General features: G+C 38.9%; 2 protein-coding genes across 3 annotated transcripts; one reads left to right on the top strand and one right to left on the bottom strand.

The window, feature by feature from the left end:
- Nucleotides 1-32,246: 32,246 nt before the first annotated feature.
- On the bottom strand, nt 32,247-54,671 carry Dnaaf10 (dynein axonemal assembly factor 10). 2 transcript variants are annotated; one of them, XM_015479583.2, is made up of 8 exons: nt 54,256-54,671; nt 47,622-47,722; nt 45,200-45,330; nt 42,364-42,465; nt 39,126-39,241; nt 38,304-38,438; nt 36,040-36,137; nt 32,247-33,347 (listed from the first exon to the last, which is right to left on the bottom strand). In XM_015479583.2, exons 1-8 carry the CDS (start codon nt 54,436-54,438, stop codon nt 33,140-33,142), a joined length of 1,074 nt encoding a protein of 357 aa, XP_015335069.1. In that variant the 5' UTR covers nt 54,439-54,671; the 3' UTR covers nt 32,247-33,139. The 2 variants fall into 2 exon arrangements, with proteins under 2 accessions (XP_015335069.1, XP_015335070.1); XM_015479584.2 differs by lacking the exon at nt 54,256-54,671 and adding an exon at nt 49,110-50,150.
- Nucleotides 54,672-54,874: 203 nt separating this feature from the next.
- On the top strand, nt 54,875-64,790 carry Pno1 (partner of NOB1 homolog). The gene is made up of 7 exons (XM_015479585.2): nt 54,875-55,128; nt 55,344-55,493; nt 58,137-58,220; nt 58,400-58,460; nt 58,596-58,713; nt 63,438-63,508; nt 64,073-64,790. Exons 1-7 carry the CDS (start codon nt 54,934-54,936, stop codon nt 64,138-64,140), a joined length of 747 nt encoding a protein of 248 aa, XP_015335071.1. The 5' UTR covers nt 54,875-54,933; the 3' UTR covers nt 64,141-64,790.
- The last annotated feature ends 7,299 nt before the right edge of the window (nt 64,791-72,089 follow it).

Raw genomic sequence — 72,089 nt, 5'->3', positions numbered from 1 at the left:
CTATCACAAAGAGTCAGATGTAAAGAATAGAGCCTCCTTGACCTGTTTACATGAACAAAAAAAATTGAAGTAATGGGGTGGAAAATCTTTAAAACATTTTTATTGTGAAAAATTTCAAATATATACAAGAAAAAAACAGAATTTTACAATGGAGAGTATTGTTTTAAAATAGTTTATGTTATATTGCAATACAGGAAAAGAAAAATACATGGATGACTAAGTTTGTGCCTTCTGTGATGAAATAATAGCTTTTTAAAGTAGTTATATGAGTCCATTCAAGAGCAGAATGATAATTTTGGGGGTGGAGGGAAAGCATGTTTACTAGGGATGGAACTCAGACAGCTGAGCTACACACCTAACCCTTTTTGTTTTTTATTCCGAGACAGGGTCTCCCTAAGTTACTGAGGCTGGCCTTGAACTTGCACACCACACAATGTTTGCACAATGTTTCTTACTGTGGTTCATTCTCATCATTACCAATAAGAAAACATCATACAGATGGGGCATGGTGGCACATACCTACATTCCCAGCAACTCAGGGAACTGAGGTAGAAGAGTTCCAAGTCCAAAGTCAACCTCCATAACTTAGCAAAACCTTGTCTCAAAATTAAAAAGTGTGAAGCTGGGGTCATGGCTCAGTGGTAGAGTACTCACCTAGCGTGTGTGAGTCACTGGGTTTGATTCTCAGCACCACATATAAATAAATTAATTAAATAAAGGTCCATTGACAACTAAAAAAAAAATTAATTAATTAAAAAGTGCTGGGAATGCAGATTCCCATACCGGGTTCAATTCCCAGTACCCTACCCACCAAAAAAGGAAGGAAGAAAGAAATACATTGTGAACAATGCTTTACTATGAAAGCATACAAAGTTTTATGAAAGTCTTTAGCATTTGCAATGAACCCTAGATCTATTCACTGACTCCTTAATTTGTTCAGTATATATTCATAAGATAAAATCGGTGGTGTAGCATTTGTTTAGAGGACAGAAATACAGAAAAAAAAAAGAACAAACACCACATTTATTTCGAATCCTCCATTCCTTCTTTTTCAAGAGCCAACTAAAATTCTCCAGGGGACATAGTTTTTCTGCCACAGGACAAAAGGTAGCCCACAAGTCTAATATACATATAGATAGTGTACAACAAAGAAAATTTTAAGCATTTTAATCACCATTTTGTGAAAAAGGAAAACGTAGGCACGTATAACTTAGATTCGCAGCCCCTGACTCCACCCCAGGGCAACGCCCCCTTTTCTCGGTGCTGCACACTGCCCTCTCCTGGCAGACTTGTATTTTCTGCTGCAAGGTAATTTTTTTTTTTTCCCAACTCTTGACCTTAAATCTTTATGAATTGGCAGACCTGTTATCAATAAGTGGCAAAGAACATTTACATATGGGATTCATCTCACTTTTTAAATTTCCATGGAAAGCAAACATATTAATGACAAACCTAAATAAATTCTGAACCACTGAAGTTACCATTCCATTTAAAACATTCCCAAAGGTGTATGTAGCAAAGTCCAGAAGCAGATATGAAGTTAATTTCAATCATAGAACATGAAACCTGGAAGAACCTTGTAAAAATTATGTAGTCTTATCCTGAATTCTCTATTTAGGCTTCTTTCAGACATCATGAATTCCATTTGTACGTTATTTCTTGTAATTGCTTGTGTCACTGGATTTCTTTTTCTTTTGTAACCCAGGGCCTTTTGCATGTTAGGCAAGCACGCCACCACTGTGCTGCACCCCCAGTCCTTATGCTACCACAATAAGCTGATGTTTTTCATGAAATAAATGGCAAGGTTATTCTTATTTTTTAAAGAAAACTTTTCACTTGTTTACCTGGGATCAAAAACTCTAGGGAAGAAATTGCATTCTGACCAAATCATCAGGCATAAAACTCTGGTTATTTAAAAAAAAATAGTTTTGAATATAATAAAGTAACAAGAAAGAAACCACATATATATCAGTAATTTCATAACTTTATAAATGGAAGTCTCCTTGCAGGACCCTTTATAGCTGATCAGTATCAGTATCATCCAGAACGGTTGCCTAAAACACCTGAAACATGTGTATATTACTTTTTGTGATAGGATTTCACTATGCTGTCCAGGCCTTGTGCACGCCACTCAGAGAGTCCTAAATCCTAGATCATTAAATATGTCCTTTGTTTAAGCAGTGGATACATCATGAACTTCCATTCACCTTTGTACCAAAAAAAGAAAAAGAGAGAATGGGAACATTTGGATACATCTAGCTTTGATAATTTAAAATAAATTAGAATTATGCTTCATCAACCCATCTACCACTTAGTTCCTTTTTCTTTCTTTTCTGTTTAAGAAACAAACACAAAATATCTCATTGCAATATCAACGAGTAAGTGGTTTGGAAAATGATGCCCAAGTTTGATGTTGTTTTGTTTCTAATAGAGTAGAGGGGAAATGCTAAAGCCAAACCCTATAATTCAGCCCAACTTGTTGCTCCTCTCTGATTAAAGCATTTTTAAAAAATAACAGATAGAAGCTGAGATTTTCATTGAGATAAAGATGGTTAGCACAGATCAAAAGAAATTGTACATATGTCAGTTAGATTAAGTGACAGGATGTGGGATGTGGTGTGCCCCTTATCCAGTTACTTTATGCACAAGCACATTTGCTGAATGCAGGTACTCCAATAGGCTGGCCACTCACAAACAGAAACCATGGAAATTAATGGAAGGTGGTTAGAGTGTTTATTCTGATATGGATCCAAGACCACATTTCTCCTAATTAGTAATGTTACTGTAATTTTTTTTAACTGTCTGTCTTGCCCTGCCCAGAAGAGACAGTTATCTTTCAAACTTTCATCTGGCGTTTCTGAGAGGGTAAGCATGATATTGCAAATATACCAATTCCCATATAAATAAACTTAGTAATTACATATAGACAGATGATTTTCCCAAGTGCATTTGAAGGAGAAATATTTAAATCCTTCCCCTACAAAAATCTATCTAAAGTATTTTAGGGAATAAAAGGAACAAATAATGCAAAATAATGTCAGTATCAATGGAGTCCAGAAAAGAACATTCAGCTGGCTTTGATGTGACTTGAGGTCAGGGAGAAGAGAGAATGGGAAGGAATGGTCATTTACTTGCTAAGTAAAATGAAAAGTTCCTACAATGGTTATTTTTCTGGAAGGGTGAATTGCAGTGGACAGTTCTGCGAAAGACCACAGTCAATGCCTCATGTCACTTGGGAATACCATCACACAATAACTTTCAGGATGAACATGATTTTGAATAATGAAGGACCGGCTACAAGTTATAACACATGAAAGTCCCTGGCAGACCACCTCTCTGCAGCTTACCAAATGGGTTGCTGCCTTATTTAATGTAGTCCCTAAAAATCTAAAGTTCTAGAGCTGGCCCTTCTTATTTACCTTCGTGGGCTTGAATGCTCACTGTTTTCATAATAATCAAGCCAAATCACCTTTTTAGCTAAAATGGTCTGATCATCCATTGGGTTGGAACTAGAATGAGATGGCTAAAATACTTGTCTTGGCCGCAAAATTTGAGTGTGGCGCTCAAAACTTCAGTAGTCAAAATTAGTGAAATTTTAATTTCCCTTATTCTAATCTTATCTATGTTGAATTCTATTTTTATTGAAATTCTTGATATATTGTCCATCATGGGCATTTTTGCAGTGACTTTGAGTTTTTAAACTTATTTATCTTGATCTCTGAGGTTTTAAGCACTCTCACATTTTACACCCTGAAGCGGCTTATAAACCCATTCCAATTTATATATCTTCAGATCCAGAAATTTCTTTTTTGCATGTAAAACAAAGTTTCTCAGTCAGAGCACTGTTGATTTGCGGCACCAGATAATTCTTCTTGGTGGTCGTGGGGGGCTGCCCTGTGCATTAGGGGATGTTTGTCAGCATCTTGGCCTCTACCCACTAGAGGCCAGGAGCAATGGCAGATTCTCTCCCATTGCCCAGAAGTTGTGACAACCAGAGGCGCCTCCAGACATGGCGAAATCATTCCTGATTGAGAGCCACTGACCTAACCAACACCCCACATGCTGCAAACTACCCCACATCCTCCCATTGTGTCCTGAAGAGAGATGGAAGGCAGCTTTTCATCATCTTCTAAATAACAACTCCATGAGAGCTTGGCTTTGTAGAGACTGTGTTTACTTTATAATCTGATTAGAGTGATGGTAATCATGTTAGTGTGTCTAGACTTACTAAGGTCAAAGCCCTGGCTTCTGCAAGGGTTATTCCTGTTGCATATCCAACGTCTCTGGACTACTTGGCCATCTGAAGCAATAGCCTCTCCCCCAACTCATAGATGCCTGAAATTGCAACTCCCGTCTCAAATTGTAAACGCAGCTCCCTCATTGCATTAGGCCACAGGGATTAGTTAACCCTGTAACCACATATTATCTTCAAAGTGAATTTCATCTTGAAATTTATCCATAACCTTTATGTAAGCTACCATATTCTCTTCCATCTCCAAAGCTAAGGCTTTAATGAGTTATATTAAATAATTCAGCATTTCAACTTTCTCTGTGATCTTAGCTTTTTTAAATATTGCAAGTTCAGAAAGCTGTTTGCCTTTATGAACAAGAAAGATATTTGCTTTTATCCTTCTTATTATTCAGAGTCCAAATTCATTACAAAATTGCTAAAGCCCAGAGTTTGACTTGGTAATCAATTTATACTTGAAAGAGCAAGTCCATTTCTGGACATAGGTTTTTAATAACATACTGAAATGTTCCATGATCATCCACAGTCATATCAGTCATAAATAGATAGTTAGATGGATGAGCTAGAAATTGTTCCCAGTGATACTTGGTCTGCCACCTTCTCCCTCTGCTCTGTCCAATATTCATAAAATTTTGGGTACTTATGTGTTGTTTTTTTTTTTTCTGGATAAGAATCACACAGGTTGGAGTCATCTTATATTCAAGAAAATGAGTTTGGACATTATACCAGTTAGGGCTGCTGAAGTCAATTATCACTGATATAAGGAGAGAGAATCATTTTATGCTGAATCGTTGAATAGCTCATGAAGTTTCCAACATTATTAGAACCAGGCTTGGAGAAGGTGGCCAGACAAGGGAAGCTAGGCAGGAGATGGATCACAGCCAAAACAATACACCTAGTCATCCAGTGAGGAAACCGTCCCCACTGTCCAACAGATGTCACAGTTTGCCTGGCAGTCACAGACACAAGACTTTGGATGGCACTGCTCCTGCCACCAGTGCCTCTGAATTTAACCACTGTCTCAGCTTCTTTATGTCACTAGTTTACAGTTCAAAGTCTCCAGCAGGTACATCTGTTTAGTCAAGCTTGGGTCACACCCTTGCATCTTAGCTGCAAGGGGAGTTGGGAAAATGTGGAGGCTTCTAAAGTGAGAGGCAGAAAGCTAAAAAAAGTGAGAGCTTCCATGACGGGTTTTGCTAAAGGGAGGTAATTAGTAATAGCAAATGAATCTTGGACTCCCAATCAGACTATCTGAATTGCAATCCTTGTTCTATTACTCACTTTGTGATCTTGGGCAAATCAGTTAAAACCTTAATCATTTCTATTTTCTCACTTCTAAAATACAGATATCATTACCTGCCTTAAGGCCCTTGTGAGACTTAAATAAAAATGTCCACACAAAATTGCTTAGCACAGTACAAGACACAAATTTACTTGTGATTGCTTTTAAATGAGCCTAAGTTTACACCAATATGCAACACTGATCTCAGACACAGGGGCTTCTTTGTGTCTATTCTCTTCCCTCTTTATAAATGCCTACCAAAAACTGAAAGAATAATTGTATATCTCAGACTTCATATAGTATAATGTAAGAGTAGGCATCTCAATTTAACTTTGGCCTCTCCCTTAATTCACACATGATCTAGCAGAGGGACACAGATGAAGAAATAATTATAATTCTGAATATGCTCTAGTAGCATAAAAATGGAAGTCCAGAGAGGCTAAGGTTAATTTTGTCTGGAGAGCTAGAAAAATCATTTTGAAAGAACTTGACAGAGAATATGAAGAATGAATAATAAGAATTTTCCTGATAATAGGAAGAGAAAGACTTATAGCCCACAGTAAGAATACTGTCTGCAGAATGGCATGGATGCAGGTGTCTAGGAAGAGTTTGGATGGACAAGTGCAGGAATTAATGGGAAAATTGAAAAAGATGACCTGAAGAAGACAGACAAGGGCCAGAGTGTCAAAACCCCCTGAGGTCACACCAGAATGGGCATCTTTGCACCTGGTAACATGCATTCGGGCAAACTTGCTGGCAATCAGCCTAAGGCCCTAGCAGTATCATGTCACTGACATCAATATCTTAGGTCATTGTTTGTTCCTGGCCATATTTTGAATTCATTGTTCAGAAGTTAAATCCCAGGGATTAAGCATGGTTTACACGAAACAGAGGGACAGGCAAAGTCGGCCTAGTCTCTCCTTTTGCTGACTATCCCTCAAGCTCTGTCTCCAAGACAAAGCCTCCAGCTATAGTCACCAATGCAAAGTCACCAGAGACTTCCAGCCCTGTTTATGCTCCCAACTGCAGGCCCTGCCATTCTTCTTCCTCCTCCAACTCAGCAGCACCCCAATTTCTGTTTAACTGACAGAAGAATGGGCTAAAAGGATAAACCAGTCTTGACTGTGGGTCCATCAGCAGCCCAGGTCTTCTGTTGTTGTTGTTGTTGATGATGTTTTTGCAGTCCTGGGGACTGAACCCAGGGCACTCTACCACTGAGATACACCCCTAGCCCTTTTTATTTTTTTATTTTGAAACAGGATCTCGCTAAGTTGCTGGGGCTAGCCTCAAATTGGCAATTCTTCTGCCTCAGCTTCAGGAGTAGCTGGGATTACAGGCATTCTTATCAACACCTTCCACAACAGTCACTGTGGACCCCCACAAACAGCAGGAACAGTTTTCTGACCTCAGTTTCTGTTAGATCTGAAACCTACATTTTTTTTCCAACTTCTCCCCTTTCCCCTCCCACTCCTGCCACCCCTGAAATTCAGGCTTGAATCCTGACAAAAAATGTTTATAGGCCACGAAAGAATGGCAGGATTGTTCCAGAAAGAGTGAGTTAGCAGTTGCGTTCTCATTTATTCTTAGGAAGTACTAATAACTTTGAGATGGATCTCAAAGTTGAATCTGATGAATAATAACTTTGAGATGGATCTCAAAGTTTAATCTGATGAAGATGAATCTGCTTTTCCTCCAATCCCCATTTTCTAAGACCTTTAACCCAGAGATAGGAACCCTGAAACTCTAGCCTTCCTGCCCCCAGAAAAGTGATGATTCGATTTTTGTTGTGGAGGTATCTCAGCACTTGCTTACAGAGCTGAGTGGATTTCTTTCAGATTTTGTTTCAGTTGCCAAGAGCCTAGGGGCTCAAGCCTTGTGAGCAACTCCCGGAATCTTGGGGAACTGAGAAGAGACCCAGGAAGTTGTCATTAGCAGAGCAGTTGCTGGAGTGAACCACAGGGAGGCCTAGAGGCCTGGAGACACGGCCCCTTCCAAAGAGCTGTAGTCAAGAGGGCTTCGCACAGCGGAGCCAGCTTCTTCAGTGATCTACTCTGGTAAGGCACAAAGGACAGATAAAAATGAGCTATTATATTTGAGACAGGCCTGTTCTTTCAGCATTAATACATTTCCTTCACATGCTTTTCTCTTTCCAGGAAAGTGATGTTTGTGAAGCCAGCAATGATGACATCGGTCATATTGAATTTACTCCATTTTTCTCAGGTCTTCAAGCATGAAGCATTGCAAACCTTCATATGTGCTCTGGGGGAAAAAAGGAAGGGGAAAAAAAATAGAACCACACAAGCCCATGGAAAGAGATGGGTGAGATAAAGCAAGACGATTTCCAGCCATGCGCTCCTTAAATGCTGTCTCTAAAGCCCACACTTGCCACATTTCTGAGCAAAATCCTTCAAAACCAAGCCGCATGATGTTAAAACCTTGTCTCTTATCTGCTCCTGATAGTTTCCAAAGGCCAGTAATTCCCCGCATGTGGCAGGAAAGTTCATAGTAGAGATCTACACACTGGACTAAGCTCCTGTGTTGTTTTTTTGTGGAGCGCTGGTGAAGGGGAGAGATGTGTTTTTCTTTTCACAACTTAATTAGGCAAAGCCAGGGACACAGTCTGGAAGCAAGCCGGAATCACTCACTCGGTCAGATAATCTACTAACCAAGCTTACATTAGATTCTCCATGGTGGCACATGCCTGTAATCCCAGCAGCTTTGGAGGCTGAGGCAGGAGGATCATGAGTTCAGGGTCAGCTTTAGCGAGGCCCTCAGTAACTCAGTGAGGGCTGGGGATTTGGCTCAGAGGTTAAACGCTCCTGGGTTCAATCCCTTGTACCAAAAAATAAAATAAAGATATTTTATCTGTTTCCTTTTGAGTTTTCTGACATGATTATTTTCCTTTCCTTCCCTTTCATTGGGCATGCACACATGTGAACACACACAGGTGCTCGCACACAAACACATACATATGTTGGTACTCTGTAAAGATGTGGGGGCTGGGGAGGTGGCTCAAGAGGTAGCATGCTCGCCTGGCATGCACCCGGCTCTGGGTTCAATCCTCAGCACCACATACAAATAAAGATGTTGTGTCCGCCAAAAACTAAAAAAATAAATAAATATTAAATTCTCCTCTCTCTCTAAAAAGAAAAAAGTGGCATAGATAACATAATACTAGTTAAATATTCCAGAGTTCTTAATTCTAAGTATTAATATGTGCCAAGTCCCTGTTTTTGGTTTTCTTTTTGTATTTACTGTTTTGTGTATATAAAACTCTGTCCTAAATGTCAAACTCAGTAAAAGGAACCATTAGATTAATTTTATGTCTGGCTCTTCCAATGAAGTCACCTATTAAAAAACATCTTGCTATCCTCATTTTAAGAACTTAAAGTATTTCCCTTTGGAAGCTTTTGCTTTTATGTCTGTTTTTTTTTTTTTTTGTGTGTGTGTGTGTGTGTGCTGGTGGTGGTTGTTTTGGTTGGTTGGTTGGTTGGTTGGTTGGTTAGTTGGTTTTCTTTACTCACTACTTAGTCTGCAAGCCTAGATTATAAATAGAGATGATACACTTTAGGAAAGGGCAATAGATTCAAAATTAAACTCTAGCAAAGTTAATTCCTGAATTGACTTTGGAAGAGATTAAGCGAATGTGTTTTTCAAGGCTATAAATCAAATATAATAGCTGTATAATGAATAAATAAATAAATACATAATATAAATAATAAATAAAGCAAGAACTTGGGTTTCCGTATTTATAGCTTCAAACCTCTGACTGCTTCAGCATAAAAGGAACAGGGCTGTTTTGTTTAAATGAAGCTGTGGGACTAGCTGCCTTCAAGTTTCTAGTAGGTATTGTAGAATCAAACACATTTATTCTCCATACCTGAAAATGCTATATCATAAACCCACAGAAAAATTCCCTCTGCATGCTTAGGGAAAGCAGCATAACCCTCCTCCTCTTAGCGGGACCAGCAAACCAGTAGAAAAATTGCCAATGAAGATTTGAGAATGGGGTGGGCGAGGATCTAACAGCTCTAGGGATCAGGAATGTGTAGCCAGGTGTTGGCATCATGTTATTCTGTGACTATCATTAGTTCTCAGAGCCTCTGTGAGGTGTGATTAGAAGATGTCAGGATGACCCAATGAGTGAACCTGTAGGTGGGATTTGTAGTGCACCTATTCTCACCCCATCTGGGAAATTATATACCCCACGCACTAGCTGCCACCAAGGCCAGGGGACCCCACAGCCTGTAAGAATACAAGAGCCAGGTGTGGTGGCGCCTGTAATCCCAGCAGCTGGAGAGGCAGAGGCAGGAGGATCACAAATTCTAGGCCAGCCTCAGCTACTTAGCGAGTTCCTAAACAACTTAATGAGACCCTGTCTCAAAAAATGAAAAGGCTGGGGATGTGACTCAATGATAAAGCACCCCTGGGCTCAACCCCCAGTACTGATAGATAGATAGATAGATAGATAGATAGATAGATAGATAGATAGATAGATAGATAAAACAGAGTCAATCCCCTTTGCCTCAATTTGATCTTGAGGATCATAATCCAGAATTACATTGTCCAATTTAATAGTCATTAGTCGCAAGTAGACATTTAAATTTAAATTTAATTAAATTAAAATTTTAGTCCCTTAGCCAGGTGCAATGACACATGTCTATAGTCCCAGTTACTTAGGACGCTAAAGCAGGATGATGCACATAGAAGTCTAAGACCAGCCTGGGCAACTGAGGAAAGCCTTGTCTTAAAAGAAAAAAATCAGTCCCTGAGTTACATGAGTCATATTTCAAGTGTTCGATGGCTGTAGGTAGCTGGGGCAACTCTACTAGACAAGAAAGACTCTATAGAACATTTCTACCTTCGTAGGAAGTTCCACTGGACAAAACTGCTGCAGGGTAGAGCCTCTAGGGACAGGCCAACGGAGCTTCCCCCAAGGCAATGTCCTTGCTGAGCTCTTCCCTAACCTGCATCCTGGCCTCCCTTTGAAGTTTTTTTTTTTTCTTTTCTGAAGAACACTCCCTGAATAAATCATGTGCACCCCAATCCCTCTAGGATTGCTTCTAGGGAATTCAGTCTTCCACTTTAGATTTAGACTTGACCAAGACACCATCTGCATCGCTTTTGGCTTGCTGTAAACCAAGAACTGAGCATTTATATACAGAAGCCTTGAATTTTAATATATAATATATAGAGAATGTATATAACTCATATTTATCCTATTGGTTCCGTCTCTATAGAGAACCCAGGACTAATACAGGTTAAGTCATGCCAAAGCCCTTAGCACAGTCATATTTGCAAGTTCTCCATACATGTTATGTGGTTGTATCATTATTATCACCGTCATTGTCATTACTGAGTTACCATTGCTGAGTTATGACCTTGCCTTGCTGTGGTCTGTAGCATGGCAGAGGAATGCAGAGGGTCAAAACATCAGCAAACAGGAGCCTCTAAGGGTTTCTTAGGGCTGCCATTACAAAGTACCACAATGGTATGGCTTTGAACCACAGATACTTATTGTCTCACGGTGCTGGAAGCCAGAAATCCAAATCCACATGTTGGGTAAGGCTGAGCTTCCTCTGAAGATCCTAGAGAAGGGACTGCACCAGGCCTCTCTCCCAGGAGGCTCCACTCCCATCCTCCAAGTTCACTTGGCCTTTTCTCCCTGGATTAATGTCAGCTTTGCCCTCTGCATGTCTGTCTCTATGTCCACATTTCTCCTTTGCATAGGACACCTGTCATGTTGGGTCAGGATCCATTCTTATGACTTTATTTTAACATTATTATCTATGTAATGACCCCATTTCCAGATAATCACATCCTGAGGTGCTAAGGGCCAGGACTTCAACATATCTTTTTAGGGGGACACAAATAGTTCATTAATGTGATCCAACAACAGCATCCAGGGAAGACAAGCCTGAGAAAAAAATAAGCAACCATGGGCCAAAGAACTGTTAGGCATCAGACTGTGGCTTATGTTTACTGGGAGTCCAAGAGACTCTGGGGGAGACTGGAGGTGGCCCCGTTTCCAGTCAAGGAAACCAATACATATCCACAACCCATTCAGACCTCATCGGCATCCAAATCTTCCTAGAGGGAAGTCTCTTGATTTTATTTCATCCAAGTTGAATGTTGTGGGTGAAACCTAAGGATGCCGCTCTTAGATGTTAGCACTTGGAGTTTCATGGAGGACCAGAGAGAAGCATCCAAACACATTCTAAAGCAAAAGCCACCCCTAATAGACCCTAAAGCAAGAAAGATTCTGGCCCTTTGTGCCTCAGATGTGTACAAATATGTGCTTTTAAGTACTCTGTCAGACTGGGTACTGGTCGTGAGGCTATTTGTGAGGAGAGAGTGGAGGGGAGAAGGATAGGATGGAGGCAGAATGATGAACTGCACCAGAGAGGTAGAGGTGAGGTGACCTTGGGAGATGCCAATGACCTTGAGTGTGTACACATCTGAGGGTAGATCCAGAAGTAAATGTAATTAGAATAAGAATTGCTCTACTGAGTACTTCCAAACTGCTCTGAATATTAGCTTACATAAGCCACACAACAACTGTAGGAAATGCGAACTCTTATTGCTTTATTTTCAGGATGAGAAGATTACTGCGGAACAGGTTAAGTGATGTACCCAAACTCTCACAACCAGTTAAGCAGTAGTGCCAGGCAACCTGACTAGGAAGCCAGCCTCTCAATCCCTGCTATTTTTAATTTTATCATGTAATACTTGATATGTAAAATGTATATGCAAGACCTATATGTTATAAAGCAAGAGAATAATAACATGAACACCCATGAACCCACCATGCAGCTGAAAAGCTGTCACTACCAGTATCTTTGAAGCAACCTATATACCTCTGTTCACCAGCACCCAGCTGTCCCCAGTGGGAACCACCATTCTGAATTTTGTTTATCATCACTTTGGTTTTATAAAATAGAGTTTACCACGTCAGTATCTATCTTTAAAATTATGGTCTTAGTTCAATTTTGAGCTTTAAAAAAATAGGGCCAATCTTCTATATGAAATCTTTGGACTTTTTTTTAACTCAATATTTTATTTCTGTTGAGAGCCACAGCCGAGTCGGAATGGCCCCTGGCATTTTGCCAGAAGTAATAGTTGAGAGGCAAGCCGTTAAGATGATGCTGGATTGATTCAATTGTATATAGACTCCTGCTGTCCGCCTTGGGCGCCCGCTACTTTGGAGTTCTCCCGGGGATTTCCTGGGGAGTTCGAGTTGGTTGGGGGAGTTCTGGTGGAGGGAGTTCCGGTTGGTGTGGTGTGCCAGAGAGGGGCCGCGTGGGTGGTGTTCGGGAGAGTTCCCACGGAGTGTGCGTGGAGTGCTGTTGGAGTTCAGGCAATAAAGTTTCCTGTTCGAACATACAAGTGCTTTGTGGTGGCTCGGTGATATGTGCCCAGCCAGACTGCGGCATATTTCTAAAATTCAACCATATTGTATAAGTTTGCTTACTTCTTCCTAGAGGGAAATCTCTTGATTTTATTTCATCCAAGTTGAATTTTGTGGGTGAAACCTAAGGATGCTGCTCTTAGACGTTAGCACTTAGAGTTTCATGGAGGACCAGAGAGAAGCATCTAAACACATTCTGAAGCAAAAGCCACCACCTCTAATGGACCCTAAAGCAAGGAAGATTCTGGCCCTTTGTTCCTCAGATCTCCTTCCTTATGTACACATATGTGGGGCTCCATTTGTATACAAAGACCACAATTTATATTTTTTCTTATTGAAGAGCATTTTATTTCCAGTTTCTGCTGTTACAAACAATGCTGCTATCTAGGTCCTTGAATTTGTAATTGGATGCATATATGAAAGAATCACCCTAGAGTATGGGGGTGGAGGGAATAGAGCATGCTCAGTTCTATTAGATAATATCAAATTACTTTTAGAAGCATTTATAACAATTTACACTCTTCAGCCATGAGTAGGAGTGCTTCTTGTTCCACATCCTCACCAGCAACAGTTATTGTCAGTCTTCTTCCAAATTATTATTATTATTGGGTATAAAACATCTTATTTGGTTTCCATTCGTTATTATACATAGTTATCATTGTGTACTGGGAATTGAATCCAAGGATGTTTCTACCACTGAGGTACATTCCCAGCCCTTTCTTATTTTGAGACAGGGTCTCACTAAGTTGCTGAGGCTACCCTTGAACTTGTGACCCTCCTGCCTCAGACTCTGGAGTCACTGGGATTACAAGCGTACACCACTGAGCCTAGGCCTGCTTATATTTCTGACCTTCCTACTGGCATCATTTTTCTTCTTTCTAAATTTTATCCTTTAGAAGTTCATTTAGTTCAAAACCATTGGTTGTCAATTCTCTCATGTTCTGCTACTCTGAAGATGCATTTATTTAGCTCAAATTCTTGAAAAAACAAACACACAACAACAATAACAACAACAACAACAAAACTGTCCTGGAACACAATTCTATTTGGCCAGTGTGTCAATCAGTCTTAAATTTTATTATTCTTTCAGGTCTGGGGTTGTGGCTTAGTGGCAGAGTGCTTGCCTTGCATGTGTGAGGTGCTGGGTTTCAATCTCAGCACTGTATATTGTAAGGGTCCGGCGAACGTCGGAGGAAGAGACCACCAAGAGACCGCGGCTCATGCAACAGCAAAAGGGGTTTATTGAGGATCCAATCCAGCGCGCTGGGGCTCCGTGCTCACTCAAGAAGGGAGAGCAGCCCACAGCCCCGAGCAGGAGTTGAGCAGCGCTTAAGTACACTTTTTGGGGAGGGCGGGGACTTTACATACATCACAGTCTCCTTTAACAAATCATCATACACCGCGGGAAAATAAAACAACAATTCTTAAACACGATTAGTACATTCATTGGCGGGAACAGGTTGGGCGGGGGTGATAGGTCAGTTCTAAAGCGGGGTACACATTCAAACTGATTGGTTTAGGTCCTGCGATGCCTACATGCCAGGCCGCACAGGGTCCTAGGTTATTAAACAACCAGATGGTCAGGGGGAATATTTACTGGGCAGTTCCGAGTATTGTCCTAACAGCTACAGGAATTTCAGGTTTTGCGTGTAGCATAGGAACTTAACAATACCTGGTCCTTTACTTTTTAACTCAGGCCTTGCAGCTTAGAAACTTTACAATGCCCGGTCTTTTACACTTTAACTTCAATTTCTTTTACCCTTACAATATAAATAAAATTTTTTTTAAAAAAATAAGGGTCCATTGACAACTAAAAAAATTTTTTTTAAAAAAAGACATCTTTCATTGTCTAGTTTCCCTTGTTGAGAAGTTTACTTCCAGTCAACTTTTTTTTTTTTTAGATGATCCCCATTATGTGGCTAGGTTTAAGACCTTCTCGTGTTCTTGGTAGTTTGTTGTGTCATACAAAGACGCATCTGGATGTGCAATGTTTGATATGAGTTGGTCTTCCTATAGCTGTGGATTCTTAAAGTTCATCATATTTGGAAAATTAGAACCCATAGTTACTTCAAATACTGTCTCCTCTATTTGTTCCATTTTCCATATTGCTTAACTTCTCTTTTATATTTTTATCTGTCTACTTAGCACTATGAATAATTCCTCCAACTTTTATCTGTAGTTCACCGATTCTTTTTTCAGTTATTCTTAACTTGCTGTTTAACCCATCTTCTGCATTAATTATGGATCATAATTTTTCATTTCTTCATCTCATTTCAAATCAGAAAAATGGGCTCAATTTCTGACTCTTCAGGTCTTTTTTTTTTTTTTTTTGGTATCAGGGATTGAACTCAGGGACATGTGATCACAGAGCCACATCTCCAGCCCTATTTTGTATTTTATTTAGAGACAGGGTCTCACTGAGTTGTTTAGCACCTTGCTTTTTGCTGAGGCTGGCTTTGAACTCGTGATCCTCCTACCATAGCCTCCTCAGCCACTGGGATTATAGGTGTGCACCACCACACCTGGTCATTTTTATAATCTCTTCCATGAACATATTTTGAAGTGCACATATTTTAACTCTAAATTTTTTTAAAGTGTTCAGCATCTGATTATTACAATATCTGAAGTCTTTTGGGGCACCTGTAATGTTTGCTGACTCTTAGTATGTATGAGTTTCCTATGACTGCTATAACAAATCACCACAAAGTCAGCAATTTTAGACCACACAAGTGTATTCTCATACAGTTCTAGAAGCAAAGTTCAAAATCACAGAGCTAAGTGGAGGTGTTGGAAGGGCTGGTCCTTCTGGAGGCTGGAGGGACACTCTGCTTTTTGCCTTTCCTGGCTTCCTGTGGCTGCCCTCCTTCCTCTGCTCCTGACCCCTTTCTCCGATCACTACACAACAGCCTTTTGCCTCCACTATCACATCTCCTGCTCCTATCATCACATATTTTTCTCCCTCCCTCTTGTACAGACACTTGTGGTCACTCTGAGGGCCCATCAGGATAATCTAAGGTAATCTCCTTCCTTTAAGATCCTTAACATAATCACATCTGCAAAGTCCATTTCATTTCACCAGACAAGGTGACATTCCCAGGAGCCAGGGATAAGGACCTGGACATTTGAGGGGAGGGCTTTATTTAGACCACCACGTCCTCATTGTGTGGGGGACTGCTTGTTGCTATCAAGTATTCTTTGCCCCCTCCCTTCCTAGGAAGGAAAATACTAGTTTTTAGTAAGTCTTACTGCTGGGCAGTTAGATCTGTCTAGTTTTTTTGGTGGTGGTAGTGCTTACACCTAGTGTGCAACTCCCAAGGCTTTGTTGTTGCTGTTGTTGGTTGTTGTGTTGCATTGTGTTGTTTGATGCTGGGAATACAGGGCCTCACACATGCTAGGCAAATGCTCTACCTCTGAGCTACACGCCCAGCCCAGAATATTTTTAAAGAAAATAGGCATGGTCCCCAGTCCCCTTCCTTCCAGATGGCTTGGAAAATAGGTCTCTAGAGCTTTGACAATCCCAGTGGGCCACAAGAGGAAGGGTCATAACCTAGAATGGAGAGTTCATGACCTGGAAAGACACAGGTCTCTGATGAATTTGTGATAAACCTATTCTAGATTCTACTTCCTGACTTCTTTTATATGAAAACAAATAAAACTGTATCTGGCCAAGCCACCATTATTTGTTTTTCCTGACATGTGAGGCTAAACTCCATCCTGACTGGTATGATCTTTGTGTCCTGTTTCCTTGTCTATTTGGTCATTTTTTTTCTTATGATCTTTCATTTGGTTTTACATATTCTTGGAAATCCAGAAAACCTGAATCAGTGACAACTTCCTCCAAAAAAGAATCAGCATTTACTCACTCCTGGAGTCACAAGTGCTACCAACAAGGGACAGCTTCACTCTCCTTAATGAGGACATGGGTCCTCGAAGCAGGCTCAGAGCCCAGCTTCCAATCTCTGCATTTGTGGCTGACCTTGGCCTTTATCCTCCAAGCTTGGTGTCTGCTTGCCTCTCTGCATTCTAGCTTTAGCTCCTTGTGCATGTTTGCATGTTGCTGTTTTATTTTGTCTTGCTCTCATTCAAAAGTTCCCTTGAGGGGCCGGGGTTGTGGCTCAGTGGTATCGTGCTTGCCTAGCATGCGTGATGCACTGGGTTCGATTCTCAGCACCACATACAAATAAATAAAATAAAGGTCCATCAACAACTAAAAAACATTTTTTAAAAAAAGTTCCCTTGACTTATTTTGTTTTGTTTTGTTTATTTGATTGGTACTCAATGGCACTTAACCACTGAGCCACATCGCCAGCCCTACTGGTATTTTATTTAGAGACAGAGTCTCACTAAGTTGTTTAGGGCCTTGCTAAGTTGTTAAGACTGGTCTTGAACTTGCAGTCCTCCTGCCTCAGCCTCCTGAGTCTCTGGGATTACAGATGTCCATCACCATGCCAGGTTCCCTTTGTTTCTTGTCACAGTTCAATGTCTTAAATCGTGTCGCCATCCAGATTTCACACCATTGTGATGAACTTCTTATTTCCCATTTGACCAGAAAAAGAATTGACCCCTTCATGTTTCAGTTTCACCATTACATGTGCTACAGAGTTTTATATCTAATTGGCCCTTGCAATATTTTGGCACAACCTTGGTAAAAGCAAAACTCTTCTGAAAATCAGAATGGCACTCCAGTCTCTGACCATAGACGCCATTCATTCAGTTTTTGTTGTTGTTGTTGGTTGGTTGGTCAGTACCAGGGATTGAACCCAGCGGCACTCACCCACTAAATCACATCCCCAGCCCTTTTTTTGTACCGTAGGTATGTGTGTGGAGATTGATTTACTCAATGATTTACTGGGACTTTTTCTTTTTAGAGTTTCTGGGAGGTCTTTCAAATTTTACAGCATCTTTCCTCCGTCCCCCCCCAAATTCTGATACTTCCCCTGGAATGTGTCTAATCAAAATCTATTAATGGGATCCTATTATAATTCTGTAAGTTGTTTTCTTATGTAACAATGTGTCATCCTGCATCTCAACACTTAGAGTCATCTCATTCTTTCCTGGTTCAATAGTATTCTACGGTATATATCAGTTTATTGAACAATATGGTTATTGATAGATATGTTGTTTCTAGTTTTTTTTATCATAAACAATGATGTGCTATAATTGCACATGTGTTTGTATGTACCTATACGTGAGTAATTCTATAGAAAGGAGTTTTTAAATCAACTCATTATTCATAGGTTAACAACATTTAACATTGTGGCAGAAGTTGCCAATTTGTTTTTCCCCAAAGCCAATGCCAGTGTAGTATGTTTATGACAGAGATTACTAATGCCAACTTAATATTCTTTCCCCCAAGTTACTTAGTGAGAGAATCCCTGCTTTGTTTCCGAGGGGTGGTGTGCCTAGCCAATGACATTTAATAGGCTTGCCTGAGCTACGTGTGGACACAGGGCTACCTTCTGGCCTCTGAACCGCAGTGGCTGTGTTGAGTGGGATATGCTGGAATATTGCTGGCTGGAAGATAAGCCACTTTCTACCGTTCAGCCTTTATTCCTTCTTCAAATATGCATAGTGGTTTAATGACTAATGTTCCAGAAGCCATGTTGGGCCATGAGGGGATTTTTTTTTTTTTTTTTTTGCAGAGGGGGGAGTACAGGGGATGGACTCAGGGTCACTCAACCACTGAGTCACATCCTCAACACTACTTTATATTTTATTTAGAGACAGGGTCTCACTGAGCTTATTAGCATCTCGATTTTGCTGAGGCTGGCTTTGAACTCCCAATCCTCCTACCTCAGCCTCCCAAGCCGCTGAGATTACAGGATGTGCCACTGAGCCCATGAAGGGATCTCGAGGATGGAACAGGGTAATCATTCACTAGCAACCAGAGGAGAAAGACTACAGGGGGTTGAATTATGGAGAGCCACTCTGTGACTTAGGCATCCTGTGTCTCACATTCTGTTAGATGAGAGAAGAAGCCTATTGTTTCTGGATCTTGATTGCATGCAGCTGAATGCAATTCCTAAAGGACAGAGTTCCCCTCTCAACCATTAACCCAGTGAACAAGCCTTGCCCAAGGCTTGCTGTGAGCCCAGCGATGTGCTATGGACTCTTGCCACAGTGCCTTTTGCCTGTTCCCAAAGCAGACTGTCCTTAGTGCAACCAGGCAAACCACCTTGTATATTAAATCTCATCCCTTCTTTTCCCTCATTCTCTTCATCCACTAATAGAGAAAAATTTAAATTTCCATCATGGATTCAGATCACCTAAAGAAATCAATCTCCACACGCATACCTAACCACATGCACATGTGCATGCACACACACGCTCCAGTGCATGCTGAAAACCAAATGGCTTCTCTTAGCATTTCCAACCCTGAGAATGAAGAAGTCCTTACTTCACTCTCAGGAATGTTCCAGAATAACCCTTTAGCGCTCTTTAAGACAAGACCTGAAAAAAAAAATGTAATAGTTCCATGGAATTAAAAAAATAGGAGATTTAGCTAGGCTTAGTGGCGCACACCTGTAATCCCAGCAGCTCAGGGGGCTGAGGCAGGAGGATCACGAGTTCAAAGCCAGCCTCAGCAACAGTGAGTTGCTAAACAACTCAGTGAGACCCTGTCTCTAAATAAAATACAAAATAGGGCTGGGGAAGTGGCTCGGTGTGTGAGTGCCCCTGAGTTCAATGTCTGGTACCCACCCCCTCCACTAAAAAAAGCAGACTTAATAATTTGAAACTACTATAAATCAATGTTCTTCCTGTTGGTTTGTCAATATGGACTTTTTCAATTAGACAATTTTATTACAATGATGAATACCAACAGCATAATAGAGAGACTACTGTTCTAAGTTATGGTCTATTTAGCCGAAAAATCCATACTTATTATTGAATAAATGCAATGCCTGTAACCTTCAAAAGATGAATGGCCCCCTACTGGCAATTGCTCCTGTTCCTGTCCCTGGTGAGGACTGGGCAGAAGTGACTCTCTTCACGTTCCTCCACAGGATCCTTCCAGCTGACCATTATAATGGTCCATCATCTCCTTCCCCAGACCTTCTCCTGTTTGAAATAAGGACTACCCATCCTGCAGGTGACAAGAATTGCAGACAGTGCCTGAAAAGTAAGTCCTGAGGCCCCTACCCATGTCACTTTGCTTGGTAAATTAAGACAGCACATAAAATTCCTTTGTCATCTACCCCAGGTCCTGTAGAACTTGTCAAAGATAATTTGGGTGTGGTAGAAGTTCACAGGTCAGTCAACCCCAGGGGATTTCCATTATAAATAACACACCATGGATACCTGAGTTATTTAGCCTGCTGCAGAGGATATGGAGTCAGAACTGGAGAAAATTCCTGAGTCTTCTATATTGCTAGCACCAATTCACTTAACAGCTCTGAGCCTCAGTTTCCTCATCAGAATGGAGAGGACAAACTCTACTTTCTAGAGTTATAGTCATGACATAAGGGAGGTGTATGTTAATTCTTCTCGCACATAGCAGATACTCAGAAAAGGTCGGGTTGACCGAAAATCTTTTGAGTACATTGACATGACAAGCCTTGGGCCTCGGGAAAGGGGCAGGAGCTTCCACTTCTCCCTCCATGAAAGCATGTTAGGATTGCCTTATGTATGTCTATAATCCCAGCGACTTAGGAGGCTGAGGCAGGAGGATTAAAAGTGGGAGGCCCTAGGCAACTTAGCAAGAGCCTGTCTCAAAAAATAAAAGGGCTGCGGGTACAGCTCAGTGGCAAAGCACCCCTGGGTTCAATCCCTTCTTAAAAAATAGTATTGCAAAGATTTGTGCCACCTGCATTGAAGTGTAGGACAAGCCACCAGAGGGCAGACAACTTGCTTTTCTTCTTGTTTTAATGTGCTCAAAACATTTGCCCTACCTATCTACCCCTCATCCCCAATCCATACCTTTGTGAACCTCACCTGGTCCAGAAGTCAGAGGGCATCTCATTCCATAGGGCAACCAATGCATTCCTATTTCCCAGAGATTTTCTGGTTTTTTTGTTGTTGTTGTTGTTGTTTGTTTGTTTGTTTGTTTTTTAAGAGAGAGAGAGAGAATTTTTAAAATATTTATTTTTTAGTTTTCGGCGGACACAACATCTTTGTTTGTATGTGGTGCTGAGGATCGAACCCGGGCCGCATGCATGCCAGGCGAGTGTGCTACCACTTGATCCACATCCCCAGCTCGATTTTCTGGTTTTCAAAAAAGTCCAGCTGCATCCCAAGACAGAGGGGCACCACCAGATGTATCGAGTGGCTTCTCCTGGAGTGTTTTGCCTCTGAATGCTCTGCAGCTGGGGTCTGGCTACCTCTGGCCACCTGACTCCCTGGCTTCTCCTGCCTTCCATACTGATTTCAGAGATCTCCCCTCCCTGTGGACCAGCACTGGGGGCACTTGCCTCCAGCCTCACCAGGCCTTGTAAATAACAGCCCAGCCCAAGGGACCCGCCCTTTCCCCATGTGGGCAGGCAGTTAGGCCCAAGCAGCACTAATTAGCACAGTCGGTTTCTCTTCTTGCTTTCCCAAGTTGCTCATAACAGAACTGGAGGAGGGGGTGACCTGGGGGCCCAGAACTGAAAGCTGGTCTCCCCTGCTGGTTACTAATGAAGAGTCTCTGGGGGTTGAGACTGGCAGTTGTTGCTGCCTTCACTCTTTTGCAAGTTATTTGTCCTTTGGTAATGAACATCAAGTAATTACTCAGCACCTGGCCTACAAGCCAGGCATCACACCCAGGGAACATTCCTCCGAGCCCTTAAGGAGTCTACAGTCTTGGTTTCCACAGCCTCTTCATGGTTCTCCCACGCCCGTTCTGGAGACTATCCTTCCCATACACTGGCTCTGAATGTTGTCTACAGGCCAGTCCTCTCCTCACAATGGCCCTGTGGATTTGAGGAAAGCTCTGTCTCCAGGGAACTTGTTATTTGTACCTTGTTCCATTTGTTTGTCCATTTGACAGGTTGCAGGTATGGGCCTAGAGAGGTTGAACAACTCTTCCAAGGGCCCACAGCTCATGAAGAGTAGGCCTGAATTTGTGTTGAGCACCAGTACTGTGTGCCAGAGACGGTTCCCTCGCCATTACCTGTACTATCTCACTAAATCCTTACAACAAACCTGTGAGGTAATTATTATTGTCCATATTATACAGAATTGGCTAGGAAGGGGTGGAATTAGGATTTGAATTCAGGCCTCATCACTCTACCACACACTTTCCTGGTGAACCCTTCCTAAACACCAACTAACTAAACACATGGAATCGGGGTGGTTATACAAAACCTAGAGCGGTTGTTGGGAACTTCTGGGTAATCTGGCAGCTTCTGGGACCATTCTAGAAAACACACACCTCTGACTGTAAGGGTGGTGAGCATGAGCTGATTGTGGGCTTCCTTGACGTCTCCAACTTAGGATTAGGTATTGGAAAGCGCTGACAACACAGACTGTGAGAAAGACGTTGTCTACTCCAAGACCTTGACCTAGGAGTGTGGCTGCAGGTTTCCCTGAGCAGGCAAGAGACTTGTTTTCATACCTCCTGCCTTCACAGGAGCAGCAGGCAGCCCTTTCTGCCCACCCAGGCATGGCTTCCCTCAGGCTCTCCATGCCCTTTGACTTGGGAAGCAGACTCTTCCTTACTAAGTGCAATGTTATTGGGACAGTCAACTCTTCTAGCCAAGAGGTACACACATGACCCACACCACAGTGGACTCCGCAAAGTGAAGCTGTGTGGGAGAGAAGTTACCACAGGCTCTTCAGACTTCAATAGAGTAAGGGAGATGAGCGCCCATCAGTGACCTAGACCCCAGAGCTGACTTGCTCTCTTTCCAGTCCAAAGCTTGACCCTGAGCTTTGTCCTCATTGAATGAGTTACCCCAGGAGGCTTTCCTCCACCCACCAGGGTCTCACACATGCTAGCTCTGTGGTGAAGGAGCCTGACTTTTGTGGGAGAGCAAGCCCCCAAGGTCAGAGACTTTGTTTCTGCCCTTCCTCCAGGTCTCCAGCTGGTGGGGCCCTTGCTTATTCTTGCCCCACTCCATTTGACATCCATCTCCGCTTTCCAATTCTCTGCCCTGCAGTCTGCAAGCTCCAGCCTCAACCCCAGGACAAAAGGTTTGAAGAGACTCCTCCACCTCCTCTCACAATTGCATAAGATCAAATCCCCATAATAAATCCCTAGTGGGTTGCCCTTCTGGTGGGTTCCACATCTCTGATTTAATGTCAAATCCTTCAAATAGATTCCTCTTTCATATAAGTTATCCCGAGTCTATTTCTGTTGCTTGTAGCCCAAAAAAATCCCAAACCGTACACATTGTATAATGTATATGAAAATATTTCTAAATTATAAAGTGCTAAAGAGATGCATGTTCCCATTCCTTTTGCCAACTGTGGTCTGTGCTGGAAAGACAAAGAATTCTGGGGCCAGACAGATTCAAATCTGAATTCTTGCAAGTCATACAGTCAGCCCTCCATATCCATGAGTTCTGCATCCGCAGATTCCAACAACAACAGACAGAAAACACTTGGGGAAAAATCTGCATCTGTACTGAGTAAGCATGGACTTTTCTTCCTGTCGTTATTCCCTAAACAACACAGCATAAGGACAGTTCAGATAGCATTTATGTTGTATTAGGTATTATAAGTCATCTAGAAATGATTTAAAGTTCAGGGAGGATGTGCAAAGGTTATGTGCAATTACAAGGCCATTTTATATCAGGGACTCAAATATCTGTGGATTATGGTCTCTGCTGGGGGTCCTGGAACCAAATCCCAATAAATACTAATATGTCTTTGGACAAAGTTGTTGACTCTTTCTGAATCTGTTTACCCCTCCATAAATTGAAAATGAAAAACAAATAAAGGCCAGTAGTTAGGACTAGGTATCTGTGCACACACACAAGGAAAAAACCACCCAGCCGTCAGGGGCTTAGATGTGAACCAAATTGACTTATGCCTCACGTAGAAGCAGTCACGGTGAGCCGCTGGGGGCAGAAAGGGTGGCGCTCTCCAGATCAATGTCGGGCTCTCTTCCTGGATCTGCCCTCCCTGGAGGGGAGATGGACCTCATGATCCATGGTGGCCACACCTGGCTGAAAGAGAGGCTGGCGAGTGTAGTGTTCATTATGTGTTCCTGTTATTGAAGGAGGAAGGCATGGACATGGGGATGCAACCCGGGCCTCTGCCAGAGCCAGCCAGAAGCTAGGGCTGAGGTGAGGGCCTGTGGAAACCAGCACCCAGCATGGCTCCTTCCTCTCCCTGCTCTCACCAGGATCCTCCCTGACATCAACATCCACAGTGATACCAGTTGTGAAGTCTTACATCCTTCAGTAAAATGGGTAACACTGATGGGAAACAATGCACCCACCAGCCTCCACCTATATGTGACAATGATGAAGTCAGGCGTTTGGATTCCAGAGTTGGACAACCCATATTTTCACTCTGGAGCTCTGACTTACCAGTGGTGAGACTTTGGGCAAATTTCTTAATCTCTTGAAGTCTGTTTGCTTGCTTGGAAAAGCCATCAACCATTGTATTTTCTTCAAAGTTTTGTGATGAGGATTCAAGAATGTAATGCATGAGAAGCAGCAAATAGGCCTGGAACAAAGCATGTGTTCAATAAATGTTGACAGCTATTAATATCATTGTTGTCAATATTATTATCTGCATTAGCTTTTCATCACTACAAAGAAATACCTGTCACAAGCTACTTATGAAGGAGAGAGAAGTTTATTTTAGCTCACCATTCTAGCGAGTTGGGTAGACACATTGGTTTGGGCCTCTGGTCACGGCAGCTTATGATGGCGAAGATACTTGATGGAGCAAACCACTTGTATTTTGAGCCAGGAAGCAAAGGGTAAGAGAAGGGACTGGAGCTCCACAATCTCTTTTGAGGGTATTTCCCCAATGACCTAAGGACCTCCCACTAGGCCCCACCTCTTAAAGGTCCACAGCATCTCTCAATCCTGCCACCCCGTGTAGTGTATCAAGCCGGGAACTCATGCACCTTTGTAAGATGCTGATTCAAACCCTAGCATGACCTTTCTGAAAGTGATCCTGATCAGGACTGTCTAGAGGTATGCTAATGCTTTTCCCTCTGAGTTACTCTCCTATAGTATCCCGAGTGTAAACAGCAGTGATAAAGACAATGAGGCGTCTGTCATTTCTCCTAAGAAGTTCCATTTAGCCAGGCATGGTGGTACACACCTGTAATCCCAGCAGTTTGGGAGGCTGAGGCAGGAGGATCCAGAGTTCAAAGCCAGCCTCAGCAAGAGCAAGGCGCTAAGCAACTCAGTGAGACCCTGTCTCTAAATAAAATACAAATTAGAGCTGGGGGTGTAGCCCAATAGTCAAGTGCCCCTGAGTTCAATCCCCAGTATGTCCCCCACCAAAAAAGAAGTTCCATCTGGCAGATTTGGAAAATCCATAGCATTTGCCCTAAGTGGCACTTAGTGGATTGGTAGAGACTGTGGCCACCAGTATTGCCCTGCAGAGACTTCTGTGACTGTCTTCTAGCCTGTAATCTGTAGGAGTTCAGAACCTCCTCCGCAAACTGGCAGAATTTCTCCTAGTCCATTGTTCCTGAACTCTGGTTTAGGCAGGTGTGTGGACCAGGCCAGTGCTCAATAGGGTCCCAAACCTGTTTACTGTAACCACATTCTCCCTCTGAGTGTGAATGCTATCTCTCACCAGATAAGGAATGTGCTCAGCCCAAATCAAACACTTGTTTATCTACTGGGGCTTGAGAGCCAAAGCTCTGCTTCTGTTCCTCCCTGGTGGTTTATTTGCTTACCCTTATCACCTCTGAATGGTGGTATTGTTTGCACACCTGTTCTCAGTTTCCAGCTGGTTAAAATGAGAGGTGCCCTGGCTTCTTGGGGGGGAATGGAGGATTGAGCAGACTCCTCAGGGAGGCTCAGGGGAAGAGCTCTGGACTATAGGGTCAGGACATCGAGGGTACAAATGAAGAGAGAGGGTACAGCAGTCCCAAAGTCTTCCTCCAGCACTGACACTTGATTGGCTATGAAAGACTTAGGTGTGATAAAGAAGAAAAGGCAAAGACGACTCAGAATGAGGAATAGGACATGTGAGGGTCCTCAGCCTCCTGTATGAGGGAGAACTATGAATCTCTTTTGACCACACCATTTATTCTATGTTACTCCTTCATGCTATTGGGGGTGGCAGGTGAAGCCAGACTTAAAGTTAGGTAGTCAGTTAGGTAGTTAGGTAAATCGGGTCTAATATCATATCGAGTGAATCTAAAATGGAGGCCATGCTGAGAATGATTCTGGGAACACAGGACAACTCATGGAATGTTAATGAAGTCCCGGAAAGGCCTTAGGCCTAAGTCCACCCCAAAGAAATGTTAATGGAACCCAGGGAACAGCCCCAGCAGATTTGAAGATAGCCCATCGCAAAGAAGTGTTAATGAAGTCCTTCCTGTCCAGATTACCTGTGTCCCAACCCTTCCAACCTACATTCCGTCCCCAAAACTATAAAAAGGGGAGACAACCGCACTTCCACGGATTCTACCTCTTGGGTCCCCTTCTTCCTCCGTCACCGGTCAACAGCAGTAACACAGGGGGGAACAGGTCGAAGGCTCCTACTCACTAACTTGCTAGAGCAGGAATGGCTTTTAAAATATCACACACAAATTCTGGAGCAAGGAATGTGGGGAGAAATCCTAAAATTCTTGCAGAAAGATAAGTGATGGTGTAAAGGAGTCCTTGCTTTGAGACTACCTCATTAAAATCAGAACTTCGGAATAAATTGGTGGTGGGAGGGTGAAAAAATATATATATACACACACACATACAAACATACATACATATATATACTATTTACTTTATAAAATAATTCCTTGCTTTATAAAAAGCCAAATCTTTTCTCTTGGAGGAAAACTTTCATGATGCTAGAAATAGATTGTATCTATAATAAAACAATAATAAATGTTGTCTGATATACCCATTGTGTAAAATCAAATAGCATCCTATGTTATCATATACGAAGTGATTTTTTAGGTGTACATTTTGGGGGGAAATTTCTATAAAACAATGTATTCCTCAAGGTCCAATTTGACATATGTGCCTCCTGTGAATTAGTGCAGATTTTTGCAAAATCCATTTTGTGGTGAAATGCATGCAATGCCCACATTTCCCACACGGGGGCAGTGCGCCCTAGGGTCTTGGGTTACAACAAAGGCCTGGGACTGGGAAGGCGCCTTTCTGGGAGACAGCACCACCCTCCCAGAGGGAAGGACAAGTCACTAAATCTTGAGAGGCAGATCTGACAGCGCCTCTGCAAAATTGAATTTCATGTCTCCTGAACTCTCAGTATATGCCAGAAAATTTTGCCTTCCCAGTAGAAAAAGGATAAAATCACTTTTAGTGTTGGGTAGTCCTTTGGGGTTCCGAAGAAAAAACATTATTTTCCTGTATAAATGCGAAATGTACCCCTTGAAATCACCTTCAAAATGATTTAAGGCAGGTGCAAATATACACTGGATCATAAATATAATGTTATCCCTTCAAGTTTAGAAGATCAATTCCAGTTTGGGGCGGGGGGGGGGCGGTTCCTTTCATATTTTTGTACTGGGCTGGGCTTCTACTGCATGTGAATAAAGGATAATAAACCATAAACTGGACTTGGTGGTGCATACCTGTAATCCCAGCCACTCTATTCAGGAGGCTGAATAGAGGCCAGCCTGTTCAAGGTCAGCCTGAGCAACTTAAAATTAAAATTACAGTGGGTTGGGAATGTAGTTCAGTGGTAGAGTTCTTGCCTAGCCTGCTAGAGGCTCTGAGTTCCATCTCCAGCAAAACACACACACACACACACACACACACACAGAGAGAGAGAGAGAGAGAGAAAGTTAAATAATGATAATAAAAGTGATTCAAAGGAGAATGAGGAGTGGATCCTCTCTGTCTTATTTATACCATCTTTTAGAGAAGATTCAAAAGGGAGTATTTAATGCCAAGAACCAAATATGGCCTTAGAGAAGCATGAATAATTCACACCCTAATTTTTACCTCATGGGAGAATTTAGCTGGAGAGATAGTATGCTGGACTGACTGGCATATTGTGGCAGAATCCACGTATGCCTACTTACATCTACTTCCCTGTTTTCCTCAGGACTGGAACTCCTGAATGTCTGTTGATTATATTTCTTAATCTATGGTAGGTGCTACTACATGACTATCATTACCAATATGAAGAAGTGATATTCTTTAAAGTAACAAAGTGTCCTTTCTCTTACATATTCCTATTTTCTTGCTGATGTGGATGTGATGTTTAGAGCTGGAGCAGCCAATTAGATTGTGAGTTGTAAGATACATAATTAAAATGGTGGAGAAACAAGATAGAGGAGCTAAGGGCCTGGTCATTGTGGAGCCACTGTAGTAGAACAGACTACCTACTCAATTTTGATGAGAGAAAAGTAAAAATCTATGTTTTTAATAACTTACCATTAAAACTAATCCTACTCAATAGTGATGAGTATAAGAAAACAGCCAGAGGTAAGACTGGCCTTTTTTCCACTAATTACTTATTTTGTCATTATGTCAATTTTTATTACCCATCACTGAGTGATATAGATTGATTTTTGTTGTTGTTTTGTTTTTTACAATGCTAGGGATTGAACCCAGGGGTGCTCTACCATTGAGCTACATCCCCAGCATATTTTTATTTTATTTTTTAAATTTTGGAACAGGGTCTCACTAAGTTGCTGAGGCTGGCCTCAAACTTGGGATCCTCCTACCTCAACCTCTCAAGTGGCTGGGATTATGGGTGTGTGCCATGGGGTCCCCCACTGTAACATGATTTTAAATTGGCTGAAGGATGGGGTTGGATCATCAGGACACCATAAGCAAAGTTCAGTTGTTAGAGAATTCTTGTAAAAATTGCCCCAGCATTCCTGCATAACTGCAGCCATATTTGGTCACAACCATGGCTGTAGTTGTTTCTTGTTTTTCCATAGCAGAAGAACTTGTATTTATCCTGAATCTCTCTTTATCATTTGAGAACACAAAATCAAAATCCTCTTTCTTCATTCGAGCTAGATGTTTGATGCAAAATATATAAAACCTGTGGACAGCTGCATTCATGGCTGTGGCGTGGTGAGGACAGCCTGCATCTACCCTCTGGACTGTTCTGATTGATCACTGCTGATGGAGGATGTTGTGGAGTTGAGAATGGAGTGGAGTTTTCCCCCCTCTCGACCCTTACTCAGTGGCACAGATTCACGGGGTCTAAACAAATCATTTTCAGGCTACCACTTGTTCCCCCTACACCCTTAGGGAAGATAAGGGGTGCTTTCGGGACAAAGACTTTCCCACCACTCCAGCAGTATTCAGGGAATAGAGGCCATCATCCTAGCAGCACGAGTCCTAAGCTGGCTAGACAAGGGATGGAACTTCTGTTAACAGGTTCCAATAGTCAGAGCAGCACAGACCAGTGTCTCCAGGCTGTCTCAGGAGAACAGCATCAGTTCTCCTGTTTTCTTGGGACTGCTGGTTATGGCCCATCTCAGAAGGAAAGTTATGTGCAAATAGGAACCTGGTAACTTAATCCCATCAAGAGTAGTGAGGTGGGGCTACACATTCAATGAGAGTGGCTAGACATATAGGGATGGAGTTGGTAAAAATAACCAGTGTCTTTAAAAACAAAAGTAGGTGGGTCGGTGGTGCATGCCTGTAATCCCAGCAGCTCAGGAGGCTGAGGCAGGAGGATTGCAAGTTCAAAGCCAGCCTTAGCAACTTAGTGAGGCCCTAAGCAACTTAGTGAGATCCTTGTCTCTAAATAAAAAGGGCTGGGGATGTGGCTCAGTGATTAAGTGCCCCTGGGTTCAATCCTCAGTACCAAAAATTAATAATAATAAGTAAAAGCCAACTGCCCATTTATTTTTCAAACTAACCATAGCTCCTGATTGCAGATTATTGTATTATAAAAAGGTTGCACAGCCAGCTTTACATCCAAAGCCTACATACTTCACTCACTTTAGGGCACAATCTGGTAACCTAATGGAGAAAATTCTTACCTGGAAGGTCGTAAGCTCCACAATATAATTCCCCACCACAACTAGAGAAGTGCTATATGTGGATGCTGAAAAAACAGTGCAGACAGACTTGCACTAAAAATGTGCACAAAACCCTAGAGCTTCACTGTTCAAATATATGTCTTTAGGTTTCACTGAAGCGTGGATGAGTTATTTGAGACTGTCAAAAATCTATGTCTAATTCTACACTTACAGGAAGCCTTCAGAACCATTATATAGCATCTGAGACAAACTGATATGAACAAGAGGGTGCACGAGTTGGCAAACTTGGCATTGTGGTACCTGAAGGGCTCACCCCTTATTACTTACGAATGAAGTGCCATTTTGGAGTTGGCATCTGTTTGTTTTACATGGCACAGTGTTGGAAAGTCTTTTCATCTCTTGGCTTACTCAAATACAAAGTCAAGGATGGGGGAGGGATTCCGATGACGACTGGTCTAGAGGATGGCTGGCCTCTTTAGGCATCATTCACTAGATTTAGGATAGTAAATAAGTTTGAGCTCACCTGTCAACAGTTGGTAGTGTCTCCTAGAAGTGTGATAAGGCTTCAGAGACTCAGTGATTAAGTGCCCCTTAATCAGGCTCAGGAAAAGGGAGCACCATGATTAGTCATGTCTGACAGGTAAGGGTCAGGGAAGGGTACAGAGAGGTGGGTGGGATGCATTCTAAGTAACGTATTTCAACAAGCACATCCCCTCACATGTATGTGTCCATGAAATTGGATGTATCATATAATCACTGCCAGATTGTATTTTCCAAAAATAGCCACACTATTTCAAGTCTTACATGTTCTTCCAGAACCTAGCCAAGCCTCCATCAAGGAGTGAAATTTATGTCTCCTCACCTTGAACTCTGGGAAGGGGGTTGTGATGGCCTCAACTAATGGAGTGTTGTGAAAGTGATGCTAAGTGAATTATGAAGCCAGGCCATGAAAACACAATGTGGCTTCTGACTATTCTCTTGGAATGCTCACTCACATTTGGAATCTGGGCACCATGCTCTAAGGAAGTCCTTGTCACATGGTGAGTCACCAGAATCTCAGGTCTGGCTGAGGTACCAGCTATCACCTAGTACCTGTACCTGCATCATGGAAGTGACAGCTTGAAAGCAGATCCACCAGTACTAGGTCAAACTGCCTGCCTGATACTGCATGGAGCACAGATGAGCCTCCCCTACCAGGCCTAAATCACAGACACCTTAGCAAAATAAATGATTGTTACTGTTAAAAGATAAAATATTTTTCACTGGTTTGTTAGGCAGCAATAGACAACTAAAGTTAATAAGGTCAGCCAGGCAGAAGCCATGACAAGTGAAATTGCTTGCATCCATACAACAAACCTGGTAGAATATCAATTAATTGAAAGAAGACCCTGAAGACAATAGTGTATCAATAGAAATGGTACATTACCAACACTTAATGTACAGAGGACAACATTATAAGGAAAAACACGATTACTAATGACTCTGAATTCAAAGTGATTTAGAAGAAGAAAAGAACCAAGATAAAAAAAAATTTGAGTGATAAAGAAGGATGAGACTCTGAATTTGGAAAAATGTGAGGAATGCCCTACCAAATTAATTTTGCATATATTTTTTTTTCTTGCAAGGATGTGCAACAGTGATATAATAATGAAAAATTACAATAAAAAATTCTATTTAAAAGAATACTCAGAAGCTGGACAGCGTAGCTCAGTGGAACAGCATGCATTTAGCATGTGTGAGGCTGTGGATTTGATCCCAGCCCTCCACACCCCTCAAAAAATTCAATTAATATAAGATAATCACTAATAAGAAAAGCACTGTTATCATAGTTTCATTGGCAACACTGTTTTGCTCAGTGGTATAGGACAGTTCTATTGGGAGGGAAAAAAAAACATGGCAGAAAATGACTTTTTTTAAGTTCAATTGATTTTTACTTTTTATAATTATGCCCACAAAGCTGTCCTATAAAACATTTTGGGAACTAAAAGTTAGTTTTCTGAACTTAAGAGTCCAAACAAGCAACTTAATCCTTAAGCCCTGAAATCACATGAATTTTTACATACTGTACATGTTCAGTGGCTCTGTTCTCTTGAAGGGGTCGAGGAGAGGAGGATTAATGAGTGTGTCATCTATCAGTACCTCCCCAGGCTTAGCTAAGGATGTAGAAACAGAAAAGAAACAAGGTGAACCAAGAGGTACTTGTTAAGCACTTATAAAGCACAAATAAGTGATGGTGTTGGCTTTATTACCACTGCTAACAGAATCAAAGCTTCCATAGGCTTCAAAAAAAAGTTTATTTATGAAATATATTTAAAACCTTTAACAAAAAATAAAGCTATAAAATCCCCGGTCTTCTAGATCTCATCATCACTTACCACAGTAAATGACCAAATCTCACTAACTCAACTCCCATATTTTAAGTAAAAAGAGGTCTTTGTAAATCACAGTATTTTCATCTTATGAGTTATACTACTGAAAGCAGTGACATAAATCCAGTTTGACAGTGCCATTTTTGATACATCATAAAATAATATTCTGTACAGAAACAGACACTAAAATCTCTCAAAATGTATCTACAAAGGTTAATTCAGAGTAGTTTTTCTAAGGCAAGCTGTTTTAAACCAGGTGAAATGATTCCTACAACATAAAACACCAAAATGCAACACAAGTCTAAAGATAAAATATGGAACTTAGGGGATACAGAACAAATTTAAAACATATTTAAGTATAAAGAACTATGAATTTTTATTTTTTAAAATATATTTTATGTTATTTATTTAGAGTGTGTGTGTAGGGGGGTCTCACTATGTAGTCCAGGCCGGTCTTAAGCCTGAGGGCTCAAGTGATTCTCCTGCCTCCACCTCCTGAGTAGCTGGGACCACAATTGGGTGCCAGGGTGCTGGGCTCTTGACTTTGATGGCAAAATACAGGGGAGAAGAAAAGAGCTAGTCCTGGAGATGTGGTGCCCCCAGATGCAGCAGCAAGCCAGTGTCCTGTCAGGCCACCAAACATGCCCACAGAGAGGCCAGAAACTGGCTGGAGGTTTATGTCTGGGGCCTTTACTCGTTAGCCAAATCCAGCATTGTTCAATGAGGGTCAGAAGATCTCAGAACATATCCTGAATTCTCTTGAGGCCTTCTGGAAATTTTCAAGTCACAAGTCTTCACATCAAATTGTCTGGAGTTTTGTAACGATCAGGACTCTCACCGTCTGGTCAAATGAACTACAGATGCACAACCCTCTTTTGTCTGGACTCCAGTCCAGACTTGAAATGGGCTGAGTAGACAAGGTGACGTTCTGCAGAAGGCTGACAGAACCTGCGACTCCCATCTCTACTCCCTCGGAATCTTTCTTTGACCGCTGAACGGGGTATTCACTGAAAACAAGATCCAAGAGGGAAGAAAAGACAAATTTCCGCATTCACCATTTTAGTTTTTTACATCAACTCCAATGACTCTACTTTATTTCTTAGTTACTTACTAACACTTCAAGAATCTTTCCAATATTGAGTTGTGAGCAAATAAAGAGAAGTTACTTCAACCTCAACCCTGTTCACAAAAGGTTTCACAAAAAGGGTTATTTCAATTAAAAACTTTTAAATGTCATCTCTGTTCTGCATTTGCTATATTTCTTTTAATATGAAAGTTGTAGGTTATCTAGCATCTTCAGTAAACTGTCTTGGTATATAATCTTTCATTGTAACTGGAATTATCTCTAAATGTGAACTACACATATGGGCAAGCAGAACATGGAAAGGCAAGAGCTGTAAGAACATTTGCAGAACTCCATCTAAACACCTCCAGAATGGAGAACTGACCCCACTTTCTGAGCTCCATCATACAGATCCAAGCCTAAGGATCTTTTGTGTACCATTTCCATGGGAAGGAACTACTGGGGAGAGATTTTAAACCTAAACATCATTGCTTCAAAAAAAAAAAAAAACAATTCCATAAATATACTTCTTTTTTTTTNGCATGCTCTTTTTAGGTCTTTAGGGAATAGACCAAGAAGGGGAATGGCTGGGATCTAGATTTGGGAGTGGTGGGGGAGAAATCCCTTCCACTAAAAAGATGTGTTCTATTGAATACAGGGGGACTCCTCCTCAGAAGGCTTTTTAAAGCCTTTTTGGTACAACGGGACTTTTTATTTGATAAATGCTCAAAAAAAAAGGCCCAGAGCTTAAGAGCACAAAGCACATCAGAAGCAGAGCAGAAATCAAGGAAGAGGCTACAGGTAAAAAAACCTACTATTTTTTTTCTCTCAAACTTTACATGTTATTTTAACTAGAAGATATGAATAAGCAGTTTAAATATACTTTTTTCATATGTCTCTTGGCAAAGGCTGTAGTTATTTACTTGGAAAAAGGTACACAACCACCGCACCCTGCTTGACTCCCAGCAGTTTTTATCAGATCTTTTAAAGATTTGTTCTAACGTGTCCATATTATCTATTAAAATTTTAAACATATATGTGCATATGTGTTTCAAATATTCAAAAAATCAGTATGTTGATGACTATTCATTCAAGAAATAAATTTCAAATAACTAGATGAGTTTCTCTAGGAAACCTTGGTTAAGTGCTCAATAAATATTTACAATTTAATTGCACTGCTATCAAGGCAGATTGGCAAATGGAAATCAAGATAAACATTTTACTTAGGCCAATTTTCTTTGCTGGTACAATACTTGATAGCAAAGCTCCAAACCACTTGAAAATTAGACTAGACACTTGATATGGTAAGAATTAAAGTTCATATTAAGATGAATTTGAAATTCTAACTCCATACAGACCCAACTTTACTGATATAATTAAATCCTTTATAGTAAAAAATTCTAGTTGCAAACATGTCCATGTGTGGATACAAAGAAAACTGGTACTTACTTATTCTTCAGGCGAGCAGCCCAAAGAATTTGGTCTTCATGGCGCTACTGTATAGCTTAACTAAGTGCCTGGCAAAGCCTAATATGGGGTAGCCTGCTTTGGAAGAATCTAGGAAGAACAGTGGGCCAAGGTCCTGGGCAAATTACCAAATGATCTGTCCATCTGACATTCCCCAGAACGCCTAAAACTTTTCTTCTGTCTTTTGCCCACAGAAACCTATTGTTTTAGTCAAAAGCATTGCTCTGGGATTTTTTTTTTTTTTTTTGCCAGTTATATCCCTTAAATACTTTAACAAGCACTTTCCAATTGGAGCCCTGTTCTTCCTTCCAGTTTCTAGAAGGAGCTAATATATATAAAAGGATTTTGTGTGTGAAAGTCTCAGACATTGAAGATGGTGATTTTCTTCTTACATTATTAATCAAACTTCACTTATGGGCTTCTGTTTTTGTTGTTGTTTTTGCTTTTTACTTATTTATTTTTAGAAATGGAGGTCTTGCTGTATAGCCTGGGCTGGTCTTTAACTCCTTGGCTCAAGTGATCCTCCTGCCTTTGCTTCATGAGTAGGTGAGACTACAGGTGCAGGCCACTATATCCCACTTGACTCCTAATTTTTATCAGATCTTTAAATAAGTATCTAATATGGTATCTACTACCTTATGACCCTTGGGATTCTCAAGGGACAGTTCATGGTCACAGCTCTAACTGTAACTCTGCATTTGTCTATGTATGCAGAAAGCAAATTTAGTGACAAAGTTTCTCCTGGAAACCAACCAGGAGCTCTAGGCTCCTGTTTTGGTTTCATCTCAATGATGTCATATGAATTTAGGCAAATGAATTATCAGGATCTAAAAACTACAAAATTTAATTCTATTCCTACCTTATAGAGGTAGTGTTGTATTTGACAAATTCTTGAGTCAGATTTATATATATACATATATAAATACTGTTCCTAATCTGTTTCGTGTATAGAAGGCATAATATGTCAAAAGAAGGCTAACAATTATTAAATGTAAAATAAATACATCATTTAAAAATACTTAGAAAACAACAGTTATGTAACACCTTGAATGTTTAAATCATATCAAAATGAAGTCAAAGGAGGAAAAAGACAAAAAAAGTTCAATCTAATCCTACTTTACACCCACAAGTAACTTAAAAAGGAGCAGTGTGCACTGGTAGAGACTTACTACTTCCAGAGGTGAAGGCTGCCGGCGCCTCCAGCTGTCAGAAAGAGCTCTCTGTTCTGCGGCAGGTGTCGGACCTGCCATACGGTCGATTTATGGGCCTAGACAGGATGAGAGGCACACAACTGGTTTATATACTGCATGGCATCCTAGATGAGACCCTTGTAAACAAAGAATTTTTACGACCATAACTTCAGCTGTTAGAACAGGAACTAAGGTTATTTTCTGGCACATCTCTTTATAAATGGCTATAGAACTTTATAGGAGTCCATCAGAAATTAGGAAAAGCATCAGTTTTCTTTATTGCTCTATGGAAAAAAGTTCTAGTGGATTAAAAAATATATTAAATCAAAAGTTCATTTAGTTTATAGTAACATGCATTATCAGGATACATTTTATATATCTAAAAATCTCTTGTTACATTATTAATCAAACTTCATTTATGGGCTTCTGTTGTTGTTGTTGTTTCCTAGAGGAAAATAGTAGCAACTGATTTTTTAAATAGACTTTCATTTTTGAGAGCAGTTTTAGGTTCCCAGCAAGACTGAGCAGAAAGAGTAAAGTTCCCATTTATAGACTAAATTTTAATTCATAGTTCCAAGAGCCATATCTTCAATTTACTCCCATTTGACTTGTCCAGTCTTCAAAATGAGGACCATGAGGATTTAGACAGTGTTTACTATCTTAAGAAGCCAAGGCCTTTATCAGTCTCATTAAACAAAAAGAAACATGACAACCCAAAGGTTAAGGGTTTGTTGGCACTTCAACAGCAGCCAGTAAATCAGTCCTGGCAATGCTATCTATGTTCCCTGCAGGGGAGCTTGAGCACAGCAAGAAGGGAGGAGGGAAAGAGCAAGGGATGAAAGAATGACTTCAGCTTTACAAGCAGTGGGACTGGCGGGCCCCATCTAAGCTAAACTCATACACCTCACATTGGTGAGGGATCGGACTTGACATTTGTATTTTAGTAGTCTGTGGAGGGCATTACCATTAGCAGATAAAAACACATATCTCAAAATATACACTTTAAGTATATGAAAGTCCCCAAGTGATTAGGTTCAAGCTGTCAAAACTTAATAAAATTTTACTTTATAGCTTAAAGTTCTCTTTTTTCTTTTAGAAGTTGAGGAAAAATACAAAAGAGGGGAAATGCCCTCTTAAAATACACCAGAGTCATTTATTTGACAGATTTAGCAACTATTAGATTAAATAAACATAACAAAAAATTTTTGGAGAGGACACTACTATTTGTAGATAAGGAGAAATGGGTTGCCAGCTGTATATGGACAATTTAGTGAAATGCTGTATGTTGTGGATAGACACTTAGTATGTTCTGAAATGACAAAGGAAAAGCAATATTACAATTTATGGCTCCCTTGTTAAGAACTTAGCTCATTAAGCAGTTACAGTAGTTTATACACAATAATAACTGTAATCACAGATAGACAAAATAGAAACGTTTGAGAAATCCTACAGAATCCACAGTGAAGGAAGAGGAAGCAAGGAGGTGAACTGCTCAGCAACTTGTACATTTTAATCTTATGGAAACCACCAGTCTGTTGATTTCCCTTTCTTTTTATATCAAGGAAACTCAGAGTCATATTTTCAACCCATCTCCTGCAAGTAACAGGACATTTCAGCATGAATTTTATGTATTTTCTTTACTTCAGAGGTTATCTTCTTCTTTTTATCAGTATTTTCTATTTATCTTGCTTTCCTCTTCTATTTTTCCAATGCTATAATACCATGTTTCCCTTTAAGCTACCCCAAATATATGGCAAAGTAAAAAATCAATAAATTAAATAATTTTGAATATTTGCTGTGGTCTAATGACAATCATTGGTGCTTTAAATAATTTCATTTAATATAGTAAACTAGAATATAAAATAAAATGTGATAAAATGACATAATAGATATATACTGATATATTTTGAAAGGCAAGCCATTAGGTATTCATGCAAATATATTTATTAGAAAACACAAGGTTGGGTTTTGTTGATCACATTCCTAGGTTTTTTGTGATTGTTCCTAAACTACAAAAGTATATTCCTATCTGAAGACTTTATTATAATCTAGAAATCTAAAGTTGAGACACTCTAGGAAAGTACTCTTCACATAAAAAAATTTGTCAAGATCCCACAAGAATATAACAAAAATAGCTCTCCCTTCACATAAATACCTGGAGGAACCTTGGTGACTAATTGTATTTATTCGCCTAAAACAAGTTATTATTCCACTTCAGAGAAAGACATTTCCCCCATATTTACCTTTTCTGAGACAGAGGCAAAACCCTTCGTTGGATGCTGTGTTCTCATGTCAAAAACGTGGAACTTTCCTTCTAAAGATGTAGCTACTAATTTATTCATACTTATGTCTTTTCTGTCAAACTCCAAGCTGCATACCTGAAAACAGAGAATACTTTATTGGTAGGTTTGCTATTATTCAAGAGGCTCTTTTAAACTAGGTTAAACAGCTTTACTAATATAACATGATCAAGTAAAAGCATTTAATCATTTCATCTACTGCATGAATACATGAAGTATTTCTATTATTTTAAAAAAATGCTTCTCTGTTAACACAATCAACAAAACCATCTTGGGTTCCCATGATCAGTGACTGCATTTAGAAAATCAAAATGTAACTTTTTACATTATTTAACACAGGTCAGCCCGAGTTACCTTTAGAAAACAGGAAGGAACCATGTTTTCCAGTCAAAGTGCACAACTCAGGAACCAAAATTCCAAGGTAGTTGGGGATGCTGTTATTATTTCAGAATTTCTGATATTAGCAGACAACAGGGCTCTTACTTGCTTATTATAATGTCATACTACATGGCCTACAGATGGGCCCTCTGGGGCTGGTGGACTCCCTGGCATTGTGCATACCATATTTGAGTATGCATGCATTTTCTGAAGAAAGGATACATGATTGGCATTAGATTCTCAAAGGAGTTTGGCCCCAAAAGGTTAAAAATCATTGGCAGAAGAGTTGACTGAGATAGGTTAAGAGAGGTGTTTTCAGAACTTCGCAGTAATTCAAGGTGGACAAAAACATGCAGAGAAACTAAATAGCATCAGAATGTACATTACCCCATTTTTTATGTTTGTCTCCCACCGCAGTGACATATTTCTGAGATCAAACAATTTGATATCCCCATTGTCATAGCCAGCACAAACAACACGTTCCTCTTGATTATAAGCATTACCTAGAAACCAAGATACAACATTTCAGAGAGTCTGGCATGATGGTAGATGTCTGTAATCCCAACTACTTGGGAGACTGAGGCAGAAGGATCATAAGTTCAAGACCAGCCTAGGCAACTTAGTGAGGCCCTGTCTCAAAATAAAAAAGTAAAAAGGACTAGGCACATTGCTCAGTGTTAAAATGCCCCTGGGTTAAATCCCTAGTACAATGGGGGGAAAAATATGTGTGTGTGTGCGCGTTTGTGTATATATATGTGTGTGTGTGTATATATACGTGTGTGTGTGTGTGTATATATATATATATATACACACGCATTTATATATATGTATATATATACATTTATATATATGTATATATACATTTATATATACGTATATATACAATTATATATGTATATATATATTTATATATATGTATATATACATTTATAAAGAAAGAACTAAATATATATATGTTTATATATTTAGTTCTTTATTTATGAATGCTAATTTGGAGGCTGCTAAAAAATATTAAGAAACTACACAAATAACTTATACCAAACCTAATTTTAAAAAATCACACTGGGTGGAATCCCAGTTTATCAATCCTGACAGGCTATCAAGATTATTTATTTGGTATTTAATATTTTTAAAAAGTTGACTCATTGAAATTCTATACTTCAGGGGTACATGAAAGGGTTTATGAAATTCTAAGTTGAAAAAAAATACCCTATACTATATCTGCAAAGTCTAGTAGACCAACTACAGTTCAAACATAGTAGAGTCTGGGAAGACAAATGCAGCTATGCTTCTAATGCTTTCTTCAGCAGTAACTATATGTGAGTGTAAACAGAAACTATTTGAAACTTATATGTTTTGCAAAATGTTGTTCTTGTGTTATTCTGTCTTTGCAAGGAATAAAGCCAAGTAGGCTGTAACATATGTTTAATATTATGGATGATCACACCTGAAATAAGTTCATAATCTAGTTAAATTCACTATGCAAAGATCCAGTTTTATTTTGTTTTCTTCTTTTGGTACCTCTTGGTATGAAAAGAATGACAAGGGAGAGGTAGGCTATCTGGACATTTTATCCCAATGCCTTCATTCTGTACTGCCTCCAACTTCCTCCTCAAGAATTGCAGCCCTGCATTTCCCTCTAGATGATACACCAGCATCTTAACTCATAATGTCCCAACCAGACCTCACCATTTCCCTTATAAACCATGCCACCCCTTCTGGAACTTTCCATAATCAGTCTCAAAATTTAGTCATTTTGGACATAATTCCTTTTCTTGTTGCTCTTATCCAAAAGATTGTCAGATTCTATTTGTTCTACCACAATATTATCTTCTGAATCATTCCCTCTGCTCCATTCTCACTGCTCCTAACCTCTCTTTCCTGGAATACTGCACTCATATCCCCAGCACCACTCATCTCTACCATCAGACATCACCAGTTAATATTTTTAAAGCTCAGACCACATCTCATCCATGTAAAAACCTTCAAATGCCTACCTCCAGACTATCAAACGCCTCTGGCCAAATCAGAGACACCTGGAAAGCTACGACCACCACTGTTCCCTCAAGGTACTTTCTTGGGCACTATCCAGTTATTCCCCATGCTTGAAATTTCCTCCCAATTTCAGTGGTTAAATCCTGTAAATCTTTAGTCTGAGCTCAAAATGCTCTTCCTCCCCAAGAGTCTCTCCCTCTGGATTCCTTCGACATTTACCTATCCCTCTCGGGATCTTTTATTACTGCTCTCTTGTACTGCATTTAGTGAGGATGTCATGTCCTCTTCACTGAACTGTAAGCTTTTTATTTTTTTTCTTCCTGGTACTAGGAATTAATCTAGGGATGCTCTAATTCTGAGCTCTTCCCCCAGCCCCCTTTTACCAAAAAAAAAAAAAAAAAAAATTATTTTGAGACATGGTCTCACCAAGTTGCAAGGCTGCCCTCAAACTTGGGTTCCTACTGCCTCAGTCTCTTCAGTTTCTTGAAGCTAAAATATGTGCCTGTTCCACCCCTGCATGCCCCCAGTGCTTTGCACATACTTGTCATTCACACACACACAAAAATTCTCAAGGCAGGCATGATGCTGTACGCCTGTGGTCCTAGTTACTGGGGAGGCTGAGGCAGGTTAAAATCTAATGTCCTTTTATGTCCACATTGTACTTATGTCCCTAAGATCAACAATGAAAAGGCTTTCATGGATCCAAAGACAATAACATAGCAATTCAAAAATAATCATTCTAAATGCTGATCCTGAAATTTCCCTAAGTATAAATATCTTAAGTTTCTATTATTCTCACAGTTATTCTCATACAAGAATCTTTTAGAAGTTGGAAATCTAAAATTTTTCTAACTAAATAAGTCTAATTAAAAAAATTAAAAATTGAAGTGTTCATATATACTGTCAAATCCTATTTTTTATCCCTGTTATCTCTATAGGATTAAACTAAGTAAAAGCAGGAATAAAATAGAGGATCAAAACAAAAATTGTCACATGTCCTTTTCGGTGTTCAGTAAGAAATAAAAAACCAAGCCCCAATTCATCCTACAAAGCCAATATTACTATATCAATAATAAATAAATGAACAGTTATTGAATTTTAAGAAATAATTTTGTAATGGCACGTATTTTCTAGAAAATAAATACTCCGCATAAGATGTAAGATTTGTTAGGTTATCATTTGCATTTGAGTTTCCGCTTAGGCCCATTAATGGTAGTGGTTTTTAAATTAGGTTAATATCATCTAACTACAGAAGCACATAATAATAATGGAAAATTCTTTGAACATTTAATAATCTGAACACAATTCTAAGCACTTTACATGTATTAACTCACTGAACTCCAATCTTACTAATTTGCATAAATTAGTAGCTTTTCCTATTAGTTTCACTTTGTAAAGGAAACAACCATGGAACAGAGTAATTTGGTAGCTTGCCCCCAAGCCACACAATAAGTAGCAGAATGAAGATTCAAATCCTGGCCCTGGAGTCTGACATTAATCACTATATTTTCCTCAATAAACCATCAGAATAACCCACAAAACAGACTACTAAGGGGCTACTGGGAATTTTCTGAAGCACTGGGCTTTTTTCCTTCTGGACTTCAAATGTGAGAGTTCTTCAACGATTTACCAAACGCCACAGTCCAACAGTCTCTCTTGTTTTCTCCCTGCACAGGCTCCATATTTGCAACAGGATCATCTTTCTGCCTTGGGTCCCATACCTTCACAGTTCCTGTCATGAATGAAAATCAGTTGGCAACATTAAATAGTGAACGATCACATTTTCTTTCTGTATTCTCTTGTAATGGCTTCCTGGGTACATGGCAATATTATAGTTATTAAAATATCTGAAAAATATTCACTTTTAAAAAATTCTAATTGGTTAAGTTCTATTTGATGAGAAAAAATAACACATGTTACCGTCTGACATGATTTCCAAATTAATGAATACACAGAAAACCCAACAACTGTTCCTAAGTGATCTACAAGTTATGACTGATAACACAAACACAAATGTTATGTAATTCAAACCAAGCCTTATTTTGTTTGGGCTTAAAACTGATGTATTATTTATTCAGAATAATACCAGTGTGGTTTTCATTTTTATTTTCCCTTACTATCCTTTGACATTTTTTTATACAGAAGAATAAGCGCTAATTTTTTACATCCAAGGTTTTTTATATGTGTTTAGGCTACTATTTCATATACAATTAAGTTTAATTTCCCTGGAGCAATAGTGAAGAGGGAACTATAAAGTAAAATTAACAAATATTTCTTCTCAATTTAATTTCAACTTCCTCCTGTTAATTCATATTAGAGGAAGTACTACCAGTGTCACTGCTTATAAGAAATGCAAATGCATGAAATAAAATGCCCCCAAAGGCAAGTATTGGGGGAGAAGAAGAAAAGGGCAAAAAATCCTTCAAAGGAATAATAAACTCAGAAAGGGGGAAGATAGCCTACTGGATTTATCTTCAGGGATAAAATTGGTCATTAAAAGCCTCCTATAAGGAGGAAAAAAATTCCCATAAATATCACAAGAGATTATCATCTTACTCTACAGGGTTTATACAAATTAGTAAGATTTATAGTAAATTTGCAATAGTTAAATTAGCAAAGAACATAACAAAAATTCTTAAACTAGTAAATAAATGTAGAAAAGCACTTATACAAGTTGGAATGAAGTGCCATTTTCATCTATAAAGTGAGGGGGAAAACAAAAAGAAAATCAATGCCTGTAGGATAAAATAAAAATCTACCTTACTCACTATAGCTGACAATGTAAACAGGTATTTTGGTAAGTTTGACATCAAATTTTAAGAATCATAAAATATGTTTAATCCAAAAGAGTCACATACATACAAATAAGCATTTCTTATTATTTTTATGTCACTCTCTTAAAACAATAAACAAAACACTTAAAGCACACTGAATGCTTTTTAACAGCAGCATGGTTAAGTACACTATGGTAAATCCAAACAGAGGAATATTACATAGTCATTAAAATAATAATATGGAAAGAGCAACATTTGCATATGACAAACATTAAATGAACAAAGTAAGACACATAATAGCATTCATGCTTATAACTATGCAAATTATATATTGTGGGAGACCAACCTTGCATGTGACTGGGTCACACTCCCTGGCTGGGTGCTGAGGTGCTCAGTCACAGAAATGTGGCAGAGCTTTCCCCACCCTTCTTGGGTTCAAGGGTTGGTGTCCCGTCCATGGGTGTTTATTGCTACAGCCCCATGGGTGGAGCTAGGCTCACCTGTTCCTTTGTAATATAACCTCTTGCCCTGTTTAGGATAGAATTTTCCATGGAAGTGCCTTGTGTGTGTCCCCTTCTCTTACTGTGCCCTTGGGTGTATCCTACCCAGGTGTCAGTCAACCTGCTGACAGTGGACATCATGAAGATAGACTCAGCCCCCTGAAACCTGACCCCTTGCCTCATTTGAATAGCTTCTCCTCAATAAAAGGGGTCAGCGCGTGCTCTTGCTCTCTCTCTTCCTGCGGACCCTTAAGGTCAGAGAAGCCGTCACAGCGACCCCAAAGAAAAAGGTATTTGTGTCTCTTGTGTGGTTATTTCGTGCAGCCCAGTCAGCCCAGTTCAACTGGAGTGACCCCTGAGCCTTTTAGTCGCAAGAACTGAAACCTGGCAATATATAAAACTGGAAAGGAAAAGAAAAATCTAATAGTGGTAGTAATGTGATAGACTGTTATTTTTCCTTCTGTTCCATGTTGGCTTTTATGATTAGAAAAAAAAATTGGTTTCTAATACACAGCTGCCCTCACATAACTAACAGAAAAATCACATTTTACTTTTCTTTTAAAACAATTTCGTCAGTTTTGAGCAGCCATTTAAAAACTTGCCAAACCAACTAGGCTACCAATCTCTCCTGGAGCCCTTGTGAAAGCAACAAAAACTGCAGATTCCATGAGACTGGTTCAGAACAAGTTTGAACACCAAGAGATCTGTCCCCTGTCAGCATTGTAGGATTCACAAGCTGCACAGGTGCCCTTGAAGCTCTCCCCAGTGATCAGTGGATGGACTGCAGAACTTCAGTTTTCCAGCAGCCGTCAATATGACAATTTTCACAAGTACTGATTCTGCTTTTAAAAAAAAGAAAATGAAAAGCTGCCACCCACATTATATCGTCAGCTGCCTCAAAAACCTGTAAAGACATTTTAAATCCTTCAAGGTTCAGAGGAAACTATCATTGTTAGTAGTTGAATTATTCAACACTAAAATAGTAAGTGCTATGCCTCTATCTTAAAATACCAGAAGTCTGAAACAACTAGGGATATGCAGTCAAACTTGCTTATTAAAAATGTGGAAGCAAAACTGTTAGATTTAGAGGATCAAGGTGACCAAAGGGGATTTCTAGGTAGAGATAATATACTATTGCACAGAGATCTCCATTTAAAAAATTTTTTTAAATTCATAGAATACATTGACTCACCATCTCGGCTTCCGGTCACAATTTCGGGTGCTCCTTCCCCAATTCCTAGACCACCTATACCGTCTATAGTATTTATAATTTCCTTATGACCTTTTACAGAATACACTGGTATCTCTGGAGCTTCCAAATTCCTAAACAGAAAACATAGCTTTTTACTTAGATCACATGTCCCAAACATTAAGTCCTCTACTAAATTATAAAATGAACACCATACTTAAATTTTTGTTTTAAAAACAAGGATTTTGCAGTATATTCAAATTCTAAATTTTCTCTCCACTTCAGGTTCTTTCAAGCCCCCAATGAGAAATGTCATTGTTCAACCTGGAATTTGAATTCTTGAATCTTCTCTACTTAGTGTTCTTCAAAGATGACCTATTTAGGTCTTCTACAAATGAATTATCAAGTGTGCTTGTTAATAAATGCAGATTCATGGGCTCATCCCTAATTATCATTAATCAGGATCTCTGGGACTGGATCCCAATCTTCTAGTTGGTATACTGCAGTCTGATAACCACTGCTTTAAATCTAGAGTAAATTCAAAGTGATTTAAATGCTTCCAAAATAAGTCTTGGCAGTTTGATCTTGAGACCCTTTCAAAGGATAAATTAAGAGTAGTGTTCACTTTGTGTATGTTCCTCACTTTATAATGTATTCTCACTGAATGCCATACTTATTTTCATCCAGTGACATAGTGTTTAATGGTTCCTTATGCCTGTCACAATAAATATATCCCACCTGGCTGCAGTTCATCTATTCATGGTTAGTGCATAAAAAGGCATCCAGATACCACCTACCACGTGTGCTTATATCTATACTAGCTGGCTGGGCCATGATTGGCTGGCCAAGATTATGCTCACACAGACCTTTATTGCCTCCCTCCATTTCCCTCTTTGTTTTGCTTTTCTATGGTAGCTTCTTTCCACAATTTTCTTAGTAAGTCGGTTTTCAAAAACTTATATTTTTTTAAAAAGGTAAGTGACTATTTATGAAAAGTAATTTCAATTTATTATTAGATTAAGACAAGTAAAATCTCACTAAAAAATTTTGAGCTAGTTAGATGTTGTTTAACTTTTATACCATCATTATGAAAAAATCAAGAAACTAAACAGGATTGTACTTCCACTTAAAAGAACAGTTTTACAATTTTTACAGACTTTAAAATGTGACTTATTTTAAACATGAAATTAAAAGACATCAATGAAAATAAGTTGGTAATATTTGTACTCTGTTAGGGAGATATTTAACCATTATGTTACATATTCTTGTATAGAAATATATTTATTTAAAAAACCAGTCTTCTTTTCCAATTTCTTTGAAAGTACATGATACAGTATGTAAAAAATGAAAAATAAATACTAATTACTAAGCAGTTAAAGCAAGGAGAAATTAGTTTCATTCTGTTTTATGTTATGATTTTAAGATAAAGTAGCACATTCTAAGTGAGAATAAACAAAGGACATATTAGAAAACAGAATGAAGGGCTGGGCACAGAAACACATGCCTGTAATCCCAGCCACTCAGAACGTAGAGGCAGGAGGATTGCAAGTTCCAGGCCAGCCTGTGCAACTTGGTAAGACCATGTCTCAAAAAATTAAAAGGGCTAGGGGTATACCTCAGTGGTACAGCGTCCCTGGGTTTAATCCCCAGTACCACAAAAAAGAAAAACAAACATGATGTGAGAAATATAGATTTTCCTAGAGCATTATTTTACAGTTTAAATAATCAAAATAACAGATTTTCCTGAAAAGTAATTAAAGAGGAATTTCAATTCATTTAACTATAAATATGAAAAAACAGCTCTAGGGAAGACATGAAAATTAAAGGCATTTGACAACAATTGTGATTATGCTTGTTCAAAACAGATTTATCTTGAGTTGTTCAACAGATGTGTTCCTAAAAAGTTGTGCTTGGTGTTAAAGCATTAAAAAAAAAAAAAAAAAAAGGGCAAACTTTATGCCTAGCATGTATGAGACCCAGGGTTCAATATCCAGCACCACACACACACACACAAAAAGCAAACTTTAAATGATTAAAAATTAAACAAAAACTCAGGGCATCATTCTGCAATGCCAAATCTTTTGCTGAAATATAAACAAGATCTAGTTTTTCAATGTTATATATGTGTAATTCTTGTTTACTGTATCCTAAGCAGGAATAGAGCATAAAATGCTAGCAACAAGCAGCATATGAAAAAATAAATATTGAAAATATTATTTAAAATATCTAAATGAAAATAGGTTAGAATTTTAAGTGGATTTTCCATGTGAAGCTTAGAAATATATATAAAATAGAATTTCCATACTTTCATAATTAAAATTGAACAAGGAAAGGGACATTTTACAATTAAAATTCTTTCTGAGAAAGAGTAGTAAGACAATCAAGAAAGTGCTTATCTGTCTGAATACTGATTAAATAATCTTACCATATATGAAGGTTTCCATCAAAATCTCCAGTAGCTAAATATCTCTGCTGTAAAGATGTTGCACCAAATGTTCCACATTTAATGGGTTTGGCCTTTTCAATCTTGATAGCAGCAGGGAAGAGAGGAAACATTATTTATGTAAGCAGTTATTTATAATCCACAACATTACAGCTCTATTATGGGGTTTAAATAAGACACATAATATAAAGGCAATTAAAACATTTTCTGATTAAAAATTATCATGTTCTTTCTTTAGTCATTTTCTCTAATTTAAAAGTATATAACTGTCAAAGAGTTTTAATTTGCTTTTCTTATCTCTCTAATGAGACATTCAAATGCTGACAACTCTGCCATCTCCACTGGTTTGCAAATATGAGTGTCAGCATTTAATGTGATAGAGCCTCAGCAGAAATGAGACCATAATGGAGATACTATTCTTTCCAGATGGCTGCAGGAACAAAGATATCTTATAGTTTTCTTATAAACTGAAGATGCTTTGTCCCACTTGCTCTGGAAACTTTTTTGGGGGGTGGGCAGGTACAAAGGATTGAACTCATAGGCACTCGGCCACTGAGCCATATTTCCAGCCCTATTTTGTACTTTATTTAGAGACGGTCTCACTGAGTGGCTTAGCACCTCGCTTTTGCTGAGGCTGCCTTTGAACTTGTGATCTTCCTGCCTCAGCCTCCCAAGCTGCTGGGATTACAGGTATGAGCCACCAAGCCTGGTTTGGAAACGGTTTAATGCAAAGAAATTTGTACACCAGTATGTACCAAGACACTACTGTGAGTATGGATTAGTTAATCTTTTGAGAGTTCTTTCAGTTAAAAGGCTACTGTGTTGCATATAATCACATTAGTAAAACTGCTTTTCCTGCTGCTTTGGCCCCTAGAAACTCTGGAATCTGGAATTCGATGAGGCTACTACTGATGCCTGCTCCACACCACACTCTTGTCCTATAATAACAACTCCTATTTATTGACAGCCTCAACAAGACACAACTATTCACTTATTCAGTCTCTTGTAATCTTTCCAATTGAAAATTCTTAAGGTTTACAAAGACAACACATTCTCTACAGAATTTAAACAAAACAAAAATGGAGGAGAAAGATGAGTCCTTTTCACATTTTTCAAAAATAATCCTCTTCATTAGAGACCATTTTCTGCATATTTAGGTTTATTTCCTATGCTGAGACAGAACAGACTACTCCGATATTTCACGATGTCCCCAAGAGTGCCACAAAGTGCAGATTCTACCAGTTAGGCACACATCTGACAATTGATACCTTCCAAAGAAAAAACTGAGGACCAGTCTATTACATAACAGGCATTATGTAGACTAGATATTTTCACCGTTGTCACTGAACAGATTCTAAAAGTAAGAAAAGAAGTAAAATGTGTCTAAGTTTAAGAGGCACAGGCTGACGGAGTGGCTTCCAAGTCCTAGGAGATACCTAATATACAAAGTGCTTTGAAATCTGCCCTCACCTGTCTGTGACTGTGTCCTGCTTCTCCCTTTCTCTCTACTACATTCCAGCCACACCAGTCAGTCTTCTCTTTGTTCTTCAGACACATCAAAGTTATTTCCATGGAAGGTCGTCTGCATTTACTGTTTCTACTGTTTGTGCTGCTCTGTTCCCAGATCATCATGCTTCCCTCCTTGTTCTATTCAGATTTCAGTTCAAATGCAACATCCTCAGAGACCTTCCCTGCCCCTCCAATCTTAAGTGGAAACCTCAGATCACCCTCTCTCTCTCTCTCTCGTCTTTTTTAATATATACCTTTATTTTATTTACTTTTATGTGGTGCTGAGGATCGAACCCAGGGCCTTGCGCGTGCTACATGAGTGCTCTACCACTGAGCCACAACCCCAGCCCTCTACTTAATCTTTATTGTACTTATTCACCGAATTATCTATATCCTTCCTTTCTAGAATGGGAGTCCCATGAGAACAGGACCTTCTCTCATGTGTTGAACACCTAGTGGGTGCTAACCCTTGTTGAATGAAGGTATACATGAACATCTACAAGTCCCTCAGCTCTAGTGCTGGGGAGTGAGAAACCAGTGATGGAACTTTTTTCCTTCTCTTTTGTCCCAGCAGGTTTTCATGTGCCACAGCTCTGAAGCTGTTTCTGGTAATCATTTATGTGCAATCATGAAAATAGCATGCATATATTGAACACCTATATATAAGGTACTGTTCTAAATGTTCTTCCAAAAGAGACCACCCTTTGTCTTAGTAACACCTACAACACTGCAAACTAAGTATTGGGAACACCACTTTCAAGAAAAGGAAACAGCTTCAGCAAACTGAGTGACTCGCTTTAAGTCCCAATAGCCAGGTAGTCTCCAAGTTCTTTATATTAAAGGAGGCTGCTTATGACAGGTCTATATGTGAGGTCATTAAATGACAATTTTATTATTATATAATCCCCATTCTGTAAACAAGAGTCATATCCCAAATACCAAATAAATGAGCCAGTCCTAAAATGAATTAGTGAGCTAAATGGCACAGGTATGAATTAAACCTACATTCATATTTCTCTGTATTTTATCCTTATTTGTGTCTTTGGGGGGTGGGGTGGGGAGGGAATGAGATTTAATCCATCTGTGCTTTACCACTGAGCCATATCCCCAGTCCTTTTTATATATTTTAAAAAATTTGAGACAGGGTCTTACTAAGTTTCTAAGGCTGGCCTTGAACTTGTGATCCTCCTGCCTCAGCCTTCTGAGTCACTGAGGTATATACCACCATACCTTGCTCTCATTCATACCTTTACAGGATCAATATATGGTATTATGCTCCCATGTGTTCTTTTCTGTCTTTTTGTATCAAAGAAGCACAGTTGTATAGGTACTAATGATCTGTTGGGCAAGAATCAAATTAAACTCAAAATATATTAAAAGCAAATAAAAATATATTAACACCTTGTCATCTGCATGCAGTGAGGTCTGCATTTTGCACAGAAGGGCTGAGCTTGTGAGAAAACAGACTCATAAAAACAGGCACCTGTTTCTCTTTCCTCAAATATTCATGGAGATCATAATAGCAACTAAACTGAGATGACACTATGGAAACTTATTTTTTATATTTCACAAAAGGTCTCCCTCTCTAATTGTCAAGTATTTTACTTATGAAAAAGAAAATATGCACAGAATTTGTTAATGACCTAAAATTTTTTCTTTCCAGAAAACTGACTGGTTAAAATTAAATGGAGATCTATTTGGCTGAAGATTCTTTCACACACACACACACACACACACACACACACCCAGTAATATAAATGATTTTTGCTATTTGATACTGAAAAGACAATCAGTGATGGTTTACCTGACTTAGCTTTTGGTATTCTTTGCTACAATGATATGTTAACATGATTACAGAAGCCCATGATCGATAATTCCCATGCAAGCTATTTTTGTTCTGTCTGTGGGTGGGTCTAGTACAGCTTGTCAGTATTTCCTCCTCCACATCCTGGAACTACTTAATTAACATTAAAAGGTTAGTCAAATGCTAACAAGCAATGAATTCAGTTGCATGGGGGCTAAAAAAGCAGAACTTTATTAGGTTACTACTAATTTTTATAGTATAAACATCCACAAGCATGATTCCATTTTTTGGGGCCATCCCTGTCCTTATGGTACTTCTGTGCCAGTTAGAAAAAAAGTGGCACTTTATAAACTGATGAAGTCTCACACAGGGAAGACTTGCTGAAGGGAAAAGAGATGAAAACACCGGCTACTCATACTTGATGTTGTACAATAAACTTTTCAACTGTACTTGGAGGTCCTGTACTCTGTTCCCTACCAGTCCTTTGAGTAATGAGACAAGGGTGACATCAACAAATACTGACTTGCTTCCTTTGCATCTTATCTTAGGTGCATAGACTTTGGAGCATGTCTTCAAAAGCTCCAACATGATAAATAAAGTATGTTTCCTAATATTTTAATAAATTATCCATCTGACCCAATGTTTCTCAACTCCAGTAATCATTAGAATCACCTGGCACAAAAAAAAAAACAACGTTGAGACTTTAGTTTAGACTAGATGCAACAAACTACCACTGCATCAAGAATTTTTATGGGTGGGACCAAGACATCAACATTTTAAAACATCATAAACAATAACAGCAACAAAACAAACTCAGATGATTCTGATGCACAGTAAGAGGTGTGAATCAAAGAAGCTGTTCTCTTTTCACTATAGCTAAATATAACTGAAGTTCTTAAATGCATTTTTTTATTTTTTGCTTTATCCTCTTTTTAGGCAGTAGGCTTTTTATGAGAAGAGACTCATCTCCCAAGTACCTTTGGCCCTTTTTTAGCACAGAATCTTGAAACAGAAAGTTCTCAGTAATTGATAGTAGAAAAAAAGAAGATCTAAGGATTAAGTTGAAAATTTTAAAAGTGGTTATACCCAACATTGAGATTATGGGTGATACTTTCTTCTTTTTCCTATCTGTATTTTCTAAGTGTTCTATTATGAACAGATACTACTTTAGTTAAAAAAATGTGATTTGCTAGAATTATCTAGAAACTTTAAGAGATAAGGAATGCTATTTCACTTGCTGAAATAATTGTATAACTGAAATATGTACAAATCATAATTCTTATTAATAAAAAGGTCACAAGTCTACAGATGCTTTCTGGTTGAACTCCAATTAGCACTTGTTCCTAATACTTCATTTTTAGGTTTCTGGTATTTCAATGTTTCCCATTTGTTCAAGTCCCTGACCCCAACTTGACTAATAAACACTAAATCAATACTGAAAATTCCCAACTTATATCCTATTTATAGACATACATTCACTCATCCTTTTAATAAATTGTTTATAGAGCAGCTGCTTCTTACAAACCATACTAAAACACACACACACACACACACACACTGTCTACTCTCCAGGAGCTTACAATCTAGTTAGACAGAAATGGCTCAGAACATATATTTCTGCACAGATGATAAGTACTATAGGAATGCAATGTAAAGAAAAGTTACTTTGGGTGCAGATCAGGAAGGTTTTCACACATCAGATCATCTAAAGTGGGCACTGGAACAGCAACAGGTGGCCAGGCATGGTGGTACACTAATACAGCAACTCAGGAGGCTGAGACAGGAGGATCACAAGTTCAAGGTCAGCCTCAGCAACTTAGGCAGACCCAACAACTTAATGAGACCCTGTCTCAAAACAAAAATGTAAAAAGGACCAGGGATGTGACTCAGTGGTAAAGTGTCCCTGGGTTCAATCTCCAGTACAACAAACAAACAAACAAACAAAAACAAAACTGGAAGCTAAGTGATGAAGAACATAAGGAAAGGTGGAAAAAAACAAGCCATGTTTGGAATCTCTGAGTAGAATTCCTGGCTAGAGAACAAACTAAACAAGAAAACAGGCACTCGGGAAAGTTTAGAGTAGGTAGCACCTCAAATACCTTCTTATCTAAGTTGGTCTATCCAAATGGTATTCATCTGTCTCCTTCAAGTTGGTTCTCTCCCTAGCTTTTGATTCCTAGAGTTTCTCAACTTTCCCTGCCCTGGAAGTCTATTAAAACTCTATGCATGCACCTGGTTAAGGCTGATAATTTTTTGTCAGGGAACCAAATCGAGACATTTTAAAAATTGTAAACAGCTATAAGATACTAATTATTAGTCTGGCATGGTATTGTGTGTTTGTAGTTAAAGCTACCCAAGATGTGGAAAGGATCCCAAATTCAAAACCAGTCTGGGCAATATAGCAAGACCCTGTTTCCAAAAAAATTTTTTTTCAAATGCTAGTGTCATAATTCTCTAATTCTTTCATTATTAATCTTTACAAAACTTGTAACCCTGCAATAATGTCCTATTTTTCTTTCTTTAAAAAGAGATACATTTTTAAATGTTCTACAGATCTTTCAACTGGTTGCTACTTACTGTTCTTATTTCTTAAGGATATAAACCATCTTCCATCACTGAGCTTCCACACATGCTGTTTCCTCTGGAAACGTCATTCTCTACTCTAGTTAGCATCTATTCAGTCCAAATCTGTTTTTATTCTCACAGAACCGTGTTTGTTTGCGTTAGAGAACTCGGTTTGATTTATGCATTTTGGTTCGCTTTAAACTGATTATCCCTCCCCCCTAGAAAATAAACACCCTGGGAGAGGCAACGTTGCCATTCACATTCCTGGGCATACCAGGCACTCGGTTGACACTAGTTGAAAGAATAAGTGTTAGGTTTCTCTTTCAACTACACTGCAGGTATGCTGGTGCCTGCTTTGGCTCTTCTTGCATGAACAGTCATTTCTTACATGTGCTTACTAAATACTCTTCTACAAACAATTGCAAAATGCCTAAAAAGTCCTGAATTACTTGCGAAATCTTAACGTCACTTGGGTTGGCGGGAAGGGGTTGGCAGGGCACGTGGGTAATAGCCCGCGGATGAGAATTCAGGACTTGAAAGACATGCTTTAAATCCGAAGCATTTCTCAATCTGCAATCAGCTTCTTTCGTCCCGCGCAACTCAAGATATGCTTTTGGGGGACGCTGGACGAAGACTGTGACAAAGAGGAATGTATTCGCCAGGAATGACCCCAGGAGATGCACTCGCCCTCAAAGGCAGTCCATAGCCTGGAATTAGGTCATCTCGACCGGCACCCACCTCCCGAAGCAGCTTCAAGTCGCCGTGTTGGATCTCGTACAGCTGAATGACGCCAGTGCCCCGAGCGAAATTGCCCATAGTCACAAATTTGGCGCTACAAGGCACCCACTTACAGTCAAACACCGTGTAGTTGAGGCCTTTCTGGATGTGGGCAATGATCTGAGGCTTCTCGAAAGCCGACATGGTTGAGCTGATTTCACTTCTAACAACAGCCACACCCAGACAGACAAAAAACTAACCTGGAAACCAGGCTCCAAACATTAAAGACAGTTTGTCCTTCCCGCTAGCCGTACTTGGTCTCCAGAAGCCCTAACAAGTTGGACATAGTTATCTCCAAAAAGGACAGATGTTTTACTGAGATCGCACGAGACGTTTCTGCACAAACACAACAAATGATTTATCGCTTTTACCAACCATCCTCACACATACACATGTTAGAGATTATTAAGTGGCTTGGCTGTGAGTTGAAAGGCTAAAAGGCAACCCTAAGAATCAGGCATATTTTAGGACAGCTCAGGCATACGCTCTCACAAAGTCTGCTTCAGGACCCCGGCGTGGGACCTCTTAGAAAGGGGGCGGAGCCCCGGTGTTGATTGGCGAAGGCTGGCTCCTGTGCGGCGCGCCTGCGTAGTGCAGCAGCGCACGTGTTGGAGTTGGAACTTCTGGTGGGCAGTCGAGATGGAGACACTGAGCGCTGGGGCTGAGGACGGCTTCACCCAGGTCACCCGCAAGGGAGGCCGGCGGGCTAAGAAACGACAGGCAGCGCAACTGTCCGCAGCAGGGGAGAGCGGGGACGCGGGCTGCATGGACACCGAGGAGGCCCGGCCGGCGAAGAGGCCCGTCTTCCCGCCCCTCTCTGGGGACGGACTTGTGGTACTTGTTGGGGGACCAGAGGCTGATCAGGCTGGTAGTCTTTGCATGATATTGAATGTGGGGGCTCTGTTGCCGTGAAGTGACTCTTCTGAAGTTTAACTTGGTTAAAGAGCAGCGTTTTGTAAGTCTGCTGTCGTTTTACAACCCCGCCCTCCACCCTCATTCCTCCTCGCGTGTCCTGAGTTTTTTTTTTTTTTTTTTTCCTTTAATTGCAGGGTGGAAAAGAAGAAATGCGGAAAATTCCAGTCCCAGCGAACAGATACACACCATTAAAAGAAAACTGGATGAAGATATTTACTCCTATTGTAGAACATTTGGGACTTCAGATACGCTTTAATTTGAAATCAAGAAATGTAGAAATCAGGGTAAGGAGAATGTCAACTATTTCCATATACACCAAGTTTTTCTCTACTCCAGGGATGAAAAAGTACAAGCAGATTTTCCTTCAAGGGACCTGTTTCATTAAATGGTTTTCTTCAGTTTTTAAATATATCATAATGAGTTTGAACTTACCAAGTGTATTCAGAATCTGCATTTAATACAAATTCAAATTGCATTCCAGAACTGATTCCGAGATCATATTAAAATACTGGCTACCTGTGTGTATTTTCTATAATGTTTTGTGTTGATGAAAAGCAAAATAAAGAGATTGCCATACACCCAAGTGTATAAGTAATAAATTTAAGTCCTTGCTGTAGTACAAAACACTTTATTCATTTGCCTTTTTATTTATTTTTGGTACTGTGGATTGAACCCAGGAGTGCTTTACCACTGAGCCACATCCCCAGCTCTTTTTCATTTTTAAAATTTTGAGATAGGCTGTCACTAAGTTGCTTGGGCCTCCCTAAATTGCTGAGGCTAGCCTAGGACTTGAAATCCTCCTGCCTTAGCTCCCTGCGTCACTGGAATTACAGGCATGAACCTCTGTGCCTGGCTCAAAATACTATATGTTTTAAAGGTACCCTTTTGATCTGTGTTACTTTGAGAATGAATGTTGCACACATATGTGTACATGTTGTCATTCCAGGGTGTCACTCTAGGAGTTAGACATTAAAATTTTATTTTGGACTTTTTTTCTGGATTCCAATTTTGTATGAGAATCAGTAACCAACATTAATGTATTTTCCTTTCTGAGGATTCTTATATTGGCATTAGGACAAAGAGGCACAACTGTAAATAACTGGTATGTTTTAAAATATCTTAGGTTGTGATGGTAGAACCCCTCTTTGTTCCCATCATCACTTGCATTCAGGTGTTTATGATTTCATGTGAAGACTTCTTGTTTCCTTGTAATTCCCCCACATCATTGTCTTAAGTCTTTCTCTATGTCATTTGTGCCAGATTTTCTTAGACCACAGTACTTATATTTTGATGTCCTGGCTTCCTAAGCATTTCTAAAGAATAAAAGTTAAGTTTTTCACCGCCTTTCATGTAGGAGACCCTATCATAAGTTCATCTCTCACCATTTCTTTATGTCCATACTTTTTGGTTGCTTTGTTTTCTGAAAAAGGTCTTCACTTCCCTGCTCATTTTCTCTTCCTCCTTCAGTTCCAGTCATCTTTCGAGATCTAGCTCAAGTTTTTTCTCCCTTATAAGTCCATTTTCAGTCTTTTCTTCAGTGCCTAAGCTTCTATTGTATTTTGCTCTTGTTTATTATAGGGTCATCACTTTGGTGATCTTCAATGATGCTGCCATATAGCAGGCACATAGTGGTACTTTAACATGCACTACATTATTTGGTCTTTAGGGCAGCAGCTCTATGATTATATTCCACTGTTATAGATATGAGGGCACAGCATTAAAGAAATGAATTATCTTGGCCAAAGTAATCAGGCTAGTGTGACTATTGATGCTAGTAAGAACCACTTAGGACCTTCCTTTCTGACTTTATTTTATAAACTTCAGTCCTGGAGTACCTGCGAGACTTGCCCAGAGTCGTGTATAGGAATCATATCTGTAGTCTAGTTTTAAATGTGAAAATGCAGGATACTTTCCATTATATAGTCCTGTATGGTTTTAAATTTGTCAAATATGTGATCTCTTCATACAGATTGTGAATCTGGGTGGGAAAGTAGAAATAATAGTTTTGGAGTCAGTGTTTGAATCTTATTTTTACTTTTTAGTATTTTAGTTTTCTAACATATAAAAGTATTTATAATTAGCTAGGCACAGTGGTGTGTATCTATAATCCCAACTACTCAGGAATCTAAGGCGGGAGGATTGCAAGTTCAAAGCCAACCCGAGCAACTTGGCAAGATCCTGTCTCAAATTTGAAATATTAAGGTCTGAGAATATAGCTCAGCAGCAGAGCACTTGTCTAGCATTACAAGGCCATGAGTTCAATCCCCATTAATACAAAAAAATTTTTTTTAATTTATATCACTTAACATTCAAGGTTGCAAGGTTGTTACATAGATCAGAGGTATAGTGTCAAGTATGCTATTTACAGTGGTAGGCCTTTTATCAATAGCGGCTGTTTTTGCTATTATTAAGTAAATAATTTGACGTCAAAATCCCTGCTTAAAACTTTCTTGGTTTCCCCTTCAGTTCCAGGCATGTATGTAGTTAGGACCAGAGTTATTGATTGGAAGACATCAGCATTTAGATAATTGAATAAAGAAGATTAGGTCAGGATTCTTAGGGAAGACGAAGGAGAAGAGAAGATGATGAGCTAGCGCATTGAAAGGGTGGAAAAGATGGAGGGCTTTCAGAGTGTGATCCTTTGGGCTGAGCCACAGGAATGTTGTGGTAACCTCAGAAGCCTGATCAGTAATAGAATGCATCCAGTCATTTGACAGTCTTTGGGTGGAACTGCCCTGCTAAGGAGCCAGGAAAGTTTTGTTTTGCAAACTAAAGACAGTGTTCCCAAAACTGGGTTGTAGACTGTGCTGGAGAAGGGTGATGGTGAATGGAGTTATAATAATGGGAAAAATTATTTCTAGTATTTTGTTAAAACTATTTTGTTTTTCATTGCTCTCTGTAAATCTGTATTCTTTTCCCCCACCCAGACTTGTAAAGAAACCAAGGATGTTAGCGCTCTGACAAAAGCAGCTGATTTTGTGAAAGCCTTTATTCTTGGGTTTCAGGTGGAGGTGAGTGATTTCGTGACATTTAAATGGGAACCTGAAAAATATCCAATGTGGACATTTCATTGGATTAATCAATTTTTAAAAATTTGTCTTCTAACTCTAGAGTCTGAATTTTAGTTCCTGTCACTCATTCTTGGTGTCTAAATGGGATTGCCCTCACAGTGTTTATTTTTATATTCTAGGATGCTCTTGCCCTCATCAGATTGGATGACCTCTTCTTAGAGTCTTTTGAAATTACAGATGGTAAGCATGTCATGGTCTTCTTGTGAAGAAGTAACACACTTTAAATTTTCTAATAGCATCAATAGAACTGTGTTATTAGCACTTTTTTAAAAAATGTAAGTTTATACCACCTGAGGTCTTGCTTTTCTTCTCTAGTTAAGCCCCTAAAGGGAGACCACCTGTCAAGGGCAATAGGAAGAATTGCTGGCAAAGGAGGAAAAACCAAATTCACCATAGAGAATGTGACGCGGACGCGGATAGTTTTGGCTGATGTGTAAGTTTCTGATCATGAGAAAATTATTTTGTCATAATTTATATTTGATCTTTTGTTAGTTTCAAAAAAGTCATGTTATATTTTATGTTTAATGTTGCCACTAAATATTTGTCAATATATGGTTCTGAATGAGTAATCATCTGTTTTGAGATTAAAGTTGTTGAAAAAAATTTTAGTAATTTTAACTTTTTTCTCATTTAGCAATAATAGAAATATTTAGAATCACTATTGAAAGAAACTGTATTGCAGATAAATTAATCAGGGAATCTATTGATTCGTTAGGAGAGAGTATGCAGTAGGTATTTCAAATACCATTGTGAGGTTTTCCTTTAAAATCCATAGCTTGTATTTTTTGTAGATTTATATTTGTGTGTGTATATGTGTGTGTGTGTGTGTGTGTTTATATTTCAAAGCCTTTCATAAAAGGAAGATGTGTATTGTGCTTTGGGTAAAAATAGCTGTCAAGTAGTTACATGTGAACATAAATAAGATGATATGGGCTTAATGAGGATAAGGGTGCTGAAAGCAAAGCTGGGATTACCCCTCTCTAAGGTTGAATCTTCTCTGCTGCCAGGTTGTGGATTGTACTGGTATATGACTTGAAGCTTATATAATGCTATGAAGTTGAGAAATGAAGCAGTTGATTAAAGGGAGGAGGGACCTGCTTGCAATTAAATCCAGAAAAAATTTCATTTAAGATCATCTCACTTTTGCTCTAAACTCAGGGAGTCATCATTATTTAGGTTCTAAATTTTAGACGTCCATTGCACTTTACAGATAACTACAATACTGTGTTGGTGGCCCTCTACCTGACGCCAGGTGTATTCTGTTTTTGATCTTTTATGGATTGAGCCTAGAGTTGTTAATTTAGAACTCCAAAGATAAAAATTATTTGCTTGTGAAGTTATGGCTTAAATTTAATTATTGTTAAATTGCTAATTTGTACATTTAGTAGTGTTAACTTAAAACTTAAACCATTCTTTAATAGTTTACTATGGCATAACTTACATACGATAAAATTCACCTATTTAAGTGTCTGGTTCAGTGAGTTGGGAAATGTAGTGTAATCCTGTTGCCCCATCACAACCTCATAGTTCATCATACTGAAAGTTCCTTTGTGCATCTTTTCAATGTTCCTTCACTCACTGTGTTCTCAGGGAAGCACTGCTTTACTTCCTATCACTGAGTTTTGCCTTTCTAGAAATTCATGTAAGTAGAAATATACAGACAAAGGCTTTGGTGTTTGACTTCTTTTAATTAGCATGTTGTTTTGAGTTTCTCCATTTTGTTAGTAGTAGTTCCTTTTTGTTGCCAACTGTTATCATCGCATAGACATTGCATTTTGTATATCCATTCACAGTTGATATTTGGGTTATTTCATTTGGGGGGTATTATGAATAATGTTGCAATAGAATTACTTTTTATATCTTTTCTATTTTTGTTAAACTTATTTACAAACTACTTGAAATTTAAGAAATGTGCTTGTTTTTATAAGCTTTTGCTATAAATAGACTAATTGGAAACCCAATGTGTAACAATTTATATTGTGAAATAATCATAAAGTAGACTATTATGCAGCAGTAAGTGGTTGTTTTTAGTTTAATGAATTGCTAATAACCTGGCAAAGTGCAGTATAATATGAGCAATATATAAAAATAAAAACAATTTGTTTCAGATATATTCAGAATACCAGATCGGATGCCTATGTGCCCTGAAACATTTATTCCTTTACAACTATTACCCCCACCCCAGGTTACTTTGGTTATTTTAGTAGCAAAAGTAGTCCTACTTTATCTGTTCTTGTTTTCTGTATTTCTTCGTCTTTCATGCTGCATTTTATCAAAGTGTGATATACATGTAATTTGAAAAACCAAAAATGTCTGCCATATACCTCCATTTCACCCTCTTCAGAGGAAACAAGTTTCATTTCTCTTAGCTAATTTTAAAATGTATTTTTCTTGAGCCAGGTGCAGTGGCAGGTGCCTGTTATCCTAGTTACTTAGGAGGTTGAGGCAGGCAATGGTGAGTGTGAGGCCAGCCTGGATAATGTGAGACTCTGTCTCAAAAATAATAATAATAGGGCTGGGGATATAGCTCAGTTGGTAGAGTGCTTGCGTCGCATGCATAAGGCCCTGGGTTCAATCAGCAGCATAATAATAATAATAATAGTTGCTGTTGTTATTATTATTATTATTATTATTAATATCTATATTCCCATATGTCTTCCTGACATACAGCTTCTCAATTTATTTTTCAGCCATGAAAGATGATATAGCTTTCTTTCACACCCTCTTCTGTCTGCAGTGCATACACTCAGTTTCACTAGCACTTCCAACTTATTCTTCACCATACAGCCACTTTGTTTTTTCATTAGTCCAGGGTCAGTGTCACATGAACACAGAAATCAGTGCTCAGTATATTCTATAACTGAACCAGGTGGTCTCTCTCCTTTGCAACTTTGATTTCACTTGAGGAGGTGTGTCAGTGTGTTTTCTTAATTTTCAGTGTACTGATTCAGCAAAGAGCTACTCATCATTTATCTCTCCTCTTGGTCTATTTGGATGCATCAGACATTTTAGAAATCTCTCCTGGAGCCTTCTGTTCCCTAAGCACCCACCCACCCTCTCTCTATCTCATACTGACTTCTCCTTTCACTTTTGCCCTTTTTGCTATTAGAATCCTTGGTTCCCAGTGTCTCTTTCCTTGAGTTTTGCTTCAGGATGTTCCCACTGCCGAGTTAGGTGTCAGGTCACTTGGGTCTACAAAGTTAATTCCCACACATCTGTCTGCTTTCCACCTCCCAGAATGTATTACCTTCATCATCCTCTTCCTTTGGGTTTAGGTCTGAACTGTCATTTTAGTGGCATTTGGTGAAGGAGCACACTTATGTGTTGAGTCTGTCTGCTGGTATTTGGAAGAGGAGCATTTTAGAGAGAAGGAAAAACATGAAGGTCCTAAGTTGAGGGCATGTCTGGCAGCGTAAGGAGGCCTTATGGGCCTGGTAAAGTACACCACAGGGGAATTAGGGATGTGAACAGAAATCACCGCACCATGGGGTCACTGTAAGGACTTTGGCTGTTACTGTGTCAGTGGGGAGCCATTGGATGAGTGTGTTCAGCTGAGGGAAAGCAGGGTGTATGTGTTGGGGAGTTAGGGATGGGGAGGGAGGTGTAAAGATTGGTAAGATCAAAAGATCAGAGGTGGGGCTGGGGATGTGGCTCAAGCGGTAGCGTGCTCGCCTGGCATGCATGCGGCTCGGGTTCGATCCCCAGCACCACATACAAACAAAGATGTTGTGTCCACCGAAAACTAAAAAAGATAAATAAATGTTAAAATTCTCTCTCTCTCTCTCTCTCTCTCTCTCTCTCTCTCTCTCTCTCTCTCACTCTCTCTTTAAAAAAAAAAAAAAAAAAGATCAGAGGTCCTGGCGGGGCTCTGGACTAATGATGTGAGTGCATTAAGTGGTATGAAATGAAATGACAGAAGGTGATGGAGACTGAATGTTTGAAATTGAAAGTGTGGAGGGGTTGTAGATTTTAGTAATGACAAATCCAGACTGTGACCACAGAAGTGAAAGTTTGTGGAGTAGCTTGGAAAACAATATCCAATATTGGTATAAAATATGTCAGGGACCCAGTAGGCTAGGCTAGGGTGTTGGAGTTAGTTATCTTCATAGATATTGAAATGATCAGAAATTGTGATGACAGTAGTCAAAGACAGTGAGCCAGGAGTGAGCTAATGTTTTTGAGGATGATCTGTGGGGACAGCTGAGGACCACAGCAAAGCAGGTTACTAGGTTTGAAGAGAGTAGATTCAAAGCTAAAGGTTTTTAAGAGAAGTCAAGAAGGCCCTGCCCCCTTCAGCCTCAGTGGTACATGATTCATAGAGAAAAAACTGGCTGCATTTGAGAGGTACGTTTTTGTTAAGAAATGATGTGAAGGGGATGTTAACAGAAGTTGAAGATATGGCAGATTTAGCTCATGACTATTGTAGAGGACACAGTGAAAATGGACTCAAAAACCAAAATTATTACCAATTATTTGAGTCATTTCATGATGAATAACTATTAAAAACAGTCCCGTGATCCTCACCAAAAAAAAAATTTTAGATAATCTTTAGAAAGCTTTGCAGTTGAAACTGAGGTATGATATTATTTAAGTACACTTTTACTTGCATTTTTGAGTGTTCATTCACCAATTTTGCCAGTGTATAGTCTTGGACAGGCTTCTTGATTTCTCCCCAGTCTGGGTACTGATGATTGAACCCCAGGGCCTTGTGCATGTGCTAGGCAAGTGCTGTAATACTAAGCTGCATCTCCAGCCCTAGGTTTCTTGATTTCTTATAACCTTCTTTTCTTATGTGTGCAATGGGAATAACTTCTACCTAGTAAAGTTTATGTGATGATTGTGTGAACATATATATAAAGCCCTAGCACATGAAAGCACTTGATAGTAGCCCTAGTAAGAAAGAATCTTAAAAGAAATCTTAGTTTGTTTTTAATTTTTATCTTTTCTGATAATTTTTTATTGGGATACAATTCATATATCATAAAACTCACTCTTTAAAAATTTACTCTTTAGGATGTTTACAGAGTTGCATGGCCATTACCCTTGCCTTCATGTAGAAATGGGAATCTTATCATGATTCTCCAGAATCTTTGGATTATAGGATTTAGGTAAGGAAATGCTGTTTGTGGCTAACTGGTCTCACTTTATCTCTTTCAGGAAAGTTCACATCCTTGGGTCTTTCCAAAACATCAAGATGGCAAGAACTGCCATTTGCAACCTCATCCTGGGTAATTGCAGTGTACTTTGTGTGTGTGTGTGTGTGTGTGTATTTTCTCTTGAAATAATAGGGAATTTAGGAATTCAAACCCCATTCGCAAAGCAGTTTAGGTACTGTGGAGAAGCTCTTCTAAGATAGCAAATATGGACCTAGCAAAAAATGTTGAAGTATTTGCTTAGATTCATTTGTCTTCTAGAGAAGATAAAAGTTTTATTGGGTAATATTACTTAAATCTCTGGTGCTGTTCCCTGAGTAAGTACATAAAAAAACATTCCAGAAGAGAGAACACCAGGGGAACTGCTGAAAAGCTTTAGTCGGTTTGTTTCCTTTAGTCCAAGTTGCTCAGAAAACCTGGGGATTCTCCTATTGCTGACAGGCTCCTTTTTGAATTATCTTGATATTCAGTGCCTTTAATTGAGAATATTTGGGTATATTTTTCTGTAGGTTCTTTTCATGATATAAAGTAGATCCAATTTTAAAAATGTCCTTAATCTTATTAGGGTTGTAGACTTTTTTCCATAGAGTCTATGTGAGTATATCAGTGTATGTAAACTACTTATTTTTTCCTTTACAGGAAATCCTCCATCAAAGGTTTATGGCAATATTCGAGCTGTGGCTAGCCGAGCAGCAGATCGGTTCTGATTTCAAATCAGAGACTTTTTATCTCATCTTTGGACTCTTAAAGAAAAAGACCTTGTACCCTGAAGGTGATCACATGAAACCATGTGAATTATTTTTTAGTCACTTTGAGACTGGATCCTTTCTTCTGTTCTCAGCAAGAAGTATAAACAGGAAAGATTTAATAGTATTCACACTGAATAGCTTTTTGGATAATTTAAATGACAGAATCTATTATTATTATTATACCTACACATTAAGCTTTATTTTTTTGTTTTTTGGTTTTTCTTTTTAATGTTGGGAATTGAACCAAGAGACTCCTCATGCATAGTAGACAAACATTCTTCCACTAAGCTACAGCCCAACCCTTCTTTACTCTTTTTTTTTTTTTTTTTTTTTTGAGATAGGGTCTACTTAAGTTGTCCAGGCTGCCTCAAACTTGCAATTCTCCTGCCTCAGATTCTCAAGTAGCTGGGATTACAGACTTGTGACACCACAACCAGCAATTTCTCGTGTTTTTTATTTTAAATCACAGAAAACAGATTTGCAATTTGGAATTCTCTCATGTAGAGGAAATTTCTTGCTTAACCAACTTCTGTATGAATTTTTAAGTTTTTATTTATAAATTTATAAACATTTCTGTAAATTGTAATTAAAAGAATTATCTCAAATAACCTATGAATCATGACTTTTCCTTAATACTGGTATTATGGAAACACTTTAGAATCAGGTCATGAGCAGCAGTTTGACTCTACTGTATGAACCAATAACTGATAATCTTTTATACCAGTTATGAAGTTTCTAAAATTAAAGACCTGCATCACAAGGTTGATGTGAAAGTTTTTCAAATATTTAACAAAGTAGTCAGACAAAAGATGTTGGATATATTTCTCCTAATCAGCGAAGTAGTAAAAAAAAAAAAATCCCCTCCCCCAAAAAACTGTTCTGCAAATGCAGTGATAAACTAGTGTCTGATAAGCTATGATCTGATTATTTTATTCATTTTTAAAAGGGAAGGAACCTACCCCATAACTCATTTGATGTTGATAACTATTCTCTGGTACAAATGAATAACACTTGACCAAAACTTTTAATGATGGGAGTAACAGAAAGTTCACTCAAGAATTAAACATATTCTTATTAAACTTTGTACTCTATCAGTTACATGTGTCCCAAACTAAACTACTTTTTACATTGCATTGGTTGGAATATTCTTAACCAAGAATCCAGCTGGAAATTGCGGAGTGAGTCCCACCCATTGGCATGGGGAATGTGTAAGTGTAGGTATTACAATCCTTTACTTGCCTTGTTGAAGTGTATCTTGGGACTTTGTTATTACTGCAGCCTGTACAGTCTTTTTTTTTTTTTTTAAGTGCTCTACCGCTGAGCCACAACCCCAGCCCAACAGCCTGTACAGTCTTTAGGCATTATTGCCCTTCCACCCCACTCTTTGCCCAGGACGGTACTTTCAAAACTGACTACTCCTTAGTATATATATTTTTTGGGAAACAAAGTTGACAGCTTTAATCCAGTTCCCAAGCAGTTAGACTGAAGTGAACCATTACAAGGCAACTATAAATGTTTTGTGTTTGTTTTTAAGGAACTGAGGCAGGAAGTAAAGGGCATAATTTTGATTAGAAAACTTTGAGTTCTCTGTTAAAGTGAAATAATGTTTTGGTTTTGTTAGTTGCAACTATCAGTAATATAATAGAGCAAACATGTTTCCTTGGTATCTAAAAATTTGGGATGCTGAACTTGAAAGACTTGTTTTGAGCCCCTCTTTAGTCAACAATTTATATTACACCCCTTCTGGGGGGTGGGGCGTAGTAGCATTTTGGGTTTTAAAGGGAGATAGCATGTTAGAGGGTAGCTGATTGTTGGAATAGAAAAGGATGAAGAATGAATGAAGATAATAAATTTGACTATATCACACTGGTAGTTGATCTCAACAGCCTGGATCAAATCATTTTAAACCCTTCTCTTTAAGGCAGCGCACTAAGTCTAATCTCAAAACCTATCCAGGCTTATCCACATTTCTATAGCATTTGTTGTGTTTATTAAAATTATCATGAATGCCTATTATGATTGTCAGATATCAGCATCACAATTCCTATTCTGATTTATTAGTTTACTGATGTAATTAATACATGCCTGGGTGATGGGCCCAGGAGTATTTTCTTAGGTATTCTGTGGCTAAGGGAGGAGGCTGAGGGTTTTCTCATCATTTCAGAAGACTTGGGCTCCAACTCTTAGGCTTCCTGGAACTATGATGGTAGGTAAGAAACCTAATGTTTGTTGATCATGTGAGAAATAGCCCTAATTTTCCTGATCCTAGAGCCATATTAACCATGTTAAGACGGGAAGCATGTTTAATGTTAGATTCCTGAAAGTATACAGTGACAACACACATAACCATTCTATAACTTATAAAATACTTGTGCGAAAAATCAATTATTTCTTTGGTCAAAGAAACCAATGAATTCTACAGAAGGCTTGAGAGATCAAGGACTCACCCGTTTGATTTGGTTAGCTGATAGATTTTAATGCCCAATGGAAGTGAAAGATTGAAATAGCAGTGGACTTAAATGTTTAGCTAATGCAAGGGGAAATTTTTTAGTGTAGGGAATCTTTGAAGACTAAGAATATTTCAGGACCTGAGCTTGAACACCATTTTCTTAGTAAGTTCTGAAAATTACGAAAGATAGAAATTCTCTTACCATCTATTAAAAAAAAAAAAAAAAGTTCTAAAATAGCTTACCACTTTAAACCATTTTTGATTGTACATACAATTGGGTGACAAAGTTCATTGACGCTGTTGTGCAGCCATCACTACTGTCAATCTCCAAAACTGTTATCTTCTGCAACTGAAACTGTACCCATCGTTTTAACATTCTTAATTCTCTCCCCCCAGCCTTTGGCAGCCACCATTCTTTCTTTTTTATTTACTTTTTGTCCAGAATCTCACATTTCATTTAACATCTTTGAGGTTCACCCATGTTATATAACGTGTCAAGTTTTCCTTCTTGTTATGGCAAAAATCCCATTGTATACCACCTTTTCTCTATCTGTAGAACACTTGGGCTGCTTTCACCTTTTGGTGGAATATTATGAATGCTGCTGCCCAGAACACAGGTATACAAATATATATTTGAGTCCCTGCTTTTATTTCTTTGGGGTATATGTACACAGAAGTGGAATTACTGGATCGCATAGTAAATTGTTTAATATTTTGAGTTTATGCCATATTCCTTCCCACAGTGGTTGTACCATTTGACATTCTCACCAGCAGTACTGTCGTCTTTCAATTTTTATACATCCTCCCAACTCATTCCCTTTTTGTAATATTCCATCTGTTTTTGTTGATGGACATCGATTTATTTTATGGTGCTGAGAATCGAACCCAGTGCTTCACACATGCTAGGCAAGCACTCTACCACTGAGCCACAACCCTAGCCCTGTGATATTCCATCTATTACAATTAGTAAATGGTATCTCATTGTGACTAATTTGCATTTCCTTCACAACTAGTGCTGGTGAGCAACATTTTGTGTTTAGTGGTCATTTCTATATCTTTGCAGAAATGTGTATTCAAGACCTTTGACCATTATTTTAATTAGGTTTTTAGTAGTTTTTCAATACCTCCAATACATGGTTAGCAAGTATTTTCTCCTACCCATGTGTGTTGCCATTTTACTTAATGGAGAGAGATCCTGTCTACACTTAAAAGACAGTTACAATCAGATAAAGGAGATGGAGAGCTTAAATGCATACGTTCGCTTAGGCTGAACTATTCTATACACCTCAGATATGGAGGAGCCACATAGAACTCAATGTATAAATCTCTCATAACCAGTGAGTACCTGACAATATGGATGTTTCAGGTGTAAAACATACCCAATGTTCCATAACTTAGCTAGGCCAGGGATAACATTTACCTGTCAAGAGTATCTGAAGTACCTAATACAGTGAAGTATATTCAGGGACTCTATAGTTGTTGAATTAAAGTCTTAAAAATACTAATTTTCACATTTATGCAGGGTGATAAAGTACTATAAATCACATAAGATCACAAACCATTTAATCCCATTTAATAAATGGGATCACATTTATTAAATAAATATCCAGCCAACACTACAAAACTAGGTAATAAGAACCACTGGAGCTCTCGGCAGAAAAAAGAGACAAATCACCAATCTGGTGGAATTTTCATGCAATTTATTCTAGAGCCAAGGAAGATAAAATACATAACCATGTCAGAAATAGGGCGAGGAGGATGAGTGGAGTAAAGGAGACTCAGGGGTATGTGTATTTTTAAATTGGTGACCAAAAGATGAGAGTAAACTGAAAGCCCCAGGTACTACAACGAGGCTAAAATGCCTGGAGAAAGGGTAAATATTGACAGATTAGGTAAGTAATGATGGGGGAGTACTATAGGGCTTTGTAATGACCTGCTGTTTTACCCAGCAATAAAGCAGATAAATTTTACCTATGAGTTAAAGTGAAAAATCAAACCTCATTTTATGAGAGCTTTTAAGAAATATAAAAGAAGGAAGAAAAACTGAGAGCTGTGTAAGTCTATCAAACACCACTGAAAACATTCAAGCAAGTTTCAAATATTTTATTTTCTTATTCATACAGTATGAAGTTTTCTAAAGATCCCACAACATGACGTATCATGCAGAAGAAAAACTAAACATTCAACATAAACCCCCCCCTCCCTTGCCCACCCTTCACACAAACTAAAAAAGAGGAAGGAAAAAAAAAAAAAAAGGGAAAGAAAACCCCTCATTCCCGAGTAAGGAAATAATGTTTGCACTATTTTTCTATAACGCCAGCCAAGATATGCACAAGCAAGAGAAATAGAAAGCATTTGCTAAAATATCGGTAACAAATAATTATGTACAAAAAATTCACAAAAGACTAGTTCCCCCTTGAAGCAGAGCACATGGCAGTTGACACTGGAACAGATCAAACCACTGGCTGGGATTGTAAGCCACGTACTGATCCAGAGGAAGAAAGTTACATGTAGTGGAGATTTTCAGTTTGAACATTAACATTTCCAAAGTTTGGCAACATTATCTTTTAAAATTATGCAAATTATGTAAACAAGAGGTACATTTTAAATCGATCTACATGCAAAACTCCATGTCATGCAAGGACACCAAGCACCGGGATTTTTCTCTCACAGACAGAGCCCATGATGTGCAGCACTCAGTTGAAGGAACAGCGATGGCAGGCAGGTGTATTCAATTTAAGATTCATCCACCTTGATTTGACCTGCCCTTTACCACTCATGATTACAAAACCAGTTTTTATAGAAAAACTATATAGGGAAAGACTATTGTCATATAAAGCTACCCAAAATGTTTTTCTTCCAGCCAATAGTACCTTTGCAGAAAAGGGAAGGGATAACATCAAGTGGTGGAACATGATACACTACTTTTATATCACACAAATTTATTAAGTTACCATCCATTACCAATTGCATGGGCAAACAAAAAAAAAAATCATGCGCTTCCTATGCCTTATAAAAAAGTTTATGCAGTATCAATTTAGATAAAATTTTGCTCTTCTGTGGCATATAGATTAGCAAGATTTCTCCCATTTAAATCACAAATGTGTGGGTGTTTAGATACATACATGCACATTAATGTCACCAGTTTCTTAGATTAGCTGCAAGTCTTTTGAAACACAGAAGGGAAACTCATGATTCAAACAGGACTTTAAAAACAAATTATTCATCTATATATAATGAAACAAACAGATACCGTAAGCAGTTACATGATTACTTCAGGTTTTCATTAAGTAATGCTAAAGAGAAATCATGAATGCCTCAGATAGCTTCTGGTCTTTATAAAACCACGGGGCAAAAACTCTTAAAACTCTTGAAAGACCTTGCAAAAATTACATTCTTCCACCTTCAATTATGAAATAAATAGTACTGTTAGTAATTTATCCAAGAGGACCCAGAGCTTTTTTGGAGAAAACTCAGTTGAATGAATAGTAGTTATGTTAGCTAGTTCTAGAAAGCAAATTATCTAAAGTGATCAGAATGGTGATATACTCTCTTAAATGGTGACTGCTAAGCCTTCACCAGGGGGAAGCTGGGTCTGGCAGAAAATTAGCAGATGTGCTGCCCTGTGCCTTGGCAAATGAGAACTGTGCAGTTACCACAGTCCTTTTGCTGCTGAAACCTAGGACCACCCCTNCCTAAGTTTTTTTTTTTTTTTTGGAAGTGGGGGTACCAAGGATTGAACTCAGGAGCATTCGACCACTGAACCATATCCTCAGCCCTATTTTGTATTTTATTTAGAAACAGGGTCTGAGTTGCTTAGCACCTCACTTTTGCTGAGGCTGGCTTTGAACTCACAATCATCCTGTCTCAGCCTCCCGAGCCGCTGGGATTACTACAGGCATGCACCACCATGCCAGCTCTGACCTAAGCTTTTTAAAAATATTTTTTTATTTGAAAAATACAATATAAAGAGGAATTCTGTCGATAAGCCCTACTAAGAAATGAGCAGTTTTTCTATCCTGCTCTCATTCACTATTTCTTTTTATGAAAAATCACTTAAAAAAATTCAGCTGACTTTCAGTATTTACCATTAGAGGTCAGAAAATAGCATTCCTACATTGTTTTTTCTTAATTCTAAAGCTCTGGCCATTTTTCATGAACTTCCCACCACAAAAGATAAAGATTTAGCTTTCACATACACATACACATTTCCTCTCTTATGTATTTTCCATCCTCCACATCCTTCCTAAGTTTATCTCTATTTTAATTGGCAGATATTAGGCATTTCACATTATTATGAAAATATGTTTTACATCACTATGAAAATATGTTTTATGTTCTGCTTGGCACTTTTGTACTCTTATTGTTTTGTTTCTGCATCAAGTATACTAAATTAAAGCCAACCTACTACATGTATAGAAAGCTACATATATCTCTATATTTACATATAAATGAAATATTACTAGCAGCTGAACAAAATTGCATATTATTACTTTTTTTTCCCTACACATTTGTTTTAGTACACTACAGATCATTTCCTCTGCTGAGTGTTCTATCGTTCGACCCCCAAATTTTGTTCTAGAAACATTCGAGTACATATAGTATGTCATTTTATTGATTTTATTGTCCTGAAGGCACTCCCAGAGCCTCTCATCTCTGCCCCTCTCCTTCACCATCATCCTGGAGGTCTCCTCCTCCTCTCTCATGATGAATTCTCTGCTTTTGAGATCCCACAGTAAACTCTTTTTACAGTATGACATTACAGAATGAGTAAATCTTCTGATAGTTTCCAAAACAGGTAAGCTTTACTTGAAAATGTTTTCATTCTACCATCTAATTTGAATTTATAGAGAATTCTAGATTGAAAATAACTAGGTCCCTCAGAATTGCAAAAGCAATACTCCAATTTCTTTTGGTTTCCAACTCTGTTTCTGAGAAACTCAGTGCCATTATGATTCTTGACTCTGTAAGAAGTCCCTCTCCAACTCTTCCACCTTACTATATCCCCAGCTCTGTAAATTTGCAGGTTCATCTCTTTGTTCCAATTGTTTTGAAATTTCATGACAATGTGCCTATGTCCAGATGAGTTTTCTATTACCATACTGGGTACTCAGTAAATCCTTTCAGTCCAGAAATACATTGCTTTTGGTTCTGAGATATTTTCTCAACTCCCTCCCAAGTAGGTGGGATCACAAGTGTGTGTCACCACACCTATAAATAATGTTACATTTAATATTTACTAAATAAATGCAAGCAGTCTTCACTCCCCCCACCCCCAGCCACCCACCTTGTTGCTCACTTTAGCCAGACCCTGTGCTGGGGAAGAGAAGGTAGTGGCACTCAGACCTTCCAATATACTCCCAGGCACTGTCACAGCAGTCTTCATTCATATGCATCTCTACCACTCCAGTCATGAGGTTTTTTTTACTTATTTTATTCTTCAAAGAATTGAGATTTC

The sequence above is a fragment of the Marmota marmota genome, unplaced genomic scaffold, assembly GCF_001458135.2.
Source record: "Marmota marmota marmota unplaced genomic scaffold, marMar, whole genome shotgun sequence".
Classification (NCBI taxonomy): domain Eukaryota; kingdom Metazoa; phylum Chordata; class Mammalia; order Rodentia; family Sciuridae; genus Marmota; species Marmota marmota.
This window is presented reverse-complemented; position numbering and strand designations above follow the sequence as displayed.

Coding starts and splice junctions, on each gene's coding strand:
- Dnaaf10 (XM_015479583.2), bottom strand. CDS start 54,438: ATGTCGGCTTTCGAGAAGCCTCAGATCATTGCCCACATCCAGAAAGGC. Junction 38,439..39,125: donor AGACAAACATAAAAAATGGG/GTAATGTACATT, acceptor CTCTGTTTTCAG/GTATGCAGCTTGGAGTTTGA. Junction 36,138..38,303: donor TTGCCTCTGTCTCAGAAAAG/GTAAATATGGGG, acceptor CATCCTGTCTAG/GCCCATAAATCGACCGTATG.
- Pno1 (XM_015479585.2), top strand. CDS start 54,934: ATGGAGACACTGAGCGCTGGGGCTGAGGACGGCTTCACCCAGGTCACC. Junction 55,494..58,136: donor CAAGAAATGTAGAAATCAGG/GTAAGGAGAATG, acceptor TCCCCCACCCAG/ACTTGTAAAGAAACCAAGGA. Junction 58,221..58,399: donor TTCTTGGGTTTCAGGTGGAG/GTGAGTGATTTC, acceptor TTTATATTCTAG/GATGCTCTTGCCCTCATCAG.